Source organism: Mytilus edulis, chromosome 8 (assembly GCF_963676685.1).
Source record: "Mytilus edulis chromosome 8, xbMytEdul2.2, whole genome shotgun sequence".
In the NCBI taxonomy this organism is placed as follows: domain Eukaryota; kingdom Metazoa; phylum Mollusca; class Bivalvia; order Mytilida; family Mytilidae; genus Mytilus; species Mytilus edulis.
In genome coordinates this window covers 26,188,462-26,260,550 of record NC_092351.1, presented here as the reverse complement: position 1 = coordinate 26,260,550, position 72,089 = coordinate 26,188,462, and the positions used below count along the sequence as shown (strand labels likewise).

The 72,089-nt window shown below is 31.3% G+C and overlaps 2 protein-coding genes across 2 annotated transcripts; both read left to right on the top strand.

Moving 5' to 3' along the window:
* The first annotated feature begins 28,516 nt into the window (after window positions 1-28,516).
* On the top strand, window positions 28,517-38,131 carry LOC139486636 (uncharacterized). Its single transcript, XM_071271562.1, has 3 exons — window positions 28,517-28,536; window positions 29,595-29,995; window positions 37,019-38,131. The coding sequence occupies exons 1-3, from the start codon at window positions 28,517-28,519 to the stop codon at window positions 37,999-38,001; spliced, it is 1,404 nt and encodes a 467-aa protein (XP_071127663.1). The 3' UTR covers window positions 38,002-38,131.
* A 1,079-nt stretch (window positions 38,132-39,210) lies between these two features.
* Window positions 39,211-71,763, top strand: LOC139485218 (uncharacterized). The gene is made up of 17 exons (XM_071269499.1): window positions 39,211-39,484; window positions 40,549-40,598; window positions 41,849-42,047; window positions 45,538-45,577; window positions 46,001-46,066; window positions 46,588-46,654; window positions 47,295-47,375; window positions 48,072-48,149; window positions 51,101-51,170; window positions 52,395-52,459; window positions 53,070-53,136; window positions 54,135-54,183; window positions 55,613-55,681; window positions 57,403-57,476; window positions 58,138-58,289; window positions 58,667-58,726; window positions 66,763-71,763. Exons 1-17 carry the CDS (start codon window positions 39,377-39,379, stop codon window positions 66,911-66,913), a joined length of 1,446 nt encoding a protein of 481 aa, XP_071125600.1. The 5' UTR covers window positions 39,211-39,376; the 3' UTR covers window positions 66,914-71,763.
* Window positions 71,764-72,089: the final 326 nt, after the last annotated feature.

Below are 72,089 nucleotides of genomic sequence, written 5' to 3'. Positions count from 1 at the left end.
TTTTATTTTAAACCAATTTATTTTATTCCTAGCTGGAGGTTAGATACTAGTATTGCAAGGGGCATATTCAGCAAAGCAGTCTTCTGATACAAATTTACAATTTCTGCAAAATGATTTCAGACGGTAAACCAATTTATTTGTCTAGAATGACTATTTTGTTCCTGACAAACAACGTGAAATATAGAAATGCAAAAGATAGAAAAGAGATATTCAACTCCATAAGTCGAAATCAAAATAGCAGTGACATTACGCAAACTGCTTGATGAAGGATTTATGTATTTTGTGTTAAAACAATTCACTTGGAAAATCAATATTTACCCCTACGATCTTACCAGGAAGGAAATCTTGGATCTTCCTTCAAATTATTAGATAACTAAATTATAATTACATAAGTGCCTTTCAAACCACGTGATATTGTACCAGCAATCAAAGCCCAGCATACAGTTATTGTGATTCTACCTACTTTAGGGGCGGCGTTAACCGATGTAAACACTTATTAAAAAGTTCAAAGATATGTTAAGTGTATACAATCTAGGTATCTTTCCTCTTACAATAGAATAAACAACATTTGATTTTTCTACCCTTTACGCAAGTATTCATCAATGAATAAAAAAAGTAAAATCACAAAAATACTGAACTTAGAGAAAAATCAATTCGGAAAGTCCATAATCACATGACAAAATCAAATAACAAAACGCATAAAAAACGAATGAACTGTCATATCATGACTTGGTACAGGCATTTATCCTTTTTTATTTCATAAAAGAAATTGGCTAACGTAGATACAAGTATCTTATTAATAAAAAAAAAAGGAAAAATCGATGTAAACAATATTCACCGACATGAGATTATGAAGATGCTAGAATACTTGATTGACAACATATTTGATCTAAGTTTGAGGAGGCGATTTCCATCAAACAATGTTCATTTCCATGGAAACCAACCGTGTTCTTCTTGTTGTCGATTTGATCCTTTATTCATATGAGGCTAGCACCATCAATTAACTTTCCGTTATAAAAATAATTTCCTCTTATTAAATAATCAAAAATAAATATATTATTCTTGGTGGGTTTTAGAAAAATGGGGATCCCCTTTGGGGATTTGTGGCATTTTTTAAGCCCACCTTTGCTTTTTAATGTCATTGTCATTTATTTGCTACTATTGATATTGTTAATATGTCATTCTCAATTAATGATAAATTTGGAATAAATGACATTTTGCTGAACTTGAGTTTTACATTAACAGCAAACTTTGCTCGGCCTTCCCTTAGGTTTGTTGATCATCATCTTGAGGAACCTTGGCTGTCAAAAATAAATTTATTGGAACTAAAAACATTTTTTTCACCAAGTTCAGATAATCATTGAGGATTAAGTAATATCTACTGTGTAATAATTTTATCTGGGGATTAGCCATCTGAGGTCTAGGGCAGTATTGTACATCATGAGTGTAGCAACTTTATCTCCCGCCTGAGGCCAATGTATGCTATGATCTAATATGGGAGTGGATTATCCTGCCGTATTAATGTATTACCGGGTTCGTACTATCATGAGCAACACTACGGGTGCCAAATGTGTAGCAATATCTAATTAACCTTTCAAAACATCTGAGATTACCACTCGTTTAGGTGGGGTTCGTGTTGCTATCTTCGTTTTTCTGTGTCGTTTTTCTGTGTCGTTTTTTGTGTACTGTTTTGTCTTCTTGTCGTTATTCGTTTGACTGGTGAACGGACGTACAGACGTTTGGATTTCTATATACCCACCATTGTTGATCTGCATAGTAAACATGGCCTATACAAACTTCCATTCATGAGCAAAACAATCTGTAACTGGCAATTAATACCAATGATGATTTCAGACATTTTATTTTGCACATTTTATCAGTTTTGTTTACTCCAGTTTCTGTTCCTATATACTAGTAGCTGTCAAGTTAAAACCAAAAAGGCAAAAATAAATGGCTAAAATTGGACAATAACTTCTATAAGGTGTCCATTTCATCGACCAGGATTGCAAATATTTTAATGATGATAGTTTTTTTCTGTTTAAAGTCTCTTCCTGTCTTCTTTAGTTTTCAATATAATAGTTTCAATGTATATAAAGTGCGAATCCGGTTATAAGAGAGAAGACGTTATTAAAGTCAAAATATATTTTATTGGCGAAGTAAGATCATGGCTTCTGTCGGTTACCAACCCACAAACAAAGGGTCTTTGGGCAACCGTAAATAAAATGCAAATAAAATAGATAAATAAAATTCAAAATTCAAATAAAAACTAAAATGAAATGAAAATTTTGAAATAATAGGGTGCTGAATTGAACCCTGGCAACAGATGTCCAAAATCAACATGAGAAATTTCGTTTGAGGTGAAAATAAAGATAACATGGATTAATGTTCTAAATAAAATAATAATTCAGTGATAAATCAAGTTCATCGGTACTGGTGCAGCCTATAAAGTCCGCCCTAGTGATGAACTCTTCTAAAAGACTGTCATAACATTATTTATCGGTTCACTATGACTGTTAATCCGTTATCACTCGTCAGATGGACGGCATACTGTGGTTAATTGTGTTCATAGACTGGCGAAGAGTTGTAAATCCAGAAGCCGTGACAGGAGTTCTATGTTGAGGTTAAAAACAAGCAGAAATCTGTAAAATAAGACATAAAACAGCAGTATCGAAAAATATAAGAGGAGGGATGGGTGGGTTTACATTAATTATGCGTACAATAAACTCAACAATCTGACCTTAGATATATATAGTTACTTCCTAGGAGACCGTGCATTCTAAATATTGTGAGGAGTGCTTTAGCTGGTAAAATTGATATGCCTTGTAATCGAATTAAGACATGCGCGTTACATTGACCTGTGCATGAACTGTGGCAAGTCTTGTCTTCCTCTGATAACGTGATTTAACGGTCAAGCCCTTTAAATCGAATTATAAGAGAGAAGACGTTATTAAAGTCAAAATATATTTTATTGGCGAAGTAAGATCATGGCTTCTGTCGGTTACCAACCCACAAACAAAGGGTCTTTGGGCAACCGTAAATAAAATGCAAATAAAATAGATAAATAAAATTCAAAATTCAAATAAAAACTAAAATGAAATGAAAATTTTGAAATAATAGGGTGCTGAATTGAACCCTGGCAACAGATGTCCAAAATCAACATGAGAAATTTCGTTTGAGGTGAAAATAAAGATAACATGGATTAATGTTCTAAATAAAATAATAATTCAGTGATAAATCAAGTTCATCGGTACTGGTGCAGCCTATAAAGTCCGCCACTAAACAAGTTCAAAAACGCTCATTTCACAAAGAATGTTTTGGAACTTGTTACCGCCAACCAGTACCATATATTGAGAGTCGATTTAACAGATAACTCTGATTGTTATATTGTGTAATAACAAGAATCTGACCGCAGTAACTACTAGCTAACAGATTCCCGAAGCCAATAACCTACTTCGCCGTTTGATAGACAATAAATAGATGAAAATAGATAATAAATAGCATAAATTAAAATTGTAACTTGTAACTTGTATAAAATTAGATAGCTTTCAAATCTGACAAATAACATATTCCTTCTCACTGTAGTTTGGTTCAATCACTTTTTTGGAATATTGTGCTTGTATTGCAATCGTGGTAACATTTGAACAAAGCAAATTTTACTACGGTTACAAATCTTGGAGAAAATCAATATCGCTTATAAGTTAGGACCTATTGTATAGAACGGTTGTCCGATGTCATGTTCATTTTAGTGGATTACTTAATATTACAGGGCCCTTCAAAAATGAGCATACGATTAGTTTATCTCTTTACTTAAAGTGCCCCATAACACTTTGACCTTGCTAAAAAATTGTGATACGAAAATGTATGAGAAGACAACCATAAGTAACTACAAACTTCCGAGCAACAACGAAGTTTTGGTGATTGAAAACCCAACTTTCCAAGCACGCTTTTGGAAACATGAAATATCTTAAATTGACAATCAATCAATAATCAGCTCTAGATTGGTAATTTACAATATAGAAAAATAAATAAAATTGATATGATAACAGATAAAAATATTTGACTTGCCAACTGTTATATGAATGTTTATAATCAGATATATGGTTGATACTTTTTATATTACCATTGGCTGAATTCTACTTTTACTATCAGAAAATATATAAACTAGAAGATCTGACATGAACTGTTTTTAAACTTAATAGCGTGGTCGTAAACAGCTATATACCACCGTACAGCCTTCACCATTAAACATAGTCCATACAGTATAATAGCAACAAAGGGTCCCGGCAAACAAGAAAACAAAGCCATATTTAAGTATAAATCAATTTAAACGTACAACAAGTATAAAAGACTGCGACACACAACAAGTTTGTGAGAATTAATCCCTACCGTAACCGGGGACATCGGTTAACAACACAAAATAAAACAAAGTTGAGGTAGGTTTGACTCATTAGCTAGACACAAAACACAATACACAACTAACAAATAGACTAAAGACATCAAGTGCCCACCTAAGAGTACTCGCAGTTACTGAAAGCATGTTCAAAGTCAATTCAAACTAGTTAATGAATCGTGTTGCCCAGACAAAAAATTTTAAAACTGAGGTGCAGTTAAGACCCCCCAAAATTTGACTCTAAAAATAGCCGATGGAATATTAGCCGTCTTAGGGGCGCTCGTCAATACGGCATTAAAACTGGTATCGTGTAATATTTTGTTTTGTTTGTTTAATTTTGTTTTTTGTTTTGTTTTGTTTTGTTTTGTTTTTGTTTTATTGCATATCATGAGTATGGCGTGCGACAACGATTATTATGCCAAATCATTTATGACTGCTTACAAAAACTAGTATTCTCTAATAAACGTATATACATAAAATTCCATGTATAACTGTTCACAGTATTTAACCCAATTACGTTGTTTCTCTTTCAGATAACAAAATCGTACTAATTAGCAATTTTACAGTCTGAGATATACGCAACTTTAATATCTAAACTACAAAACAATAAAATCAATTCATCACCTAACTTATTTGAACTTTTCTTGACCTCTGTAATGATATACATCAGATTAAAGAAAACCATTAACCCAGACAAAAACTCGCTAAAGTTGTAAATTTATATCAACAATTTTCAGACGATAATTTTATCAGAGATCTACGCATCTGGTAATAAAGTTTGTAAACGTAACTTGCAGAAGTGTATACTATTTCTGCTCTATTCGTTATTAGTGTTTAACTTAATTAAAAGATTAATATTGCCAGTGAGACAACTATCCACTTGAAAGTACAAATGAAGTAAATGTAAGCAAATATAGTCAACCTTACGGCCTTCAACAATGAGAAAAACCCATACCGTATAGTCTGCTATTAGAGGTCCCGACATGGAAAATATAAAACATTTCAATCGAGAAAACTAACGGCCTAATTTATTTCAAAGCAGTTTACGAAAAACAAATATGACAGACAAAAAACAACGAAGCCTTTTTCCAAGTAAAGTAGTAAAAATATCTTGCCTTGCTGATCAATTTTCTAAAATTTGAGGCTAATGGAAACTTTAAAGTTAAAAATGCGCAAGTGGATCCCGGATTAATAGCTACTAGTTCCACTCATATGAAAAATCCAATAAAGCTAGTTTAAACAAACCCCGAAAAAAAAACAATAAAGATTCGTGACTTGAACGGCAAACACATGGCAAAACTATTTTCAGCTTATGTAAATATTTGAAAATCAACATTTGATTATCTTGTCCATTACATGTAGCATTTTATTTTTTCTGGGCACGATTAAAACGTGCGCAAAAAAGCTTTGTGATTAATGACGGTTTACCCTTGTGCAAGACCTTAGTTTTGGTCACATTATTTATACATAATACAGACAGGGCATGGATGATTTGTTGTGATCATGGTACATGAATAATATCCATAGATCTAAATCAACTGGTTCCCAATTACAAGACTGTGAAATTGCTTTCCTTAACCGAAACAGCTCGTTTCTAACTTATGACCTGAACCCTGCTAGCTCCAAGTCTTTTTTGCTCTCTTGCCTAATTCAAATTGGTTGTCAAATAAATATCTGATATAAAATGCATCAGTTAACTTACGATATCATTGATATTTTGTTGATGAATTTTTATATAGCTGCGAGATACCCTTTATTTTTTATATATATATATATTTCGCACAAGTAGTGCAGATTTAGTTTCTGAAATTAGTGAAATAATTCTCTCTTTTATAAAGATGCGTTGAAAATAAATCAAATTTAGGTATACTTGTGGTCAGAGTGATACAATGAGAAAAATGTAAAAATTCCTTCGTGATATATACACATACTAAAAATATGCACTGAATATAAAATTACTTGCGGGACTATACCTTCTCAGTGTAATTATAAAATAAATAAATGTTGAAATGTTTTCTAATCGGGGTGAGATATATAGATAAGAAACCAATTAACTAAATCAATCTTATTCTTATTCGTGGTATGGTCTCTCATAGTAAAAAGCAATCCGGATCAATATAGTATCCGCCATTTAGAATTGTTTTCTTATTATGCTCGAAATGTTACTACTCAAATCAATGCTAAAGCTAAAAATGTCATGTACTGAATTAGATACATTAAAATTAAAGAATAAAAGAAGTACCTTTTTTATTGATGTATTTAGATAAGGCATACTGCCACTTCTCGACTGACATACGTAAAAATGGTCCTGCTGATGAATGAAATAATCCTAGATAACAAATTTTCAGTTTCTGTTTCCGATGCGTAGCTATTTTGACCTCACAGGTGGCTAAAGCCGGTTTTATTACCCCAATTATAACACCTCTTTTAACGCCTTAACTTCTCAGGCATCATAAACCTTACAATAAATGTCAATATGAACAAATATAATTAAAATAATATACAACTATACAAATCCTTGATTTTATACACTAAATAAATATCAAAATGTGTGCAATGAAATTTGGATAACCGAAAAAAACAATCGGTTATAAAGACATTACTTCAAAATATGAATGAATATTATTTGAAATAAATATTAAATATAAATATCAGAGACGTATTGTACTATATGTCGCTGTATATGTGCAACGCAATTTGGCTGACTGAAAAACAATCGGTTATAAAGACATTACTGTAGCGCCGTATCAAATTTTATCAACTAGTTTCTTTTAACGGATGCTCAACTTTGAAATATAATTTACGATTTACTGCTGTCTTAAACACGCTAAAGAACAATAAATGGTACCATAAATTAATTTATTGCATTTGATGGTGTTAATGTCTCACAAGACAACCCCATTATTAAATAATAGTTAAACATACCTGATAATGGAACATTACCATTTTAATCTGCATTACGAAATGTAAATTGAATAGAAATACCTGGATCCTATTTTTCATATTTAATACCTCGATAAAAAGATACAAAAATATCAATATAACTGGAATTAAAAATTATGCGAATCAAAAATTTATTATACAATCATAAAAATAAATTAAAATAAATTCACTCGTATTATAAAAACTTTAGACAAAGATTTGTATACTATATATAAATCCTTGCTTTAGTAAATTGTCCAATAATTTATAAATTATCAAATGGAATGTGACCGATTTGAAATTAATTAAGCAATAATCAGTTGAAATTGAAAAATTATTAAGATAAGTATTTACATTAATTATGCGTACAATAAACTCAACAATCTGACCTTAGATATATATAGTTACTTCCTAGGAGACCGTGCATTCTAAATATTGTGAGGAGTGCTTTAGCTGGTAAAATTGATATGCCTTGTAATCGAATTAAGACATGCGCGTTACATTGACCTGTGCATGAACTGTGGCAAGTCTTGTCTTCCTCTGATAACGTGATTTAACGGTCAAGCCCTTTAAATCGAATTAGTTTACTTGTTGAAAATACAAAATAATTGATTTGAAAGTATGTGCTAACACAATTTCATTCGAATATAACTTTTAAATGTATAATAAATTAAAGTCCAAAAAGTGAAGTTAAAGCAGCTAAATGCATAATAGTGATTACTGATTCATTTTAACCATAAATTCGATTATCAATATTAGTGCGATCATTTATGATGTGGAAATTTTAGAGTTGCGATGAATGTTTATTTTTGTTTTATGTGATGTTTCGAAACGCAACAACTCAAAATAGTCTTTGAATGACTTTTATATTGCCGATATTCACAATTTGTAATGCAATCTAGTCGTAGATTCTTACTTGAATATACACGGGTATAAACAACGTAGGTCTGATTCTGGACGTTTTCTGTACGTTTGTTGTGTGTTTTCGCCATAGTTCTGTACCGTTCGTTGGTAAAAGATCGAGAACATAACTAGCTGTTTCTATTGAAATAACTATCTTTTATTTTTTGTTAGCAAACATTTGAAACTAGTCCCTGACTAGACTGAAAAGTCTAAAATGCCTTTCTAGTCCAGTCAAACTAAGATTTAACCTCAAACTAATTGCAACAGAAAATGTTTCAGTTCTAATCTATAGTATTATGCCCTTTATAAACACAGAAAAAAGTCCCTAAAAATTTAACTTGAGGAAAACTCAAAATCAGCATTTTAGATTTTCAATGGAAATTAACATTGGGAAGGGAGATAACTCTTGCAAAAATTAGTCTTTTTTGGTCAGTTTTTGGTTGTTTTTCTTGAAATTTATGTATAGTATGATACTTTGATGGGGTTATAAGTTTGTTTTTGACTAAATTGCATAATCTTCATCTCATAAAATGTACAAAACCGAAGTGTTATGGGTAGTTTTATTTTTTTCGCACATTTTTCTTTCAAGAAATTGCAAATTTGAAGCTATGTAACCATTTTGAAAAAATAATGTGAAAATTTGGTATTGTTTATATCTGTATATTATATTTTTTCAGCAACTTACTTATCTTAAGAAACTTTAAACCACAAAAAGAAGAATACATGCTTAATTATTTTTATTAAATTTGAGATTCTTCACCTTGACATGTTGAAATTCAATAAATGGTCAACTAATAAATTACGAAATCTAGATTATAGCTTGATAAAATATATGAAAACACCTTTAGAGTTGTTTGTTATACTCTAAAGACCGCTAAAAAAACAAGAATCAATACATTCTGATGAATAGAAGCGGTAAAGTTATAATTTTATATCAATTTTTATTGATATTTCTGCCTTTTTTGCAAGAGTTATTTCCCTTTTCAATGCAAATCTCCATAGGAATTTTAAATGGTGATTTTTTTAGTCTTCCTCAAGTTAGATTTTTTGGGACTTTTTTCTGTGTATATTTGGGGTATAATGCTAAAGATTAAAACTCAAAAATCTTCTGTTGCAATTACTTTCAGGTTAGGGTCAAATTTATGCTAGATTGACTGGACTATTCCTCTTAAATCTGTAATGTGTCTTATAATAGTTCTGTTTCAGTATAGTTGAGTGAAAATTCGTCTTTACTTCTAAATGTTCGTTATGTTAAGCTGTAGTTAAAAATGAGATAATGTCGCCATCTTTAACACTAAGGATTTTTTTTATCTAGGGTATAGATTACCTTAGCCGTATTTAGCACATTTTTTTGGAATTATGGGTCCTCAATTCTCTTCAACTTTATACTTGTTTGGCTTTCTTACTATTTTGATCTGCGCGTTACTGATGAATCTCATGTAGATGAAACGCGCGTTTGACGTATCAAATTATAAGCCTGGTACCTTTGATCACTAAATATAGATTTAAAAGAGGTATAATGCATTGATATGTTAAATACATATTCTAATATGACGTTCTGCAAACACTTTCGAGTACCCACCCGTGGTAAAATTTAAATATATTCATATGTCAGCTGATAGGAAATGTCGAGATTTGTTTGCACTGTTCCAACCCTACCACCAAGTCATATGCTTTTGAAGAATGAAACACCTCACGACAGATGTTGAAATGGCGTCATTAAACGATGACTATCCTGGTATCTATGATGTGTTTATTTAAGATCGTAAGGGGAAATGAACGAATCGGAAACTAAAATTCGTCAAAACATGAAAAAATAAACAAACGATGGTAAGAGTTTGTAAAATGTCCATATCTTCTTAAATGAAAGTTAAACAGTCAATTTAATTCATCCAAATCAGTCTCAGTATGTTACTGTATATCGTTTAAGAATGTCACTCATTCAATATTCTTCAACATGAATACTGTGAGCACTTCGGTCCCAAATAATTGTTGTCTTTGTCCGATTTAGAAAATAGAAATAATTCATGTGGGCTTGAATTTATATTAGTTTTTCCACACCTTGGCCTTTTATGCACAAAACAAACATTAGGAGTAGATTACCTTAGCCGTATTTGGCACAACTTTTTGGAATTTTGGGTCCTCAATGCTCTTCAACTTTGTATTTGTTTGGCTTTTTAACTATTTTGATCTGAGCGTCACTGATGAGTCTTATGTAGACGAAACGCGCGTATGGCGTATAAAATTATAATCCTGGTACTTTTGATAACAATTAGCTGCTATGTCTTACAATGGAACTTTTAAATATGACTACGGAAATCCACGTATATAAAGAAACTGAACCTTAATTCATGTATGGAAAATAAAACACACAAAGAAAGAATAGGCCACAACTCTTGATTGAGACTACTATTTTCCACTTTCTCTCTCACTATTTGACTAATGTTCATAAACACAGTCTGGGCCAGACATAAAACGAACATATTTACATCCGAAGATGCCAATCGAGGCAAACTTCCAGAAAATCTTTTTCTGATAGTTACGTATAGTTTTGGTATCATCTTTCCATTAGAAGAAATAAATAATTTGTTCGAATTTGGGAAATAGATGTATTATTTCATTTATACCACTGTGTATTTGTGTAGTTGTTGTCATATTAATATCTGTGTTATCAAGCAGTATTGGTGTCTTACACTTTCTCATCAATTTTGCTCCAGGCCATGGTATAGTATATAGTTAGGCCCCGTGGGTGGACACTCCGCCAATGAACTGAAAAGTAAAGAGTTTCAAATTTAATGTATTGCACAGCGGGGTGCTACAAAAATGATTGAATTAACGACGTAGTATCAGTCGAACGCAAAAACGGGAACCTACGTGCTAAAAAGGTATTTGCATTTCTACAACAAAGAACTATAACCAGAAATAACACAAAGCTTTAAGAAGGGGGAAACATGTCAAATAACGATCGAATATGTTATGAATAAGGAATATGGAATAAGTAACGAACAGGTAAGTTACTAACGAATAAGGAATAAGAAATACGTAACGAATAAGGAATAAGGAATACGTAACCAACTTGACGAACCTACTTTAATGCTATTAACTGTATGATAGGTATCATAATCCTTATCCGTAAATTAAGGCGAGTAGTTGTCATTTGTTCATGTGGTTCGTTATTGGTTCTTTTTGCTCGTTTTTATATAGACTAGACCGCTGGTTTAACAATAGTCATTTTGAGGCCCTTTATCTTCCTATTCGGTGTAAGCCAATGCTCTGTGTTGAAGACCGTACTTTGACTTGTGATGGTTTACTTGTACAAATTCTGACTATATTGTCTCATACAATATCTTCTTGTACCATCTCGAGTTATATTCGGTAGAATTTTCTCTTTCCTATAATTCTGACATAACTTGTGCCAAATGTAGTTGACTACACCATACCATTTTATTGAGAAAGAGCCAGAGAATTTTTTTTTTAATTTGCATTCGTAATTCCCAAGAAATTCATTACACAATAAATGCGGTATCAGGCCAAAACTCGAAGTACGACATAGAATGTAATTCTTTTAATAAAATAAGTGTAAAATATAAATGCATTCCTAACTTTACTTATGACGTTAATCTAAAATAAAATTAAAGTAAAGAATGAACCTGTAGCAATGCAGGCTTGATAATTTGACGTTTTGTCTGTAGGCAAAATATTACTAGAAATACCTGATGTTTTATTATTGTATTCCTGTTATTTGAATTTTGTATAGTTTAGCTTTTAGTTTGTTGTCTATGGCACCTTCATATCCACTACCAATCCATAAATAATGAAGTTCATCAAATTTCATGCTAATTGGATATTCCATTTTTAAGTCTTCCAACGGGTGGCGTAGAATTTGTATACCATCATAGCTAAGAATATGGAATGCATTATTAGCTGAATCTAACACAATGATTTTTGCGAATTTTGTAACTACTAAATCAGAAGGAAGGAATGGTCTGGAACTGAAACTTGGATTTAGGTCACTGTATCTCCATTTTAATTTGCCACACTGATTGAGTGCTACGACTGTCCCAGTGTATTGACTTTTTATGTCGATCACATACATTCTGTCCTGATTTGTTGTTATTCGCCATGGAAATGTAAACAGAGGTTCCTTTGCGTCTGTATGCTCGAAAATGTTGCATACTTTCCCATTGGATAACATTGAAACTACTAGACGAGAGCTATTATGTGCTCGTTCGAAATTTGCTTTAAATTCTGCAAGTCCTATCCAGATGACTGAATCGTTGTGTTTCTCAATATGAATACATAAAGGTTCCATGGTGAAATGATTCGATAACGGTGATACCTGAATTTTATTGTGCTTGTTTTTCTTCACTTGATTTATAACATTGTCGTGTTTGCATATAAAAAAAATATCCCCAACTGAATTAACAGCTATGTCAGCTGGGTTGTATCCTTTTACTTCATTGTAGTACTTCAGTCTGCTGGTAATTAATGTTGGTGTTAGTTTAATTTTACAAATGTCTCCTTTGTAATGACAAATGCATGCTTCATCTTCATTTATTATTTCTATACAGTCTATCGCGGGTAAATTTGTTGTGAAAGTTTGAATAACTTTGAATTCTACTGTGCGACTGCTATCATTTTCAGGGCAATCCACAAATATAAAATCAGAATCTTCAGAAGACATTGTTTTTAGAATTTTCTTTCTACTTTTGTCTTCACTTGTATATTGCTCATGTACAAACTTATCGATATCAATAGCTATATGGTATGAATGACTTTCAACAAAGCAATCTTCGCAAATGAGGATTTTGCAAGTTTGACAAAATGATGAATACTTTTTTATGTTGTGTTTCTTGCAATGCATTTTCCTAATTTCATGTTCTGTACAATTGTTCATAGTGATGCTGTCAAAAGACAAAACAGTGTGACTTGAATTCGATGCAGAAAAAGAATGATTATCTTTACATTTGTCACATAGAACAACGTTACATTCCCAGCAGCAGTACTTCAGATTTTTTCTTGTAAAACACACAGCACAAGATAACGACACTTGTATATCAAGTCTATTCATTTTGAAATGTTTGTCACTTCTCTGGTTTCACACAATACAAACACATTTGTGTTGGACTCGTCAAAAACAATAAATATATCCAGATGGACTTTCTATAAGGTATGTTACGATGATAATGAATATAGAACATCGTTACTCATTTTTTCTAGAATGTATTTCCTTGTGACTCACTATATATAAGGCTTACTTTTTACGTTTCCTGATTGATTTACCGGAGGTTCTAAAGTGTTATATATCTTTATAATTGAGAATTTCCTTTGTAGTTAAAATAACAAATTCAGATTTAGAAATTACGAATGATGATAACTTTATAGAGTGATCGGTGATTTTGGTGGCTTTTAATATAACAAATGTTTAAAAATTGAGTGAATTATATAAAGATGTCATGAAATAGTTTGCAGTTGAACTGGGCTTAGGTACAGGATAAAATATTAGACCAATAAAGCAACATGTCAATATTAAAGGCATTGAGGGTTGTAGGATCAGGGTTAGAAATTAGAACAAATTAGTTGCATGCTTAATGGTGGAGAGACGAAACGTTTTTGACAATTTTTATGACAAATATGTCTTTATCAAAATAGAAGGAATCCATAACTCAATACATCAATAATAACGTTTCAAAATAGTGAATAACTTGCTGGGAAAATTTAAAAGGATTTTTAGTTCAGCACTGAAAATATCACCAGAGTCATTAATCTTTTCTGTAAAAATGCGTATATTCTCTCTATTTTTTTCAGCCTGATTATCAAATAAAATGCAAAGGAAGATTTAGAAGATGAGCCTGGCTAATGTAAACAAATATATTTTGATGGAATACCCTTGTGAGCGCACATGATCTTAAGGGTCAATTGCTCTATTTTCATCGCTTGGCTTCTAATGTCTTGTGTGTTTTTGAACCAAACTATCTATCATTATTTTGGTATCTTGTTTCAAAATTGTTTCTGATGATTTCCAGAATTGCGCAAGTTCTAATTATATTTTAACAAGGTTTAACCCACCATTTTTTTTTTATTCAAATGTCCTGTACCAAGTCTGGAAAATAGCAGTTGTTATCTTATAGTTCGTTACTGTGTGTGTTACATTGTCGTTTTGGTTTTTTGATGCACTTCAGTGTTTCTGCTGTTTCGTTGTTTTCTTTTTATAGTTGATAGTTTTAGTTTGTAACCCGAATTTGTTTTCTCTCGATTTATGAACAGAGGTATTTTACTGTTGTCCTTATTTAAATGTGAAATAAAGATAAGACGTTATTCATATTTTGAATTCTTGGACTTGTCCATTTTACGAAACTGTTCTAAGAGGTTTTAAACAAATATTTTCTCCTCAAATTTCCATTCTTATATTATTCAAACATATTTTAACCTAGTCTGTTTCCCGGTCGTTATTGAAATTCCTGACAATATTTGTAAATTCCGAAGGCATACTGGGTATTTTACGGAGGGGACCAACTTAGAATTAGGGTTAAAAAATCCTTTCTTCCGAAACTTGATATTTTTTTATAATGCCCATACTTTTATTTTTCTAACATGTTAAAAAATAAACTGTAAAATTTAGAGACTAGCTTTATGGACTTCAACAATGAAACCTACAAAATTACATCAAGCTCTGTGTTGTGTACTGTTTTTTATGCAATATATACTTCCCAAATTTTTTTTAGAACTCGTTTTCAAAGTTTTCCCCACCATTGCAACATCTTAAAAATACGAAGCCCATATTTGTCTCTTTATATACTTTTGTGTTCATTTAAACGTTACTTCTTGAAATTAGTTATCAAAGGTACCAGGCTTATGATTTGATACGCCAGACGCGCGTTGCATCGTCATAAGACTTATCAGTGACGTTCAGATCAAATTAGTTAGAAAGCCCAAAACGGGTACAAAGTTGAATAGCATTGAGGACCGAAAATTCCAAAATGTTGTGCCAAATACGGCTAAGGTAATCTTTGCCTGCAATAAGAAAGTCCTTAGTATTTCAAATAATTCATACTTTTACAGTAAATTTATAAAAACACATTATATCACTAAAATCTTCAAAATATCTGATCAACAAAGCACTACAACATACTTTTAAAATAATAAGAATTCTACCAAAAATTTCAAAGAACAAATGTTCAAAACTATATCTCAATGAAAAATACGTTTATCCTTATTAACAGCTATTGAGTACATGACAAACAGAATAAAACAACCAAACTGACCAAATTATAACATATTTTCAATTAAGTTAGCACAATACAATTTTTTTTACTTCCAATCACTAACCTTTAAAATGTTGTAACTTTCTTATGAATGCATAAAAACTAATAAAAGAGGTATATATAGGTAGATAAAAGATTAATCTTTTCAATGAATGCAATATTTTTATTATGCAATCATTATGTGATCAATTATTATGTAATTAGTTGTAAAATCTCAGTCAGTTCACTTGAATGAATTTAGCTCTATCATCTCTTTAACTATACAGAAAGTTTTAACGAAATCTTAATCAAGACATCATGGGCTTCAAAAGGGTGTCTCAAATTGTCCCTATGGTATTCCATTCTCTCATAAATCTCTAATTAGTGTGAACATCCTAACCACATAAAAGAAGATAATGTTTAATTAGGTGTAAAATTTGTTCTATACATTCTACCTGAAATCTGAGACACCCTTTCGTAGATAATAGCCATAGAAACAACATATAATAAAATCAACTCTCTAGGAATACCTATGAAGAAGCTATATAATTTCAATTGAAATTGGAACTTTGGGGAAAAATATTTTAGACACACATTATAATTGGTTACATAATTGTTGCATAATACTAACATTGCATTAATTTGAAAGAGTAATCTGTTAGCTATCCATAACTACCACTTTTATAAATTTTCAAGCATTATTAAGAAAGTTACAGCATTTTAAAACTTGGGAGTTGGAGTTATAAAATCTTTGTATTGTGCTACCTTAAGTTATCACTACACATACTACTTAAACAGTTAGAAATTTTACCGTTGATTTTACGTCTGTTGATGGGGTCCGTGTTGCTTAGTCTTTTTTTTCTATGTTGTGTTTTGTATACTATTGCTTGTCTGTTGTTATTTTTTAGCCAGTTATTTTTAACAAACAACTTGTTATTCTTTTTCTTGCTAGTTCTGTTTGAAGCGCGTGTAGATATCGTCGCTATGCTATATTGTATCAGAAAACAAACATTGAAATCAGACATTGCATTAACCGACTTCATTGATTGTTATATTATTTGAAGAAGGTTGTAGAAAAAAATCGTATGTAGTTGAATGTAGGTTTTACATTGGACCTCATATGAAAAATGTAACAACCACGAACTGAATATTATTTAACAGTTTTCCCCCGAAATGCAGGAAGTTAAAAGCAGAAAAATCCATCACATCTTTCCAAGAAGTAAGTTTAATCCAGGAAATTAGTCAGGTGATTGCATTACTACTAATTATAGATTAAGTGTTAATTGTTATTTCGTTGTAATTGAAAACTGCCTACTTGTAAATAATTATACTGTACATTGATGCGGGTTTTTTTAACCAAAAAATGACACACAAACAATTATTGTCTCCCTTGATATTTATCATACCATATAATATAATATTTCCTTTTTTATGTGTGTATTAGATCTCTTTGTCAGCTATAACTCTTTCTCAATATTTATGTACATATGCATTTATATTGTTCATTTTATGCTCTTTGTGAGTTTTCTTGAATAAATAATTTGAATTTGAATTTGAATTTGAATTTATATTTAAAATGTTGCAAATTCTTGTTGACAGACACTTTTTATTAATTCGTTGAATATTTTTCCTTCAGTAGTTCATTATATTATATTTATATAGCGGAGCCTGAATGACGCATGCTTTTCTAGTTGTTTTCATATACGTATTTGAAATATATTTAAAAAAAATCCTCATCAAAGATATCAGGTCTAGTTTGCAAAAAAAAAATATACACAAGTTATGATTTGTTCCGAACGAATGGATGTTGCTATATGTTCTACGATAAATAGGTACTACGATTGCATATCTTAACGTATGTGGTTTTATGCATATAAGCCCAGGTTTTTAATTTTGTATTGCAAACGCGTGTTTCGTCTCCAAAAATACTTTTCAGTGACGGTCTAATATACAAGATTAAAAGCGTAAATGAATTACGAAGTTGAAGAGCATTAAGGATCAAAAATAAAGAACTGGAAATGTTCATAAAAACTGACAAAATCGAACGCTATAAATCAAAGGAACAAGCTGCCATATTCTTAACTTGGTTCAAGCATTTTCCGACGAAAATGGCCAAGGCTACACAAATATATGTCATATTGCTATTTTTTAGATTCACAGTAAATCACATAAGAAAACCAGTATTTTTTTGTGGTCACTTTTACTTTTTTGCCAATACCAATTCTAGTGTTGATGCAAGACGTTTGCGATTAAGCATGCTTTAAAATCAATCAATTTATTTCATTGACTGAAAATTACTTTCTATGAATTAATATATTTTCAGTTATGGTGGCCAAATTTACATAAAGGTTCAAGAAAAATATGAAATATTATGAGTGAAAATCCTCTTGGGATAATTGTTATGATTATTAAATTATTGTGAACAGATATAGTCAAAGGTAAATGTTACTGAGTTATAACAGTATTATAATTTTGATGATGAATTTGGTCCAAAATACAGGACAAAGTTAAGGTGTTTATGTTTCTGGAAATGACAATTTTTATATAACTGTATGATGAAGCTAATAAAATAAATGAGATTGAAATGTAAAAAGAAAGTTTTTTAATAGAATGTGTATAATAACATTTGTTTTATTGCTTACACTTCCTTGTTAGACACAAACATAAATTAGATAACTGTTCAGTAAACATTTGTGTAAATTATCACTAGATGATGAGGAAAGTGGTATATGAGTATTAGTGCTTGGTCTATATGCCTTTTTGTGCTTCTTTATTACATATTTGGTTGTTTTATAGTGATTGTGATTATAACATAATGTTGTCTGCTGTACCGCAATTTTTGACATTTTTACCTATTATGTCTGTTTGCTTTGTTCACACATCGTTGTCAATATAATGGAATTCTATGCGACTGTTGTAAAAGTGAGAGGTTTAGCTTTTTCTACATAAGAAAATTTCTGTACCACGTAAGGAATATGACAGTTGTTATCCGTTCGTTTGAAGTGTTTGAGTTTTTGATATTGTCATTTGATCAGGGACTTTCCTTTTTTGAATATTCCTCTGAGTTCAGAATCTTTGTGAGTTTACGTTTTGGTATATATTACCCAGTGGTGACACCGGCTTTTTCCACACTTATTTGTTAAATGATTTTTACCATAAGCAAAAAAAATGTTCTGTGAATTACATTATAATTTCAATAAGGTTTCCTATTTCGAAGCAATATTCAAATCAAATCAAGTGTGACTTAGTGTCTTTAATCTTGATTTAAGGGTCCACAAAGAGCATATAGATCAATACATATCACGAATACAAATCATACATATTGATCAAATCAATTTTGCTATCACTTTCATTATTGCATATGATCTATTTAGTATTTTATAATAGTTCAATTCTTTTAAGTTAAACAGATAATTTGTTGATAAGTTGACAAAATACATTGCTTTTCATTGGGTCTTCTAGAACATGCAATCTCATCTTGTAAATATGAATTCCAACATCAATCAATAAATTTAACATATACAAACAGTATATAACTATCCCTTTTTTTCAATTCCTTTGGGTTTTTTTTTCAGAAAAGAGCAGATCTTCTGATCACCCTTGAAAAATATACAAAAAGTTTTAACCCGGGTTAGTTTTGTTCTCAATCGATTTATGAGTTTCGAACAGCGGTATACTACTGTTGCCTTTATTCAAAAATAAGGAATGCTTACACCTTCATACAGTGGGTAAAACTCACATAGCCGTTGAATTGGAGCTTTATTATCGTTTTCTTTGCTTGTTTCGGTTAAACAAGATATATATAATCTGATATATAATCTGATATATATGGATTTATGTTTTTAAAATCACTGTAAGCTTAATGCTAAATATAAACACACTGAAACCTCAATGTAAGATATTTGTGATAAACTCCAATGAGCGGATTGTTCTAATTAAACAAGATTTGATCTGATTTGTATGGATTTTAGGTTTTAAATTACTATAAGCCATGTTGAAATCGTGATGCTAAATATAAAGACCGAAATCTCAATGTTAGATATTGGTGGTAGGGATATAAACAATAAGGAAATATTTATGTTAAAATTCAAAATGGTCGTGTACTATTAATTAAATGTTGACGTCAGTTTTATCCATGTTGTTAGAGGAATTTTTTTTATGTTAAGTTAAATCCTGTGATAAAATAAACATCACAAAAATACCCCACTTTTTATGGCGTTGACACATTCGTGTGACGCATAGTTTATAATTATATTGTAGTGCCCTTGTATACTGTCGTAAATTCATGCGAGGTGTCCGTTGTTATTCTGAAATTTACATGTTATAATGTACTATTATATTATTAATTTATGTATTTCACTGTCCCGTGAATGTTCTTGCGTTTATTTGAAATGTGTTCCTGCCTGTAATATTATCGTTATTTTTAACATTGCCATATAAGCCAGAAAAAAAGGTCTTGTTTTGTCTTGTACCAAGTCAGGTTATGTTACTTTTAGTTTCAATATCTTTTAAATTTTTATTTCATTTAAGACAAACTAAATACATAATGCATTTTCAAATGTCATATTCCATATTCCATACTTGTTATAGACATTTCCTTGTATAAAAATGATGGATTAAACCTTGTTTTATAGCTAGCTACACCTCTTACTTGTATGAAATTCACATTAAATTCCGTTATGTCTATAAAAAAAAATATGTGTGAACGAAACAAACAGACATTATATGTAAAAATATCAAAATAGGAGTACAGCAGTCATCATTGTGTTATAATCTTAATCACTATAAAAACAAACAAATACGTCGACAAAGAAAAACAAAATGTCATATAGACAAAGCTAATAAGCAAAACTGAAACACAAGAATACAAGAAAAACACCACAATATACTGCCACAACAAAACATAAGCGGGGTGCATACGTACCGAAAACGCCAAAAGGATATTACAAAAAGTGAACTATATATAAACAATAAAGGTTAAAATTTTACAAAAACAAATAAAAGAACACTATAACACGTAATTTATATGATAAAAAACGTCAGTATCTAGAATCTATACTTAAAAACCATCATGTATTATTTGTGAAGTAAATACGGAATGCATATCAACAAGGTTTTGGTAACTTCCGATGAACTTTTTTGTTTTAAAGGTCAAAACGTTTTTTGACATAACCCTGGTCATCAAAATTTATCAAAAAAATTGTAGAAAAGCAATTGCTCAAATAAAAAATAAAATGTTTAAGGTAGATACATGGTATACCGCCATCTTGGATTGTACGATCGCAGTACAAAATCGGTCTAGTTATTTGCCCAAATCTGCAAATCTGGAAACAGATTTGCAATTTAATGTTGAGACTGTTTATTTATATGAAGAAAACTGAAGAAAACTGAAGAAAACTGAAGAAAACTGAAGAAAACTTGGTGATTCATTGTATTATTCAAAATATTTAAACAAGTATCGTTTTTTTTAATTTCTAGAATCATTATTTTCAAATTAACCATTTAATGGGAGATAACTCTTTTAGTGAAACGTATATATTGGACTGATAGGGATTTTTTTATTTTTATTTGTAACTAGAAAACAAGTTCGGTGACACCAATTTTTATTTTTATTTTCTAAAAACATATTATAAAACCTATCTTTTCTTAATTTATTTCAAAATTCTATCTCATTGATTTTTAGCTCACCTGGCCCAAAGGGGCCAAGTGAGCTTTTCTCATCACTTGGCGTCCGTCGTCCGTCGTCGTTTACAAAAATCTTCTCCTCTGAAACTACTGGGCCAAATTAAACCAAACTTGGCCACAATCATTATTGGGGTATCTAGTTTACAAAATGTGTCCGGTGACCCGGTCAACCTACCAAGATGGCCGCCATGCCTAAAAATAGAACATAGGGATAAAATGCAGTTTTTGGCTTATAACTCAAAAACCAAAGCATTTAGAGCAAATTTGACACGGGGTTAAATTGTTTACCAAGTCAAGATCTATCTGCCCTGAAATTTTCAGATGAATCGGACAACCCGTTGTTTGGTTGCTGTCCCTGAATTGGTAATTTTAGGGAAATTTTGCTGTTTTTGGTTATTATCTTGAATATTATTATAGATAGAGATAAACTGTAAACAGCAATAATGTTCAGCAAAGTGAGATTACAAATAAGTCAACATGACCGAAATAGTCAGTTGACCCCTTTAGGAGTTATTGCCCTTTATAGTCAATTTTTAACTATCTTTAGTAAATCTTAGTAATCTTTTACAAAAATCTTCTCCTCTGAAACTACTAGGCCAAATTAATCCAAACTTGGCCACAATCATCTTTGGGGTATCTAGTTTAAAAAGTGTGTCTGATGACCCGACCAACCAACCAAGATGGCCGCCACGGCTAAAAATAGAACATAGGGGTAAAATGTTTATAACTCAAAAACCAAAGCATTTAGAGCAAATCTGACGCTCTTAAATTGTTTATCAGGTAAAGATCTATCTGCCTTGAAATTTTCAGATGGATCGGTCTACCCGTTGTTAGGTTGCTGCCCCTGAATATTAAGGAAATTTTGCCGTTTTTTGTTATCATCTTGAATATTATTATAGATAGAGATAAACTGTAAACAGCAATAACACAGTGTAGATACTATTCTGTACGCTATCCGGAAGTCGCGATTTTCGAAGCGATGATTTCCGACTGGCTAACAGGACGGTTTTGCCTACGGTAACTTTTCTCATCATGTGTTTACTTCTATATCTACAAAGTGCTTTGAACATCTTCAAGGTATATATAGCATCATAAATATGAGTAACTGTAACAAAAACATGCATTAGAATATAAAATATACGTGTGCATCACATCAACTTGGTAGAAAAAGGTGAAATCGATGGACAATTTTGCTCTCGTAGCACAAAGCAAATAGTCTGTTATTGCAAATATTTGCATCAGTTTACAGTTAAATATGTACTGTTTCAATATTCTTTTCGTATTTAAGTAGAATATTCGTATTTCCCATAAAAAAATATGTTTTCCTTGAGGATCCCAAAATAAATTACTGTACGATCAGTCTAGAACTGACTGTATTCTAGAAGCGATTTCAGATTTTTTGACTGAATGACCAGTCGTGATTTTGAAGAAAAATCAACAGCAATTTGAAGGTATATACGTGTATATGTGATATTATGAACTATCCAGGGAACTTTAACGTGTAATTACTTTCATCAGACAATACAAATATATTTCTGATGATTTTTTTAGACGGCAAAACAATCGTATTTTTGTTCCATCAGTCTTATTTAAAATCAAATGCCTGAAAGGTAATACATGATTCGCTTGTGGACTTTGTAATAGTGTATCGTTACAGTTATCTGTTTAGCTATTACATTTTTAAAGATTATTTACACCGTCCACCGTTGAACAATTGATGATAACATAAATCAAGCTTGTCTTTTAAAATAACAAAAAATGGATATAGACAGCTTTGCGTAGGGGGATAATTCATGTGATATAATTTTGGTAAGTTTACAGATGCATTAATCGAGTAAAAATGGAGCAATTTCAGAAAACTTTAATGATTGGTTTAGGAGGTGTTGGAAATACCTGATGGGTGCCCCCATATAATGTAATGTTCAAGTCCGTATTTTATATAAAGTAACCCCATAAAAGATTTTTACTAAAATTCGAAATAGACGGTACACAATACAGTCATTATCATTTATGATAAGGAATCCGAATAAGATTAATTAATAGTTATATCAGTGACGGATTCAAAAAAAGGGGATCCGGCAGTTTGAAACCCTTTTTAACTATAAATTCATTTGTATGGGAACATATATTTGGAATCCCCTTTTCTCCTGGATTGGACCCCTCTCCATTTAAAAATGGCCGGAACCCCCAATGTATATTAAGTGGTTAATGAGGAGATGCGCTTACAAAACCGGCGAAACATATTGTACCGGTCCAACGGACGAACGAAAAGACGGACTTCTTTATCACTATAATCCCCCGCTTGACAAAGTGATGTACAATTGAGTGTCAAAGAGACAGTTTTCTCGTTTGAATTGTATTACATTGTCTTATCGGGGCCTTTTATAGCTCACTATGCGGTATGGGCTTTGCTCATTGTTGAAGGCCGTACGGTGACCTATAGTTGTTTATGTCTGTGTCATTTTGGTCTTTTGTGGATAGTTGTCTCATTGGCAATCAAACCACGTCTTCTTTTTTATATAGCTCTACATCTTAAACAAAGTGAAGGAACTGTGATCAATTATAGGCTTCAGTACGGCCTCGAATGTGTGTAAATACATGCATTTTTATATAACAACTAAATCTGTGTGTTTGTACAATTTTAAGTATAACGGAGGACATTTCTGAAACTTATATACTAGTATACATCAAACCTTCCTCTTATTTTAGCAACATTTAAACATCCTTAAAGGGATAATTCGCGAATTTTTACTTATCAGCTAATTATGTCCATAATACCATAAAAAACATATTCACCAAGTTTTATCTGGATATGAACAGCAATAAAGGAGAAAATTAAGAATTAATAATTTTATTTCTTCGAACTTCCTGACTAATGTGACGTAGTTTAAGTCTTTAAGCATGCCGGGAGTGGAAATAATCTTATTTTAAATCTTAATCGTTAATCATCTTATAACGCTATTTAAAGCGCATAGACGACGTTTGGTGTAGCTATTAACCAACTAATAATTAAGATGGACCAGCGCTCAGCTTGAAAGTAGAATGTACGATTTATATTTTAATATTTTCTAAAATGATTATAGTGATACAAGTAAATCATATAAAATATTTTTTTATGATTTTTTTTTCCGACGGATATTTTGAACCTACATGTATAACTGGTAGTGTTTTAAAAATGCATGTTTGTACTTTTTACCTTTTACGTCAGGCTAGTAAATATGTGCTGCTAGTACATTTGTAGTGTGCAAATACGGCCCCGCAAATACAATGTGTATTGTACTTTGACACATAGTGACTACCTGTTGAATGCGTGGTTAAATTCAAGTTAATTAAAAGATTAGCATTTTGTATCTTTTGATCTTTACTCAGTGAATTTAAGCCGTCACGGTTCACTTTTCTAGGTGTGAACAACATTTCGTATGAATGATAAACGGGGGAATCTTAATATTTTCCATGAGCTCAGTTTAATTAAATATATTGTTGACGCTGAATATTTAAAAAAAAAAGAAATACTGAATTAATTTCATTGAATAAATTTATGAATAATGAAGTCCTTATAAACACGAGTAAATGAATTAAAAATCTAAGAATTCCGAATTTTTGAAATAGATAGTAATTACCAATTGCAGTTATATTAGTGGGTCGTTCAAAGCGATCTTCTTTTTTTTTTTTAAATATTCAGGAAGTAATGTCCTTATCAAAATAATTTAATTTTCACCACGTACTAATTCTTCAGCTATTTGAACGAAAATATCAAAAATGTTGACAGAAAATTTAAAGGTCAACTTTGTCTTACTGGAAGGGAGGGAGAGCTCCAGACGTACTTATTAACAGACAAAGCAGGCTTATGGCTTATCGTCAGTTTGTGTGCTGCGTCAGGAAAGGTCAACCACTTGGCAAGAAACACAGAATAATACTACCGGCTTGTGTAGTAAACATAATCAGAAAAGAGTTTCCATCGTTGGATGGGGTATACGAATGATTCAAAGAATGTGAAAGTGACACTTCAGACTGAATAGCTCTAAAATCATTTAAACGATTTACCAATACAATTTTTCACCGAATGTATCAGATTCATTTCATTATTTGTGTAATAATGAACCTATTTATGAATTATTTCACTTTGAGGTCTAATTTTATAGATTGCATGTTGTATTAACATGAAGGTTTGGTCTACCACAGTACCACGGAGCGTTGATATGATTTGACCCGATATTCTCACGAGATGTTGTTGGGGTTCTTGTTGTGCGACCTAAACCAGTTTTCTATGATGTGTTTTTTATCTCTTTGTTTGTCTTTCGATCGTTTATTGGTTATTTTCTGCTATGACGTTGTCAATGTGTTTTTTAATACTGAATATGACTATCCGTATTGGTACCTTCTGTCTTTTTACAAACAAGACCATGAAACTGAATATTGGAAATATATCATGCTACTACAAAAGAAAAAGCACTGATGGATTGTCCTAGAAGCATATTTTAAGAGAATAATAATGGTCTATAAGCAGTTACATTTTTTTCATGTTTGAAGCGGTGCATTTTTTAAAATTTAATTTGACTTTTACCAAGAAATGCATTGTAGCAAAGGGGTAGAGTAATTGTGGTCTAGTGTCAGATACTCTAAAATAATGGAATTTAACAGAAAAGGAAACAAATAACGGACTTTGGCAAAAATGTAGAGGGCTTTTGCATGATACCTTTTCTCCAGACATAAAATCTTTTACAATAAATCATCATACAACAGCTTAAAGCTTGAAATGCCAGCGATTTCGCGGGAGTGTTTTAGTGTTCTCAAAATCTTATATTGATAAAAATTACACTCCTTTAAATAATTGAATGTACATGTACAGGAAGACAAACGATTACCGCACGTTCTCGAGACATGCCACGAACTAAGTATCATCTTCGTGCCATAATTGCGCATGCTTGTCTCTTCACATACAAGTGAACGCAAATTTTCTAATAGGCAAAATATTTCGTAAATGCGCCCACTCATATCGGAAATAGGACAAGAATGTATGAAAGATAGCCATCCGTAATCTCTCGGTTAAATTCTCTAGGATTTACTCCAAACAATGTTGTAAAATGATGCAGTATGTTTTTTCTTTCTTAAATTATTCATCACAACTCTAGACCGCATAACGTAAATTAAACATTTGCTAAGCAAATAAAACAAGCTGACAAAACATTATGTAAGCTATTGTGTACAAAAGCATTGGCGGATCCAGGGGGAGTGATTCCCGGGTGTTGGAACCCCGTTTTTTTTGCCGATCAATGCATTTGAAGTGGGACATATAGTTGGAACCCTCCCTTTTTTAATATGGCTGGATCCGCCCCCGAAAAGTAAAATTGAAATTTGAAAAAAAAATCATTTTACATGGTACAGTACCAGATAATCTTCTACACATGAATTTTGAAACAGAAGTCAAAATTAATAATTTACGGTCTTATTATTTCTGTCTTTGCACATGTCAGAATTAATCAGCCTGTAGATATAAATTTTAAACTCTTATTTCATGTTTGGACGGCTTTGTGTATTTCAATCAGGTTAGGGACATACATTGTTAACAGGATGTATAATACACCTGACAGCATTTTCGATGGCACTTTTACCTGTGCACACCTGGGTCAAACAGCTGGGAAGCGATGCATGTACCTGAATTGCGTAATGTCACCAGTTTATTAGCCCGCATGAAGTCACTAGAATACCTGAATGTGACACTATTACATGACCTCTGGCAATAATTCAAAAGATCGTCGGTTTTCATATTAGAAGTACCCGAAATGAATAAAATCTGTTACATATAAAAGTGTTTTTTTTGGCAAGCATTTCGAAAAGTCTAAAGCCGCTACAGATACCTTTTAATCTCATTAAGAATATAATTATGCCTTTACAACTTCCAAATTAGTGTCCGCCCCACTAGATGTATTCCTATCTATTATAAATTTAGAAAGAAAAAATACTGCTACTACGATTGACCATAAATCATTACAAACTTCGCTAGCCTAGCTGTCGACATTTTATATCCCAAAATTGCTCAGCCTTAACTTGTAGGACTACGCAACTGCATTGACCTAGTAGACAGCTATAAAGCATAACAAGGGGGCGGTAAGATCTATTAAGTTTCCACACGAATCGGGGAAGACATATGCTCCCATCTACCTATCACCTCTTCAACCTTTTATATTGCACAATATGGAAAAGGATATACATAAGTTTTTTTGCACCTAAAAAATATATACTTCATTGAACTTGTGAATTTACGACAGAAAGACACAGAACAAAACGTCATAATTCAGTTTCGAGTTTATTTTTCTTTAAACGAGAAAACGTAAATTAATTAATTCTTTTTTGGTTTGTTCTTGAAATATTATTTTTAAAGCAAGTTTTAAACAGAATTTATTAAATAAATATCAATGACATCAAATAATTGTTATAAAATCAAAATGCCAAAGTGGCTAGGTATCTTAAATGGCTTCATTGTCCCTAGAAATATATATCCTTTGCTTGATTGAAATCAAATATCTTTTTATTTTTAAGGCTTGTAAACAAGTTCATAAACTTAAAATGTAATAAATGTAATAAATAATATAATATTTGAAGATGTTTTTCCTGTATATATTCAACAATTTTTTTGTCTGTGACTTTTTATCCGTGTACTAAACTTCTACTTGTCAACAACCAAATCTGTTACTAATGCATGAATGCAGAAATACTGAACTATATTAATCTGACAATTTCCTTTCAACCGGGCTTGGAACGAAATAGCAATAAAAACATTCATGAGAAAAAAATCATAATTACTATCAAATTTCCATCGAAACAAGATGCTTCAAAATGGTCTGCACACACTTTCTTGAACTTGTTGTGAGTTGGTTGGTGTTATGTTAAGGTTAATCATCCACGTTTGGTACAACTCTTTCTTTTTTGCAGGATCTTGGAAAGTGTGTAAGCTTATGCCATGTGAACTTCGAGTTGAACATCCGTACGTTTGACAAGTCATTTTGATACTGAATATACGATATGCCATGCTTGTTTTTTAGCTTTGTGGTATTCAGATATTTTATTCAAATATACTCATCACGTGACAATTTGTATCGGAGATGCCGTCAAAATGGCGATAAGTCGAGAAGTGATAGTGGGATTTTAATTTTTATTTTAATCACTTATCTAGAAGGATTGATCAATTATTTTAATGAATATATGATTATTTATATCAAATAAACATAATATAAAATTTTCATTTTTTTGCGAAGTTTCCCTTTAAGTTATACTTAATGTAGTAAGTCGAGTACACCCTATCAAGCTAAAACATGTTTCATAAGTTTTCAGTATGTGAATGCATTGAAATATATTTGTGTTATTTAGAAAAATGCCACCTTCTAATGTATCGTAAATAACTTTGAAATCACCACTAGAATACAGTGACATAAAGACTGATCATACAGTTTTAAAATAAACAAGCGAGACTGATCGTACAGTGAGAAATTCAAACAAGTGTAATTTTCTTATTTCTGGCTTCAAAGATCTGGTTGAAACTTTTACCACCACTTGAAATATACTTCATTGAGTTAATTAAGTCTGGTGTTTACGTTAATTTGTACACTAAGAGGGTAAAAAGATTGTTTTTAGGTTCGCCGACTGATTTTTCTTAGTGATGCACTTGAAAATCTCTTGATTAAGGCAAAGACACGGATATTGAATGTGCGGAATTTAATTCTAAACCGTTTGAGAATATCGATATCGGCTGAATTAATCATTAAGCAAGGTACAGATGATCAACTTACCGTTTAATTCAGTATACCCATCAAATTTAAAATGTGATCCAAAAAGTTCTCGCTTCGAAAATCGCGACTTCCGGATAGCGTACATAATAGTATCTACACTGTGAATAATGTACAGCAAAGTAAGACCTAAAAATAGTTCAACATGACCAAAATGGTCAATTGACCACTTAAGGAGTTATTGCCCTTTATAGTCAATTTTTTTACAATTTTCATAAAATTTGTAAATTTTTACTAACATTTTCCACTGTAACTACTGGGCCAAGTTCATTATAGATAGAGATAATTGTAAGCAGCAAGAATGTTCAGTAAAGTAAGATCTACAAACACATCACCATCACCAAAACACAATTGCGTACAATGGGAGGCAACTCTCATTGTACATAATTGATGACGCCTTGTAAGAATTGCTTCCCTTTGATGCTTCATCCGGGTTCGTATTGCCATGTGGTTTTGGGCGGAAGAGCATGTTCCAGGCCACTTTTATTATGCAATTGATATAAAACATTTTTTTTTTTTTTTTTGACATCCGATGGAAAACAATAGAACAAGAAAACCTCCAGCGTACTTAAAAGACTTTATTCTATCATCTTTTGAAATGCAGAAGGATTTCGACTAAGTTACAGAAGCTGGAGATATAATTAATTCTGAAAACGTGGTTCATAGTCAGACATCAACACCGAAATCAGACGAAGCATGTGCTGGCGTTCGTCCAAAATTACCTTCATCTACGAACATTGTAAGTGAACTTGATAAGACAATTCAAGAATTAACAATACAAAACAAAATTTTGGAACGTGATTTGTTGGCGAAACAACACGAGCTCCTTGTAGCCAAGAAAACATCCGGTGGTGAATCTTCAAGAACCAAAGCGAAGGACAATGGTAAAAAAGTTAAAACATTAAAGCTTCCATCGCTTAATGAGTTACGGAATCAAGATAAAGTTGGAAAACAGGCTAAAGAGCTTACTCGACAGCTGCTTAATCAATCTTCGTCCTCTTCCGATGATTCTGATTCTGATTCTTCAAATGATAACGACGAGGATAAGGACAAAGCTCAAATCAAAGGTAATGATTTACCATATGTTATATTCAAAGATAAACAAAAAAGAACAGCAGTTTCCGGTGAAGCAAGAGCTGCTAAGGATAGAGTTAAATATGATGTGCCATGGCCACATGAGCATGCACAAACCAAATCGGTCAATTATTCTGATAAAGATTTCGGTCTAGCACAACTAGTCAGAGGTGAAACATTCATTATGCATAACATTGAAAAACAAGCCATTTCTGTGCACAGACAAAAACATCTCATTAATTTGCTTTATCTCGTTGAAAAATACCCCTTTGCGGAGATAAAGGATTTTCACGCCGAAGTTTTGCGTTCCATAGAAAGAGGTCACAAAAATTGGTCGCATGCATTTGTTGAAGAACAAGGCCGTACTCTCGTCACCCCCCTCACTTCGTCTTCGTCTACCCCGACTAAAACAGTTTTCAAGGATAAGCCGGTTAATCGCAATCCAATTTGCGGCGCATATCAAGCGGGAAACTGTAGTCGATCCGGAGATCATTTTGGAGCCTATGGAGACAAAAAACTATTGCATGTTTGCAGAAAGTGCGTCCGTAAAGGAAAAGATTCGAGTGATGCGTCTGTGCTACATCCTTCGAAGGATTGTCCGCATCATCAATGATGTTCAACTTCAGTGCTACATTGTGAATCTACTAAAATGATCAGTAATAGTATTATTCAAAAGAAATTATATTCCCCTGTAATTACAGGTGTGTTACTGTGTGATAATTACGAAAATGATGTTGTGAAACCCCCTGCAATTATGTCAGGTGCGATTGCTTCCCCTGATTATTCAGGTGTGTATGATGAGTTAACGAAATCTTATTCCCCTGCAAATATAGGTGTGTTGTTTGATAATTCACAAGATTCATTAGGAATATCCTCTGCATATGAGGCAGATGTTTTGAGTAATATTTATGATGTTTCGTCATGTGAATCTATAGGCGAGTCAAGTTCCGTAGGTTTTAATTTAACAGGCGTTGGTTATTGTGACAATGCTTGTAGTGAAAAAACGTCCCCTGTGTTTACAGGTGTGTCTATTTATGAAAATGATTCATATTTATTGCAATCTTTATTATGTAGCACTGATTTTGACACTGTTGTCAAAGATAACAATTACATGAATTACAATGTTGTTGATGAAACTAATAATCACTGGGGTAAAGCTGATGACCGTAACTGCATTCACGGTCATCCCAAGATGTCGGACGAAAAATTAGGTCAGTATTTTTATTGTCTGTTAAGGTGTTTCTACATCATTTTCTTTACAAAGCATACTTTGATACGATGTAAATTTATAAAAGATTCACACGGAAGTCACAAATTTCTATCGAGGAACGTGTATAGAACGGGAAATTGGATTTGAAAAATTGGCTAAGATGACCGTAAATCATCTTTAAAATATTTTCAAGATGACCGTAACATATAATAAGGATGACCGTGATCGGTAAAATGATGACCGTAATTTCGAAAGGATGACCGTAATTTATAAAGGATGACCGTACCTTTCATAGTATAACCGTCATTTCTAAGAAATATCCGTATTTGTATAACCTTTTTTGTATCAAATAATTAATCGTGTTGGTGAAAGACATATTTATAAGACAACATTAGTTTAAACAATATTTATTCAGATAATTCATCATGATACGATATTATTATAGAAAGGAAATAATATTCAGGATTCAGAAACAAGCAATTTGCTTTTACAAATCTGTCTCCTTTACAAAAATAATACACTTATTGACCAATACATAAATATAAATACTGGCATGCTCTGTAATAAATATATGAATATGAAAAAGGTGAAAGAAGAAAAAGAAGAAAAAAATTAATGAGAAAAAAAATTAAAAAAATAAACATGAATGTTTTGGTTCCTATTGAGTGATGAAGCATTAACATCAAGGGTTAAAACGTTTACTTTTAATAATATATTTCTGCACCAAACTAAATAAAAGACTATTTTGCTCATCTGAGAGTACCGTTGATCCAAAAAAGCAAAGTTTTTGTGTTAACTTGGACAGGAAGAACTGAAACAGAATCCAATAGTTCTTTTCTTAAATTAGTATATATAGGACAAGATAACAGGAAGTGAGAATTTGTTTCTACATCACCACAACGACAATTTGGAGAGTCTACTAAGTTACGAAGGAAAAGGTGAGAATTCATTGAGCTTGAATCCATTCTTAAGCGAGCATGAAGAATTTGACCAAAACGATGTCCTATATAATAATACGCTGGGATCTTACTATTTTGGGTACTAATTTGTTTTTTGAATAATGATAAAGATTCACATGTTCTTATGTTTAAGTTAAGAGTGTCCCATAGCTTTGTTGTTGCAGGGATAAAATATTCAGAATATAAACGGGTCCAAGTGTTGACTTGTGAAATATTATTTCTCTGTCTTGTATTATGATCATGCCTACTGCCTACTGAATCAGGCAATAAGTCTCTTAAATACTCTGGAGTTTTATTATTCAAAATTTTGTGATAATGAGTTAGTCTGTGATTGCGTCGTCTTTCAGATATTTTTTCCCATCGAGTTTCAACATATAAATTGTTTATACTGGTAAGCTTAGTACCCCCCGTGACGATACGCGCTGCGTCAAGCTGAATACTTTCAAGTTTAGCAATCAAATTCTGATTTTGAGAGTCCCAAACGACATCGGCATATTCAAGTCAAAATCTATCAAGAACATGTTTCATTTTTCTCATTATATTTATTCTTTTGTAAGATTTAGAAACTATATATTCAATATGGTCGTTCCAGGATCCGTTGTTAGAAAAAAGACACCTAGATGTTTGTGTTTACTTACTGTTTGTAGCTCTTGGGTCTTCATATTTAATGGAGGATGAAAGGGTCTATTTATTTATTTTTAAATTTTCATACTTTCAGTTTTTTGGGCATTAAAATTAACAAGCCATTTTTTTTTACCAATTATAAATCTTATCTAGATCGTCATTTAAAATTTTAGCTGTTTCTGTTGGATTGTCAAATATAATATATAATGAAGTGTCATCTGCGAATAGCTTAATTTGAGCTTGAATGTCTTCTACAATATCGTTTATAAATATCAAAAAAGGAAAGGGTCTAGAATGGACCCTTGTGGGACGCCTGCATTTACAGGTAACCATTCGGAACTTGAACCGTTAATAACCACCCGCTGGACTCTATTTGTAAAATAATTTTCAAACCACCTTAGTAAAGGACCCGGTATGCCCGCTTGTTGAAGTTTAAATAGCAGTCCCTTATGCCAGACTCGATCAAACGCTTTTAAATACTTATATCACAGAATACTACCCTTATTTCTTTACCGCTATCTAAAGCCTTCCCAAAATCATTCGAAATGTTAATTAATTGATTAACTGCTGAATCCCCCCGTTTAAAGCCCGACTGATTTTTCGTTAAAATATTATTGCGCATAAAGTGATTGTAAACATGTTTATATACACATCGTTCCATACACTTTGATATTACACTCAACAAGGAAATAAGTCTATAGTTTTTAACGTCATTCGGTTTACTATTTTCATAAACTGGGGTAACATTTGCTCTTTTCCATTGATCTGGAAAAGTAGACGTACTTAACGATAAGTTTTAAAATAGTTTACATAGTGGACTACTTTAAAACAGAAGATGCTTCTTTTAACAATTTGGGACTTATGAGGTCTGGGCCAGAATCTTTTGTGGGATTAACAATTTTCAATATATCTTCAACTTCAGTAACAGTAATTTCTATATAACTAATGTCATCACTAATATTATGAAGTTCTTCAGGTAACACAGCACTTGAATCATCAATATTTAACTGGGAAGAAAAAAATCGATTAAATTCATTTGCCTTTTCGATTTCATCAAATATTAAGTTGTTATTAACCATTAATGGGGGTACACTTGCGTCGTTTGTTTTCAATCCGGATATTTGTTTAACCGTTTTCCACCAGTTAGAAGTGGCCGGGTTACTGTTCGTGATTTTTTTAATTAAATTGTTGTTATAATCATTCTTCGATTTTCTTATTAAACTAGTAACTTCATTTCGTATTTTCTTAAATTTTGACCACTCCGATGGGTTATTATATTTTTTTAGCCTTTCTGTGGATTCTATTTTTTTCCTTATCTTTTTTTTAACATCATTTGTTAGCCATGGAGGTTCATTTTTGCGAACAGTTATAATTTTATTTGGAATACAATTTTCAGCAGCTTCTATGATAGTTTTTGTTATTTCGGTTGTAAATTGTTCAACGTTATTTAAGTTAATTACGGAATCCCAATTTTTTTCAGATAAAATGTTACGATATCTGTCATAGTCTCCTCGATCATATAGACAAATTTTCCGCTTAAAAGTTTTTTGACGACATTTTGGAAAGTTCAAAAGACTAATTATAGGACAGTGAAAACGTATTTGGTCTAATAAAGGTGGCCCGACTCCACAGTAATTTATTATGTGAGCATCATTTATTATAAAAAGGTCTAACAATGATGACGACGATTCAGTAAAATGAGAAGGTTCATCTATCATTTGAGTAAGACTAAATTGGCTTAACAAAGGTATAATTTTTGAAGACAACATTATCCTCAAGGTAGACAAAAATAAGACGTGTTTCAAATACATGGTTCGTCATATGTAACATCCAACTACAAGCCAAATAGTTAAAAAGAACTAACCGAGCCCCTATTGCGACAAACTCAACAAAGAACAATGCATACAAATATGGATATTTCTTTCAATTGACGGTCATTCTTTTAAATTTAGTCATTCTTTATAAATTACGGTCATCCTTAACAATTTACGGTCATCTTTTAACCAATTACGGTCAGCCTGGTTATGAATCGCTAATCCTGTTACGGTCATCTCGATTACGATTTACGGTCATCCTCGCGAATTTTTCAAATCCAAATTCCCGTTTTATACACGTTCCTCGGTAGAGATTTGTGACTTCCGTGTGAATCTTTTATATATTTACATCGTATCAAAGTATGCTTTGTAAAGAAAATGATGTAGAAACACCTTAACAGACAATAAAAATACTGACCTAATTTTTCATCCGACATCTTGGGATGACCGTGAATGCAGTTACGGTCATCAGCTTTACCCCAGTGATAATGTACTTTTAGCTTCAAGTATTTGTCCTTGGTTTACGAAAACAGCAGGGTCTATTGATTTTGAGTATTCACCAGATATGAGTGGAAATATTTTGAAAGATGTATCAACCAAATTTTGTGAAATGAATATAAATAATTTTTCAAGGGTTCATGAAGCCGTGTTCTACAGTGGCAAGCCGAATTTTGCATATTGTAAAATTCCAGTACGTTCTAATTTCAACATACAATTGTGGGAACAACTTTTAGAAGATTATCATGATAAAATAGTCGTTGAATTTTTGAAGTATGGATGGCCGTTAAACTATATCAAAGATACACTGCCCGATCCCCCCACACGTCGACAAAACCATCGTAATCAGTTTTCAAGTTTTATTGATTCATATATTTCAAAAGAATCAGACCTTGGGGCTATTTATGGTCCTTTCCGAAAGAACCCTCTTTGTTGTCATTTAACATTATCACCATTATTCACAGTTCCTAAGGGAGATTCCGATAGGAGAGTAATTGTTGACTGTTCGCATGGCAATAATTTGTCCATAAATGAAGGCATACCTTCGGACACCTTTTTGAATGAAACTTTTAAACTTTATTATCCTAGACACGAAGAATTCATTGCTTTGCTCTTGAATCACGGTCGTGGGTGTGCCATTTGGAAGTTGGATTTGTCCCGGGCTTTTCGTCAGCTAGTATTAGATCCGCACGACTTGCATTTACAAGGTTATGAATGGAGGGGACAAATTTTTATTGACAATCGTCTTATTTTTGGTATGCGCTCTTCGCCACAGGCATGTCAACGAACAACGAATGCTGTTTCCTATATGCTATGGAAATCTAACATTCATACAATAAACTATGTTGATGATTTTGGTGGTGTTAGTGACAATCAGAACGCTGAACATGATTATAATTTTGTTTTAGAATTGTTTCAGAGGTTAGGATTAGAAGTCAGCAAAGAAAAGTGTTTGCCGCCGACAAAAGTTTTGACATTTCTCGGCAAGGAGTATGACTCAATTGACATGACAGTCCGAATTCCAGAGATTAAATTACAAGAGACTTATGAGTTGTTACAAAGATTTGAAAAGAAAAAACATTGCACCAAACGTCAGTTACAACAAGTTATTGGCAAGTTGGCTTTTATTTCCGAATGTGTCCGAAGCGGAAGACTTTTTATTTCACGCATGTTACAGACATTACGAAAATACCATTTCAATCATTATCGTGTTCATATTACAGATGAATTTAGACAAGACATTCGGTGGTGGTTATTATTTTTACATGACTATAATGGAATTAGTATAATTCCTGATGTAGATTGGTCTTCACCAGACGCAATTATTTCCTCTGACGCGTGTCTCAAGGGTATTGGTGGTGTCAATTTCACGACATTTGAATATTTTCATTCGGATATACCGGAGTCTTTGCGGGACATGCACATATCTGTGCTTGAAATGTATGTGATTTACATAGCAATTCAATTCTGGACATCAAGTATCTCAAATAAACGGGTACAGCTGTTTTGTGACAATCAATCATGTGTTGAAATTTTAAATAGGGGAACAGGACGTGATCAGGAAATGTTGAATTTGGCACGTCAAATATGGTACTTGTGTGCGTCAAGTAATGTTCAACTGCGTGTGAGTTATATAGCATCTGTTGAAAATAGGTTATCGGATTTGCTATCCCGTTGGAATCTTTCGGAGAAGAACAGATCACAGTTTTTAATAGAATCTAAACTTTACAATTCAGATTTTATTGAGAAAGAAGTGTTTGGTCATATGTTTAATAATATTATAAACATTTAGTTTTTCATACATGATACATTGACATTTATTTTTGCGCATATTTAGTGTCAGATAAGACTAACTTTGATAATTAATATGACATTGTTGTTTATCTAATTACTGTTGTTTATGACTTCCAGGTCTTAAGTCCAGAAGAGCAGTTTTGCAGAAAGAGGTCAAGCTTGCTAAGGGTGCAGCCTTTCGGCCTGGTACTTATTCAAATTTGAAGAGTCAACTCAATGCATACCATATTTTTTGTGTTTATTATAAATTTCGACCATTTCCTTGTATTAAGGATATATTGTGTGCTTATGCATGTTTTCTATCCAAGAGTTTAAGCAGTTTTTTATCTGTTAAGAATTATATTTCTGGCATTAAGACCTGGAGTCAACTTTTTGGTTTTACTGTGGAACCTTTTTTATCTACAGAATTCAAATTGACTTTAAGAGGATTGAGTCATAAGAATCAGCATGTGGCTGTGTCAAAATTACCATTGTTACCTACACATTTAATTGATATTGTTAGGTTGTTGAATATTTATGATTATTTAGATGCTTGTTTATGGTGTTTTCTAACGTTTGTTTTTTTTGGTATGCTTAGGGCGTCAAACCTGGTCAGCAGAAGCTCTACATCTTTTAATTCCCGTGAACAATTGATCAGAGATAATGTTGTTGTTAGTGAAAAGGGTATCCTCCTTTTATTGAAATGGTCAAAGACTAGACAAAATCATGATTACACCCATCAGGTTTCCTTGTGTTGCTCAGTTGAGCCATCAATATGTCCTGCTCGAGCTTATAAGCATCTTGTGTCTTTAATACCTGGTGATAAGAATGCTCCCGTTTTTGCTTTACCTGTTCATGGTAAATTATTGCCTTTATCTAGATCCGTTTTGTTGCACCGTTTTAGAGAGTTAATTGTTCTTGTTGGTTTAGACCCTTCAGTTTATTCTTTTCATTCGCTGAGACACGGAGGGGCTACATTAGCCACCAAGGCTGGCATTCCTGAGATTTTATTGAAACATCACGGAGACTGGAGATCTGATTGTTTTCAGACTTACATTAAACAAGCTAGTGTTGATATGTATCGGGTTACGTCAGCTATGAATTATTTGATTGGTAGTTAGTGTTAGGGTATTTTCGCCGGTGTATTTTTATATTCTTGATTTGATGTTGTTGGTTTTTTTTTTTTTTTTTTTTTTTTTTTTTTTTTTTTTTTTTTTTTTTTTTTTTTTTTTTTTTTTTTTTTTTTTTTATGTATATATTATTAACCCCTGTGTTTGGCGACTTCGTTTTGGGTTCAGGTGCTTCATATTCACATTTTGTTCATTGTAGCTTATTGATACCATGCTTGGTATAACTATGTATGCATTACTATAATAAAGCACCTTTCGCCAAACACTATTAGTTGTCAATTGCGTACAATGGGAGGCAACTCTCATTGTACATAATTGATGACGCCTTGTAAGAATTGCTTCCCTTTGATGCTTCATCCGGGTTCGTATTGCCATGTGGTTTTGGGCGGAAGAGCATGTTCCAGGCCACTTTTATTATGCAATTGATATACTAGTAAAACATTTTTTTTTTTTTTTCTTTTTATTGTTAATTTTTTCTAATTACTTTTATTATTACCCACATTGGGGTTCAGGTGCTTCATATTCACATTTTGTTCATTGTAGCTTATTGATACCATGCTTGGTATAACTATATATGCATTACTATAATAAAGCACCTTTCGCCAAACACTATTAGTTGTCAATTTTGTCATGAATCCATCTGTGTCCTTTGTTTAATATTCACATAGACCAAGGTGAGCGACACAGGCTCTTTAGAGCCTCTAGTTTTTTATGCACACAAATGTGTTTTTTCATGAACAATCAAACCAAATTTAGACAATTTTCAACGACTCATAGCTTGGAAAATAGCTCGATGACCCATACTTTTTATTATATTTTTGAAAAAAGCATAGTAAAATCTTCATTTTGGCAAAGCATAAAAACAAATCTATCAGAAAAAGTATATTATTATGACCTTACCTCTATGTAAATTCGTAAGCCTGTAAAAAACGGAACTGTACAAAATAAACTGACTGGTGCAATTTTACACTTTATCAAGTTGAATGTTAGCTTCTGTTCGTATTTTTGTTTTAGTTGTGCCAAAATTCTTCAAGAGTTTAATCAGTTTTAACAAGGACGTATATTATGTTAGTCCTTGGTTTTAGCAAGGATTTGTATAGTATCTTACTATACAAATCCTTGGTTTTAATAATATGTAAACACGATTTATATGACCCAGGTAGACCTCTTCTTAAATTAAATTCAGAATTACCTCCCTTAGGGCACTTGTCACAGGTGGCATTGCGATTAGTTTACAAGGTCCACGTTGTAAAGTTGACAGTAATCCTGGTGTTGTTATTGTCAAAACAAGATCCTGCATGAGAAGTTTAACTCAATTGAAAAGCTCCAGAAAGTTATGAGCTGACGACCTCAACAAAAATATAAAATGGCAGTCGGAAGAACGGGATCCAAACACCCTGTCAAAATCTTTGCAAACATTTTTATTTCATTCATAGGTGCTGGTGTTTTAGGACTACCTTTTGCATTTAAAGAGGTTTGTATAATTTAACCCATAAAAAAATAATGAAGTAATCAAAATCACGGGAAGGTATTGCTGTATAATCACCAAATTCATATACATCATCTGCCTGAATCAAATATTATCATGTTTATGACGAAACCTGGAGTCTGTTTCACAAAAAAACTTAGGACTAAGATTGATCGTAAGTATACTGAATTGTTCCTTACTTAGGATCAATCTAATTAGTCGTAAGTTTTTTCGTGTAACCGACTCCAGGTGTTTTCGCCCATACCATGTTTGCTCCAATTCTCTGTGCCCCCTTTCAACTTAGCACCCCACACATTTAAACCTTTTTTAAAGGTTTTGTGAAGTTTTTGATCATGCTTTGTAAAATTAGTTAACTTTATTACTATAAAAGAAAGAAATATGTTTTCTTGTGAATAGTTTGAACATGTTGAAATTAAGTGACATTCTATTAAAAAACGTAAACAAGTTTTCTATTGTGAATTATCTTGACGAAATGAATAATGAATTATTATTATTTACAATTAGTAATAACACTAACAAACTCCGCACAAGTTGTTGAAAATAATCATCTTTCATATTTTTCATTAAAAATCTTCATTGTTTTTTATCTGACCAAGCTTATAATTAAGCTACTAGTACTTTAAATTAAACCAGACACTTACATGTACATAACTGTAACAATAAGACCAATAAGCTTTGTGAATACCAATTACTAGTAAATCTTAAATATAAAATCGCAATTAATAATTAATCATCTAATAACAAACTCGTCCTGAATATGCATGAAATATTTGCCACTGGACGTAAAGCAACCAACAATCAATCAATCTAATAACAAACCAAAAATATTTCAAAATAAAAAATTACAATATAAAACTTCTCTGCGTCTTTTCAGAAAAAATTACAGGTATTGGTACATCCTCATAATCTTATAAAACTTCATTTGAAAATAGAAATACCATCACCAAAATATGTCACATTAAAAATAATTTTACTTGTACATTTTTGTTTTTACAAGTACATGTACATGAAGTATGAAATGAATAATATTATTTTTTTTTTTAATACAGGCAGGAATTTTAGAGGGTATCTTTGTGATGGCTACAATAGGTATAATCAGGTGAGTGTAAATAGATAATTTTGATTCTACACAAATTCCAATTTCACAGAAGTATGTCATCCACTTTATATCTAAACTAAATAAACGGGCAGAAAAAAAGTACAATAACAAAAATACCAAACTCCAAGCTGATTTGATAGCTACATGTAAGGCCAAATAAAAAAGTATGTGTGGTTCCAGTTACATCTGAAAAAAAGTTAGGGTAGGTAGGGATTTTTTTGTTATTTTATGTTTTTTTTGTTACATTGAGTATATGGGAGCAACATTCTGACTTTAACAGTGCTTAATGAAAAATGACAATAAAATCTTTAGGGTAGGCTATTTTTAAGCCGAAAAAGTAGGGACGGTAGGGTTACTGGAACCACACATATATTTTTATTTGGCCTAACTAAAACTCTAACTTGTATGGCAGTCACATAAAATTCAAGAAAAGTTCAGCAGGTATAGCATTTTTTATTGTATGTTTGTCAATGAGACTTTAATCAACCAAGGTCTAATTGAGGTGGATACAAGCAGTTATAGATCATTGTAAAGCCTTCAATAATGATCAAAACTCATACCATATTGTCGGCTATAGGAATTCTTGACAGGGCCAAATATGAAAAAATTCAAATGAAAAAAAACAATTGACTGATCTACATTGTATTTGTACAGGAATCAAAGACCATCACTGAATTACAGGTTACTGACTTGTGATAGGAACATATAGAATGTGGTGGTTTTAAAACATGTTTATGTGGACTCCACCATGCACTTTACTCCTTTAAAATTATGTTTGGAAACAATCCCCTGACAACTAGTATTTAATATGATTCATCATGAAAATCATCATTATTATCATACAATAATGGAAAAGAAGGTGTATTAATATCATGAAATAGAAATTCCTTCAAAAGATAAGTTCCAAGTTGAAGAAACAGTCTGTAATATTATTTCCTTTTGAAAAGTTAATACATTATTTGCTCCTTACAGAATGAAGGATATAGAACACTTTTTCTTATTGTTGAACTTCTGATACATGTACATGTCCAAAATACCTACATTAACTTGAGAAAATATAAAACAAAGGAACAATGCTTTAATTGCTATTTTTCATCACAAAGTCACATAGAGGCCTTAACTATGTAGACTAAAGCCACTTCCTTGCATGGTTTTATAATTTACCAATCATTCATCCTAATCAACCAGTAAATTTGATAAATATTATGTTGCATCTTTTACCCTTATATATGTGTACTTGATCTTTTCAGTGTAAAAGCAATGTTGCTGTTAATAGATTGTAAATATAAGTTAATATCAGAATACAGGCTGCCAAGAAATGAGAAAGCTAAGGTAGAAACCAGTCCAAAGAAAGTCCATGAAACAGATGCCAAAGAGGATGGCTTGCTGTCATTACAGGTGGCCAAACAAGAATTTGTTAACTTAATAACAGAGGAGGAAGTCAATAAGGTGGGTTGTACAACAAGTGTTTAAAATACATGGTTTCCAAGGTGTGTGGAAATACTGTAAATTCAGAAATTATTGCATGAATTTGTTATTGCGATTTTGTCATTTTGGACTAAAATGCAATTTTGTTTTTGTGATATATATTGAGAAAAATACTGTTTAATTCATATGAAAACTTCAACACGAGTTTAAATTATTGCGATTATAACCCTGTCACATTTTTTCCAATAATTTCTAGTATTCCAAAATCTCAGGAAAAGTGAATATTTTCCATATATACACATGGAAAAAAGTATTGCAACACCAAATTGAAATTAAAAAAACACTCTTTATTTTTTTGTGATATAATTTGTCAAAATAGAACTATTTAAACATTATTTAAATATCACCTGAGTTTAATCAATAAATATTGACTCGATAAGTTCTTATCTGCACATGCATCTACTGTACCCGTTAACAGCAAAACAGATGTTTTTATCTTCATTGTTTTCAACACTTTAAATAACCAACTTTATAAAGTTATTTGATTGACACCTTGTAATGGGTCCTCCACAAGTCTTTACTGCAGATATGTGGCAGATAATCAGTATGAGAGAAGCAGGAATGTCTCTGTGACAACCGCACATATTGTTGGTCATCACCATCCCACTGTAAGTCGTTTTGAGAATAAAATTCAGGCAATAAACGATGTTAAAGACCTTCCGAGATCAAGAAGACCCCCCTATACCATCTGCTAGGGAACATCAAGCATAATGAAGGTTGGTCAGAAGGAAACCCATTGCACACAATACAATCCTAAAAAGAGAGTGGTGGGCATACATGAGCCTTTAAACAAGAACTGTTCCAGATCGACTCATAGCTACTGGTTATCGTGCGATCAGACCATTTCGGGGACCATTGCTTACAGTTACAGTTACAGTTGTCCGTATCGAATGTAGTGCGGAGCTCGCCAAAATTGGAAATTAGCATCGTGGAGGAAGATCAGTTGTTCCAATGGAATTCGGTTCATCTTTCTTGGCCCGATCGTAGCCCGGATTTGAACCATATCGAGCATATATGGGACACTATTGGGCGTAAAGGGCGTGGAAGGACACCCAGTTCAAACACGTCATAAAATAAACAATGCCATTCATCAGAAATGGTTACTGCTGCCTTAGCAACAAATAAGTCGATTTATGGCAGGAATCAGAAGACGTCGAGAGGCGGTTATCCGTTTGAATGGAGGCTGCGCACAAAGTACTAATTCTTTGGCGTATAACTATCAACCATGATGTGAACAATCATCTTAAGATTTTTTTTGAAATGTCAGACATTGTAAAGTTCGACTACAGTAAAAGTTGTAAAATGCATTTTTTTGTACAAAAAACACTTCATTTTGTTATTAAAATTGTGGTTAGATAATTCATTTTTTTTTTCAAATATTTTTTGTTCGTTTAAATGCCAATGTTATCATAAACTATTTTTCAATTTTATTTTACAAATATTTTATCATATTCCATCCAAAATAAGAAGCTGATTTTTGAAGTTTTAAAAAGTCAAGGTGTTGCAATACTTTTTTCCATGTGTATATATATTATTACTTGTCAAGTTTTACTATTAGTTATTTTAGCAGTAGAAATTTTGTTAAGTAGTTGACATATGACAAGTAGATTTCTGATATTTCTCCCTAACTGTTAAAGATTACAGCATCCTGAGCAGGGTTCTCACTAAGGCGAGTCCATGAGTCCTGGACTCATCAAAATCTGTCTGGACTCACCATTTTCAAAACTGGTGAGTCCACAGATGCATCAGTTAAGCACAAATATCATCATTTTATAGCAAAAGTTTAAAAGTGATCTGAATTTGATTTGATTTCATTGCTCTGTTAGGAAATGGAGACTAAATATTTTGTTTTGCTGTTGGACTCCTCATACCTAAAAATGATGAATCCCTGGACTCGCCTTCAAAAATCCTTAGCGAGAACCAGGGATCTCCATGGATGAAAATTGAACCATGGAGGAACTTTCACCATTACAAACTGTGTCTACGCTGTACAATGTAGCGCAATTGGAAGTATTTTATCCCTCCATACAAGGAATGGTGAACATGCTAATTCATTGCTTATTTAAATTATATTTATTTGAATTTTCATTATAGAATAAGAAGTATCAATATTTTCATTTATTGCCGTTTTTAACTATTCAAATGCCAAGTCGTCATGGTCCCCCCTTAGTCGAGAATGACCAAAAGCTGTCATGAAGGTCCCATTTATTGTATTTTTGGTAATTGTTATGGGGGTTAAAAATCATATGATGTGGAGCTTATTATTCATGGACACTGTCAAATTCAGAACCCATTACCGGTATGGCTGATTTGCAGCAACAACAAAACGATTCGTACGGGCTATGTAAAAGGTTAAAGAGATTTATAAAGCAAACGTTGACAAATGAAAAGGTTTTTAATGACGTTATCTGGCAAATTGATGCTGTGCAACATGCATCTTTCGAGTCTGAATAGAAACCGGAAACGCGGATGTATCAATTTGATTGTAATATACGAACTGAATAATCGGCATTACGATACGATATTTCTTTACAGGAAATATTTAAGTTTTTACTTTTAAACTTTTAAAGTAATTCTAAATTATCGTTACATCAGTTCTCGAGTTATTTGCGATGAAATAATGTTTACTGTTTTGCGTCTTATATTGTACTTCTTTAAAAAGGGGGATGCTGATTGCGTAAGTCAAAATAAAGCACGTGTTCGACCTGTTAAATTGTTTTCTTTGTAACTGGATTATTAATTTATTAATTAATCTAAATTATCATAATCATTTGCTGAAACTTAGTTGATTAATTCGACAAATGGATCGTCTATCCTCAGATAATATTCTCCTGTCTGGTTTGTTGATCTACCTGTACAAGCTCAGGTACAAGTGATTAGCGATCTTAATCCGGAAATCCCTCAGGTGTTAGAACTGTATTGGATTATAACATAAAAAGCCTAAGGGTTATGCAATTACATGCATTTGATTATAATTGATAAAAAAAATGGCGTCGTGCTACACAAAACGATGAAGTTTTGAACGATGGCGGAAGACAATTTAACGATGGCGCAAGACAATTTAAAGATGGCGCGAGTCATTTGACGATGGCGCAAGACATTTGAACGATGGCAGGGCGCCATCGTTAAACAGGCCATGGAGATCCCTGGCGAGAACCCTGAATCCTGTAACATATCTAATTAATATTCATAGCTATTGAATGTTCCATGATATCATTTTAAACTCACGGCTGTGTTTTTTTTTTAAATCTTACTTACCCAGCTTAAATCTTAAATGAAATTTTCAGTATACATTGCAAGCACATATTTTTGGGATTATATACCTTGAGTTAGTTGTTATCAACTAAATATAAAAGGAAATAAGATTTTTCTTTGAAAGAATAAAAGTTCATTATGCCATTCGTTCCAGGCTGATTCTTTCTAAAAAAACATATTTCTTGTTAAATTTCAGGAAGAAGATCCAGGTCACGACCTGTCATATGGAGATGTAGGTAAGCACTGCTTAGGATTCAGACAGATTAGACCACTTTCAAGTTTATTGCATTTCCTTCAAAAAGTTTTGTTTTATTGAACATCATTCTTGCATTATGGGGCATTATCACTTCCTTCAAATGTTGAAGGAGTGGTTGAAAAATGAAATATGATGCTATATTCCACATATTAGTAGGCAAATTAAGTTCTTATAATTAATCACCAGCACCACTGTCGTTTTGGAATTGTGAAGTTTTTATTTTTTGAAACCTTTGTATAACTTTCACAAAAACATACATACATTTGCATTTGGAATTTGTTGATTTTTGTTGCATCCTTTTAAAGAAGATATTATGTAGTAGTTAAATGTTTTAATGATTTATCTTGGTAAATTTTAGAAATACAAAAAAAAACCATGTATTTGATTATTTTGTGTTTTACAGGATTTTATGCTATAGGATACCATGGTCGATTACTGGTTGATCTAGCTATTGTTATTTCACAAACAGGTAGGATTGATGTGGTGTAGAAGTAATTTACTTAGTCTAGGTGATCAGTGGGATGAATTTCTTCATTCAATGTAATATTGTAAACTTCCCAAATTAACAATAAAATATAGTAGGATTGTCAATCACAAAATACAAAATAATACAGGAATTAACAATAATTGGTCCCCTTACAGCCTTCAACTATGAGTTAAACCCTTTACTGCATAGTCATCTTTAAAAGGACTCGAAATGACAAATGTAAATTAATTCAAACTAAAAAACTTACAGTCTGAATCATGCACAAAATAATAAATGAAAAACAAATATGATATATAAATACAAGCAACAATTGACAAGCACTTGATCACAGGCTCCTTACTTAGGACAGGCAATTTCCTTGATTTTGCAAGGTCAATATTTTGGTTTGTCATGAATTTCTGCAACATATACCTTTTAGTTCTAAAAATTTTACTTTGATGAATGTTACAACCAATGTTTTTTAATCACTTATTTATTACCGGTATTTTTTTTTTATGTTTTAGGATTCTGTTGTGCGTACTTAATATTTATCACAGAGAACTTATCTGACTATATGAGATCTATGAAATTGTGAGTATACAGGTGTTTTGTAGCCATATTTTCTATATCCAACCAATCATTGCCCATATAGAGCTATAGTAAAGCAACCTTAGACCATACCTAACTTGACATTAGCACTAACTCTATCATAAAACAAGCTCTTTTCTGATCCTAAGGCACTGGGTCCCTTAAAGTAAACTGTGGCGGAGGTGGCATTAAATGTTGCATTTGTCATTCTAAATATTCCAAAATTAGTTTCTGTTCTCTAACTTAAGTTTGCCTTTTCCAAACGGTATGAAACTGATACTTTTCATAATGTTTTAAGTTCATTTAGTAAGAAAAATCTTGGAAAATATCTTTCTCATGAAAGTTCCAAGGTTGTATCTTAGAAAAGGAAATTTCATTTATATTTATTTTTCCTCCCATAAATAAGATATTTCTAATGTTTTCAAATCACTAGGAGGTGCCACCTTCTAGAAATAATCACAGAAGGACTAATACAACAATTGTATGTACATGATGAATATGTCATAATTTCTTTGGACTTTTTGATTTATAAATATAATATGACATAAAATGAGTGTGAAAATGGTGTTTAAACTTTTTTGAATGTCTGTATTTAGGTATTGAGTATTACTAATGGACACAAGCTATGATTATTGTTTTGCAGAATACACTGGTTGCTTATATTACTGCCACCAATATGCTTCATGACCTTACTAAGACATCTTGGTAGTCTGGCTATGACAAGGTAAGGCTTAATAAAATCAGCTGAGTGAGATTACATTTCAGTGAAAATACTGTATTTTACTGTGATTTTAACACAGATATTTATTTTTTTTCTAACTGGTTTTGCAGCAATTTATTGTTTCAAAACAATCTTAATAGTTTGTATATAGGTATAGGAAGATGTGGTATGAGTGCCAATGAGACAACTCTCCATCCAAATCACAATTTATAAAAGTAAACAATGATAGTTCAAGGTACATCCTTCAACACGGAGTCTTGGCTCAACCTGAACATCAAGCTATGAAGGGCCCTAAAATTACAAAAAAAAAAACTGTCTGATCTATATATAAAAAACGAGAAACGAGAAACATGTATAAATTACATAAACAAACGACAACTACTATACATCAGATTCCTGACTTAGTATGTATTTAAATAGGGAAGATTCCTGACTTAGTATGTATTTAAATAGGGAAGATTCCTGACTTAGTATGTATTTAAATAGGGAAGATTCCTGACTTAGTATGTATTTAAATAGGGAAGATTCCTGACTTATTATGTATTTAAATAGGGAAGATTCCTGACTTAGTATGTATTTAAATAGGGAAGATTCAAGCTTTAAAAAGTCATGATGATAAGTTTACTATTTGAAAAGTCTTAAAAATATATTACAAGAAGAGCTGAAACTTACATCATTTACATGTTGTTGTTATTTCAGTTTAATGGCCCAGTGTTCCAATCTTCTTGCCTTTGCTGTTGTATTTTGGTTTGATTTTGAACATTTTGAACATGTTGAGTAAGTATATACTAATAAGCTTTATTAATTCTTTACATTAAAGACGCATCTACATTTTTGTTCTGATTTTTGTTTTGTTCTTTTGCTGAATTTAATTAAATGTATTATTTATACTTTAAAGGAGAAAGAAACCAACTTATTATGTTATTCTTTAAAATTGATTACTTATTAAATTACTTATGAACCATCTCCACATGCATAGAATGTCAGAAGGCCTTTAATTTGATATGTGTGATGTGCCATGACATTTTGTGCCCAAATGAGGTGTTGCATTATTTGTCGGAAATGGTGGTACAATGACCACTTGGGAAAAAACATTTGAAAAACAAACACCTGTTTGGCAATCAACTTTCTAATTATACGGATATTGTATTTGTGATTTTTTTCTATTAAAAATGCTATTGAAGGTTGTATTAAAATCACATTTATTTAGCCTTATCACAGGAAATGAAAAATTACTTTCAAGGTCAGATCAAACAAGTTTTATTGCCAAAATATGGAAAGTCAAGAGCCAGTTACTAATTAATAACTTCTGGCATATTTAACAATGGAACAAAACATATATTTACCTATTTTTCATTTGGAGGAATGGAACAAATATAGTTTCAGATCTACCTTTAAACCAAAATATAAGGGTGAAATACAGGTAGTTAAGTCCTGTATCAGTCATTCAGTCTGCTTATTGAGTCCTTATTCCTTTGAAAGAAAGTCCTAAATGTGGAAATTGTCAATAAATATGGATAACCAAGAAATTAGTTGTTAACCAAATTTATCAAAAATTTAGAATGTCATCAATAAATTACACAGATTTGATTAACAAATTCGTAATCCAATTAAATGTAACAGAAACTTGAAAGTCAAAATGGAAAGTTTAATACACATATTATTTTTGGTTTGTTCTCCTTTAAGTTAATATTCTGATTCATTTGTCATGTTCTATATAATATAGCTTCCCAGAGATTTGCATAATAAATTTTGATGTTGCTTTTGTAACTAATATATTCTAATACATCCACATAGATGGTTATTGGCTGAATGTTAAATCCAGAGATATATATCATACTTATCTTAACCATTAGATTCTATCACATGGGGTTTTGAAGTTAAATAATCAGTCTTGAATATTTGAAATAGACTATCATCAATTTGTTAACAGGATTGTAAAAGTGTAATATTTAATAATTTAACCATGATTATATCAATTGCTGGTAAAAAGAAATCAGGATTTGTAGACGTTCAAAACATTTGATGTAAAAGTGCAGTTTACTACCAGGATTATGAATGTATAATTCTTTAGTAAATTGACCAAAATAATACCAATTCTTGGTAGTTAAATTTTACTTAAGGAAAACATTCAGAATACCTTTAATGTAAAAGTGCAGGCCGAAAAATCTAGAAATTCCAAATTTACTGGATGCATTAACTACTTCTAGAATGCCTAACAACTGTTAGCTTGCATGAAAAGCTTTAGCTTGATGAATGTTGTCCAATGTTTATGTTGTTATTTACATATTGTACCATGTTTTAGGGCAACTCGGTATGTATAAATCATGTGATTTTTCATTTAGTGCTAGAAAAAGAGGGTATATTTTGAAAATTGTTGTGTACTTTTAATAGCTCTCCTTATATTAAGTAAAAGTTATATAATGAACAATTCTTAAAGCTGTAAAATTACTTGATAATTTCTTCACAAATATCAGCACTATACTTCTAAAATAACATTCAGATAGGTTGATAATAGACTTATTTTATATTCTAGACTTTTGACTTCTGGGTATTTAATTTTTTTGACTATTTACCTACTTTGTGGCAAGAGATTCTCATACTCTAAGAGCAGGAGCCACATAAAAAATAAAAACCAATCTTAGTGCAATTTCTGCAGGAAAATTTACTATGTTGTCATTACACGACAAAATCATTGGAAAACAATTACTTTTTTCCTAAAGTTGCTTCGAGTCTGATTTTACTTCTTTGTGTTGCTCTAACTTGACTTTAAAAGTCTTAACCACAAAAAAGTATTAAAAAAAATATAGCAGAAGTCAATAGTCAGTTTTTACAAAATACGTTTAATTGATAACATTTGTCGGTAATTAATTCAACACTGCATGCAAATACTATCTTAACTAGTCTAACTTACATCAATTTTATTTATATGATGTAACATGTGTGTAATAATCAATCTGAAACAACTTTTCCTACTGTTATATTATGTAACAGACTAATTATTATTGTATAAATTGGTCTTCTGAATATATAATAATAATTAGAGGAGACAATATTTTAATCTTAACTTTTTTCTTTACAAATTTTTTTAACACACAATTCTCATTGCACATATTAGTTCACAAACTTCACTTTCTCTTTTATAGTTTTATTCACAATTATTATTTAGGTGTGTTATACATTTTTAGGTAAAGATTGCATGAAATGCAATCAAAACCTTATGTTACTGACTTGATATATAAATCTTCCAAGGTTCATGATCACTACCTTTTTGATACACAAAATATAGTGCATTGATCATAACATTCTATACATCCTATCCATGAACATTTCCAGAAATTTATCGATGTAACATATATGCTCAGATATTCAAGGCACAAAATGATGTTTCACTTGTCAAGAAAATTACTTAACTTTTACAAGATGCAAGAATCAAATATCTGTTCTAAAAATATAAATGATGTCATTGTTAAAGTCATCTGGCTATTAGTTTTCTGTACCTTAAAAAAGCTTTTACTTTTTTTTTTATCATTTAACCGTACATATATATTTTTGAGTTGCTGCCTTTGATAGTTAGAGTAAATAATAGAAAATCTTTTGAATTTTGTGTACATGTTTCAAAAGAAAAATATCATCTTTGTTTCCTGTATGTAAGGGAGGTAACTAAAGTTATAATTATTTCATAATGATTTTGTTATTTTCAATGGATCTATAATTTTTCTTTACAGAATTCATCCAAAGAAGATGTCTATAGTTGGTCTTCCATTTTTTATATGTATTGCTATTTATTGTTATGAAGTAAGTTTAAAGTTTATAATTTAAAGTTAAATTTTTCACAACTCAATAGGAGTTGTATTCATATTTCATTCACACGGTCTGTCTGTCCTTCCAACAAATATTTTGTTCACACTTTTCTCAAGTACTACTGAACAAAGTGACTTCTTATTTAGTTAACAGCTGGGCAGTGATGAGTTGTTAAGTGTGAGAGCTTTTAGATATTTTGGAACTTACTTATTTTTTATTAACCGGATTTTTGTGACAAAAATGTCGGTTATTGATTTGGGGATGTACGGCGGGCAGCTGGCGGCAATCAAATGTTGTCCATGCATTAACTCATGAACCGTTCAACTAAAGCTTTTAAAATTTTAATATGTTGTTACTGACAACTAAATGAAGGTCAAGTTCAATAATGGCGATTTTGACTTTTACCGTTCAGGAGTTATGGTTCTTGAAAGATTGAAAAATGGTTTTTCCAGTCGTGTCCGTGCATTTTCTCATGAACCATTCAACCAAATCTTTTGAAACTTTTATATGTTGTTACTGATGACAAAATAGAGGTCAAGTTCAATAATGACGATTTTGACTTTTACCGTTCAGGAGTTATGGTTCTTGAAAGATCGTAAAATGGCGTTTCCATTCACTTTATTGCATTTACTCATGAACCATTCAATCTTAGCTTTTCAAATTTTAATATGTTGATACTGATGACAAAACGGAGGTCAAATTTGATATTGACGATTTTCACTTTCACCATTCATCAGTAATGGTTCTTGTGATATTGCCAGGACACAAATAAATGTTAATAAATCCGGTTTGCTGTCGTTGTGACAGCCTCTTGTTATCGTTGAATTGATTTTATACAACTCACATTGTGCTCTAGAACTTTTGAAATTAAAAAATGATCAAATTCAATTCAAAGGGAAACAACTCAACAATAAAAATAAACACTTGCAGCCAGCAGATTTATTTATGTCACATAATAAATGAAACCTGGCAATTATTTAATTATCCTAGTTATATTGTTAACAATTTTTCTCAATCAGAGATGAAAATGTTCAATAGATATTTTTGCGTTGTTGCATCTAATAAGATAATTTCTTTTAAAAAAACGTTTCTTTTCTCTACAGCCCCTAACCTTTCAGATTTTAACTTGTTTTATTACTTTGATTTTTTTTTCGAAGCATTATTCAGAATTCTGACTTTAGTAACTTTTTAAATATCTTACATTTTGTTTATTTTCAGGGTGCTGGTATGATTTTATCATTAGAATCTTCTTTAGCCAAGGAAGTCAGGAAACAATTTAAAACGTAAGTTTATAGTAATAGTTAAAACGATAATATTTAGATTACCTAAAGAACATGTATTTTATAGGCTTATTACGGCATATTAGGTCTTTGGAGGTATTTTGTTGTTACATTTGAATCAATAATGATTGGGTTTTATGGAAACCTTTTTATTGAAATGAGGTTATAAAAAAAAAATTATGGTCAATGGACAAAAATAACTCTTTATACAATTGATGAGCAGAATTGTAGAATACAAAAATATGCATTTTGATTGCCACTTTGAGCATATTGCCCATAGTAATATAAAAAATATTGAAAAACATTTGATTTTGAAAAAAAGAAAAATAGCAAATTTGTCCTTTTGTAAAGAAATGAGAATAACTTAAAAGAAGGGAAAACTACCATGTACTTGGATTAATAAACAAAAAATTGGGGAAAAATCAAAAACAGTATTATTTTGATTCTTTATAATTTTACCCTGGTACAAATGTTGGAGCAGTAAATGATTTGTAAAAGAAATTGTAGTTTGTTAATTTTGTTGCAAAAATTAACCTTTCATATTGTTTGTAGTACTTTACCAATAACAATTCTTAACAAGTGTTGAGAAATATTTTTTGTCTCTCTTTTTCAGGTATTTTATATTTACAATGTTTATAGTAACATTTTTGTACATATCATTTGGATCAGCTGGTTATTTGGTATGTAGTTTTATTCTTGCTTTAAAATGTGATAAGGAATATTTCTTTTAAATGGATATGAGAGGGTTGGAAGGAAGGAACTTCCAATATCCCCCCTTTACCAATATGCTTTGGGTTATTTTGCTTTCGACAAATGGATATGCAACCAGAAATTGTCCATTTCCTAAAAAAAAACCTCCTATCCTCTCATAATCATTTGAGTGGACTTTCCCTTATAAGAACTATAATAATTAAGAGGGAAGCAAGACTGTCATGGGTAGTCAAGTACATTAAAACCATCCTCATCATCTATTTGAGAAACCATTAACTTTTGATTCTTTAGAAAAAAGATAAAAAGAGATGTTTGGGTATACATCAGTTTGTCAACAACCCATCTATACAACAAAAACAAACAGTATTCTTAATTTTTTAAATTTATAAATGAATTTTATTATTTTGAATCTGTTATGTGTTAAGTTAGAATTGATTAACTGCATATATCTTTTATTGACATATGTAGAATTTGAATAAGGATATGATTCAATAGAAACTTACATACTTGTCCAAAGATGAATACGGTACACATCATTATATTCAGTAATAGAAAAGAAAGAATATTGCAAAAAAGACAAAGACTGAAAGAACAGCTTTTGTTGCTGTTCTTCATCTGAAAGATGTTTTTAGGCTTTCAGCATAGAGCAAAAAAACTCTCTCCTCACTGCAAACTTAGAACGCCCCTTAGTACAGTTTTGACTGAATTTATTTGCAAACATGAAATCAAACCACAACTGTGAATTGAAGAACAAACCTGAGGAGTAATATCAATAACTGTAATCTATTTATACATATTTCAGAATCAGTGTTCTAGCCAGGATTTGAAAAGGGCAGGATGCTAGTCTGAATATTTTCAAAACATGTTCAGAAAAACTCGAATGAAAGTAAAGTGTTAATTATGATTGAAAAAATCTTAAAGGCATTTATTTTATATTCAGAGATTTATTTACTTATATTTATTTCAGTCATTTGGTCCACAAACAGATGAAATCATAACATTAAATCTACCAAAAGGTTCGTATTTCTGATTAGTAGGCAGTATTATATGTTATAAATAATGATATTTTTGCATGCATTTTTTATTTCGATTGTTGAATAGTGGACATAAATGTGAGATCAATTTATTAGATTTTAGAAAAAGGCTGTATACAATTTTAATGCTTATAAAAGTTGAAAGTGCAATTTCTTGTATTAAGAAACCTATCCATACTAAATTCTTGCAACTATAAAAACTTGCAAATGTTTTTGGAATTGATAGTGTTTTCTCATCTGACCTTATTTGTTTTTGACCTGTCAGTCTTTCTGTCTTATTTTTGTCATCCTATTTCCTCTAAAATCAAACAAAAAAATTTCATGAAACTTTGTAAATAATAACATCTGATGTAGATATATGCATGTTGACAGGAAATTATGATTGAGTTTTTTTTTCTAGGAGTTTTGTCCCTTTGAACTTAAAATTTTGGCCTAAATTTACTACATATGTACTACAACTTTTGTCATCAAAATTCCTCTATAAGTACACTACAAAATTTGATGAAACTTTGAAGTTAATGAGGAAATTATATGTTGATGAGCAAGATTTGTTTTCCAGTTAACTTTAATTAGGAGTCTTGAAACTTAAGAATCTGGTGAGATTATGTTTGCACTTATGACAATGTTGGGGCGTGGATTATTCCTGATTGCTCACAAAAGTTTCTTTAATTTTAAGTGAAAAAAATGACAGAAAGTAATGAAAATGAAATGAATCAATTTAAGCTATGAAATCAGTTTGAATATATTTAGGTGCAGATGTAGGTGTTCAGTAAAAGGGATTTTATAGTTCATTAAATCATAGATCAATATCACAGTGTATTAAAATATTGTGGGTGTTCTAAAAGTGCAGTATATTATTAAAATCTAAGGGAGATTTATATTTTTAAGTGTTTTCAGATAATAAAATAACTTCAAGTCAATAACAAAGTCAGACATGAAGTTATACAGGCATTTTATAGAAAATCTGTAGAATTTATCCAATTATTAGTACAGCAGTGCTGAAGTGTACTTTACTTTCCTTATTTGCATATTCTGTTCAGTACATAGAAGTTATACTGTAAACAGAGAGTACATTTAACAATTTAGATATCTTTCTTATTTTGACTGCTCTCTTCTTTGATATAAAAAAAAATGCTGATTTTAATTATAAAATACAATTCATTATATTATATTTTATTTTTTCAATGCACATATCTCAAAAACAGGCATTGACAGAAAATATTTTTTTTAAGTACCCAATTTATATTTTTGTAATGTTTACTGTTTTTTTCAAAATTAAGATTGCAAGACAGGGGTGGGCATTATAGAGTATGGTTGATTCTGCCTGGTTACTGCAATGAATCAGTCAGAACTTCACAAAATAGATTAGGTATTATATAAAATAATATTGCTATTGTTTCTTCTTTTTCAGGTGATTCATTAGATTTTGCTGTCATTGTTAAATCTTTACTTTGTCTGGCATTATTTTTTACATATCCAGGTTAGTAAGATCATTAACAGACATATTTTTGTGAAACACATTAGAATAAAACAAAATAGACTTCATTATTTCACAAGGAAAATCATTCATAATACAATTTATACATGGACCCAAAGACTACCTTTTAATGCATTGAATGTTGAGACAATGTAAGAAGCACTTCCAAACAGCCAAGGTTCCGTGTTGAAGACTGTACCTTAACCTATAATGGTTTACTTCTATATATTGATGTCAATATAATGGAATTTTATACGACTGTCATACAAGTGAGAGATTAAGCCAGGCCTCGACAATAACGCTTGTCAGGTACCAGAGGGAAAAAAGGTCGGACAAGTAAAAGCGGTATCAAGCTTGTCCGTCGGGACAAGTACAAATATTCTGCAGAAAATAAATTTAATCCCAACTTTGATGAACAAAGTAATTATAAACATAAAACAAGAAAACAAATATTAATTTGACATTTTTCTGTATTCTGTTTATTCAAATACAAATCCTTTTTCTTCAACGTGTTTACTTACAATCGATAATTTTTAACTGGTACATTGTCAGGTACTTTTTAACAGGTAATTAATAAAAGGTATACTATTCTCGGAAACCAGTCTTACTGATCCGAATCGATGATACACTTTGTAGATAAGGTAACTTTACAGGACAGTTGTCACCTCTAAAGATTCAGCTCCAAGTTTAATAGACAGTTTGGCACCGTAGGAGACATATTTAGTAGACATGATTGATAGTCAGTTTGACAAGGCAGGAGACATTTCGTGACCAAGACAAATCAGTACCTCATTTTGCTACCTTATTCTGTTCCTTATAATAAATACCATACTGGTAATTTTTTCACAATTTTTTATTTTTTTATTTTCCATAAAATTCACAAAATCATATTTGATTATAAGTAGAAAAATATGGTGACCTATAGTTGTTAATTTCTGTGTCATTTGGTCTCTTGCAGAGAGTTGTCTCATTGACAATCAGACCTTATGATGGATTATCTTCTTTTTATTGATTGCATTTGAATAAACTTTGTTCAACTTAAAAAAAAAAACCAGAATACAAATACAATGATTTTACAGGCCTATCAGATGGTGTCTCATGTTTAGAGTCTAATGAGACTGGCATTTGATGAAAACTAGAACATAATTCTTGTGACACGACTAGTTTCGCAGTTGTACTTGACTTGACTCATATTTTTTAAAAGTATTTCAAAAGAAATACATCAAATTCTTTTATATTGATTAAATTCGTTTTGCTCCTCTAATCAGCTAAAAATGTAAAAAGTTTATTTTTTATAGAAATTTTTTGGACAAGTAACAATTTTATTCGGACAAGTTAAATTTGGTATGTACTTGTCCTACAGGACAAGTTGAAAAAAAAGTTATTGTAGAGACCTGTAAGCTAGCCAAAAAACCAGGTTTAATCCACCATTTTCTGTATAAAAAACAGCCTGTGCCAAATCGGGAATATAACAGTTGTTATCCATTTGTTTGAAGTGTTTGAGCTTTTGGTTTTGCCATTCAATTACAGACTTTCTGTTTTGGATGTTCCTAGGAGTTTGGTATTTTTGTTATATTAGTTTTTAGAAGAAATTTAATATCAAAAAATTAACTTGAACAGTTTTAGTTGAAGACTTTGTGACTATAAATGATAGATATTTTATATGTACTTGAACTTTGTATTACATTTACACAAATATAACTTTATTTTACATTAATTTTCAGTAATGATGTTCCCTGTGATGAAAATTTTAGAAGGTTATTTAATGTCAAATCCAGAAAAACATATATGGAGAGGCGTAAGTAATGTTTAATATTCAGTATGGTGCAGGTAGTGTTCACTTCCCTCAATTTCATTACCACATCTGAACAAGTTGTCTGATTTAGCCTGTAAAATATGTATGGTCTTATGGTAGCAAGTCCTCTCAAGTTTATAGATTAGTTTGAAGGCGCCAACCCTCCCCGTCTTATGATAGCAAGTCCTCTCAAGTTTATAGATTAGTTTGAAGGCGCCAACCCTCCCCGTCTTATGATAGCAAGTCCTCTCAAGTTTATAGATTAGTTTGAAGGCGCCAACCCTTCCCTAACCTGAGACAGTGATGTCACAACAAAAGAACAAACTATAAAAATTAGTTCATTTGTCTGTTCTTTCAAGGTGGAATTTAATTAGGATGTCAGTTTTCTTCCAATTTTGTCTTGAACATGCATGAAATAATTTGCTACTGGTCATAAAGCAAACAACAATCAATTCTTTCAGAAAAAAACTTTAATATGTTTCATGTACTATCAAAATAACATGCGGAAAAATGATTCCTCCACTTCATCCAACATGATACTGCATTTCAGACTTTATAGTACTTTTAATTGAGAGATATCTTATTGGGTCGAATATCTTATTAAACTGTAAATTTAGATGAGTGTATGAATAAAAATTCTTACAAAATATGTTTTTTTTTTCAGAATGCTTTACGTGTAATTATGGTATTAATCACAGGAATGGTAGTTATGGTTATTCCAAACTTTGCTACCCTCATGGCATTAGTAGGAGCTACCTGTTGTACCATGTTAGCCTTTGTTTTACCAGGACTATTCCATATGACTATTTTTAAAGGGTAAGTCAGGATTGAAATCATTATTGATTGTATTTCAATTTGGGACATGAACCATGAAATTACCTACCCATAGTTCTTTAAATTGTGAATTTTGGCATATTATATTTAGATATTGTATTCAAGTGCATTCATTAAATGCAATACAACTCTACAATTATCATCATAGAACAACATGAAAATTACCTACTATATTTGTTTTATTAAAGATAAGTTATTATCAGACAGTAACCCAGCAACACAAATTGGTCAGAATTTAATCTTTACCCCTTTGGAGGTGTCAGGCCATCGATTCAATTAAAACCCCAGGCCCCCCTTGAATCTGACTATGATACTCCTTTAATTTAGGTTATAAAATTTTTTTTTTTCTTGTATTTCAGATCATTAACTATATACGAGGTCATTATAGACTGGACCCTTATGTTTATTGGAATTGTAGGGTAAGTTTTTGGTTTTTAACAAGCAAGTCTTCATAAAGCAGAATTCATGAAATAAAGATTCTACTGTAGATTTGTATAGTTTTGGGTGTTGTTAATTTTTGCGAATTTAATGCATGGTGGGTATAAAATTTGCATATCAATGAAAATGTAAGCAATTCTCACCAATATTATATGTTTCAACAAACTACTCACTCATAGAGTCATTTAATGCATTATTAATATAAAAATAGTCAATGGGACACAATCTCCATGTTTATGACTGTTCTTCAACCAAATGGTTAATCTTGTGTCTTCAAAAATCTTACAATGTCAGTCACAGTTGTTTGTCCATAAAAATATACAAAAATCTTCTCTGTGTACATTGGGAACCTAACTTGGTAACAATCATCCTTAAGGTAGGTTGTTGAAAAAAAAAATGTCCAATTATCCCCCCTCTCAACCAACATGGCCCTCAATACTAAAAAAAGGTAGATCAAAGGGGGAGAATGCAAGTAGTTTCTATCATCTTGAAAAATAGTCTAGATGGAAAAATTATGGCTGTGCAAGAAATGTACAGAAACTAAAGAAACACTTAATGTCCATTTCTATAGAAATTGTCAGAAAACTTCTTATTTGAGTTGGGGACTGTGTTGTAGAATGATTTAAGTGGTTTATCTACAGAATCACTAGACTGTCAACAATGAGGTTGTGAATTCCAATTTAGCATGTGGAAGCTGGGTTCCACTCTAATTTTAATCGACTAGGATAGCCAGTTTTCCTGCCTAAGATCGATCATAATCCTCTGTTCAGTGTTGGCACCACCAGCTTCCTACATTGATTAAAAATGTCTACCAGGATAAAGCACAAAGTGCCGAAAGTGGAGTTAAACACCAACAATCAATAAATTAATCTTATTCGAGTTATTACCCTGAAATATGTTTCAGACAGCAGTCCGAGCTCTACCTAAACTCCCAGAAAGGAGCCGGATTTGCCTAACCTGTGCTGTCCAAGTCATGTTTCGTACTCCAACCTGACTGGCCCATCTTTCAGAGCCAATCCTTTTCAGGGCTTTGGACTATTTGCCTCAAATTGTAGTAGATATAAGAAACTGTAAAAGCAAAAATAATATTCAGAAAATGATCTACAAATGAGTCAACATATCAAATGGTCAAAATTGCCAGTTGACCTCTTATAAGCGTTTTTGTCCTTGAATGATGAATTTTACTTGTGTTTGTGTTTTATGTCGAAATAGTTAAATGATAAAAAGATAAATCTAAAATCATCCACCAATTCTTTATTAAAAATTTTTTTTGCACTGTATTATGTAATGCAAAAATGCAAGGTGAGCAATACAGGCTCCTTGTAGCCTTTATTTATTGGTGGTTAGAACATTATTTGATATGTGTTGGTATAATTGAAAGTTGTGGAAAGAAAATTGCTAGAAAGAAAATTATAAACAATATTTTGATAGTATTTCACATGCTCTTGTATATTATATATACATGTATATATATATTGCTTAAAAGCAAATATATAATTCAATGATTCAGGCTTTACAAGCACTTTATCATGTTCAAGGGCCACATCTTCTGTAAAAATTGCAGAAAAATCGTTAAACTCAAACCTTCATATCCTATGATCAGTCTAATAACAAACTATGGGATCGATTGATTTACATTTAATACTGAAACAGTGCACAAAACATATTTCCAAAATTTGGTGTACATGTATTACAAGCTTTGTATGATTATGCAATACAGTGTGATGCATTTTCAGATTCATCATTTATTTCATTTCCTCTATACTCAACACCTGAAGTGAGGGCGCAATAGCTGACAGTTCAAATTGTTTCTTATGATATGCCTATATATACAAACTATCTAATCAGCCAGAACTCAATATGGCACCCACTATACTGAAAGTTTATAATAACATATAGCAGCTAATTATATGGGTGTGCTATAAGGAATTCTGTTAATCAATTCAAAGATTGAAGCATTACAGATTATAGTGTGGAAAAATTAAGGTTGACAGACTTAAATTATATGAATAGCAAATAGTCCACTGGTTATAAAGCCCCTTTAAATTTGACATACATTTGTTATAGATGACAAACAATTTTTTACATTCAATGTTTTAAATAAGTAGGTGAGAGAATGAGAAGCTATTATAAATATGTATTCTTCGGGTATCGCCCTTTGTTTGGATTGTCATTTTATAAACATCATCTATCCATTAAACTTATTGCAGTTTGGGAAAGGGACTGACACATGACATGATACATATACTCACAACAATTATGTAATATGAGCTTAATTGATAGCTTACATAGTTTAGATTTACATCAGTAACTATTCTATGTAAGTACAAGGCATACAGATGTGTTAACGTCGATGATATTTAGATTTCTATCCATTAACGCTAAAAAGTAGGAAAATACATTTTTATCAGGCGTTTTTTTTGTTGTTTAGAGAAAGTAACATCTTTTGTTTAAGCTTGTATTATATTTTCTATTAATTGACCAAGGATGACCTACATTGCACTATTTATTTTCTACGTTTTATACAGGAACAGTTAAAGGACAAAACCATTGTTATGATAAATAATGTAGGACTAATAACTTTTTTCCTTTTTGTCACCTACATTTAGTCCTGGGTTAATCATTTATAAAAGTTGAAATAAATAATGCACAAAACATGTCAGTTACCACAGATAACTTATGAAGTTGTCATAAATATGTGCATATATTCCTTTACTACTTCCACACATGTGTTACAGAGATACTTTAGTACAAGCCATCTTGATGTTAAGATGGATAAAAATTGTATACCATTTGTTTGTGTTCAATCCCAGTTTTTAGTTGGGTTTTGTTGTTTAGTCTAGTTTGTGGACTTGTTTGTCCTTTATTCATCATTTCTTTTTTGTCATGACATTGTCAGTTTATTTTTTACTTATAAATTTGAATGTCCCTTTTGTATTAGCTGCCTCTTTTTTAAGGTGTTTATAAGATCAACTAAGAATGTAAAAAAACTTAAACTAAAAAACTTAAAATTTTTAAATTGGACATTTATCTATTATGGTCCAATATCCAAAATCTAAATACATAGTTAGATTCAGCATATCATAGAACCCCAAGAATTCAATTTTTGATGAAATCAAATAATGTTATTAACATCTGTTGAGATTCATACATACTATACATCTGTAAAAAGTTGTATATATCTGTTTCTCTAATACTGACCAGTTAAATGTACAGTATATGTGCATCTCAACAAATTTTTGTTCTCCGCAGGCACTATAGCTTCCCCTACTTATAAAAACTTAACACCACAAATAGTACAGTATTGCTGAAAGTAGTGTTAAACACAAATCAATCAATCTAATTCTTACATTTTAATGCATCTCAACAAGAGTATAGTTAATTTTCATTTCTAATAATGGGGGAGGGGGATGGAAAAAAACCAAACAATATAATTTCCAGAAAAGGTTTTGATATGAAGTGCTTCCTTTTTTGCTCCAACAATATGAATAATGGAAAACAACACAATATTTTAAGTCACAGTTTCAGTGAATTTGTTTCTATTTTGTCTTATTTTAGTTTAGGGGCTTCCTTCAAACATTTTCAGTCAAAATGTAAAAATTGGAAATAGTACACAATCAGAAAATTTACAGATCAGATGACTTTCTTTAGAACCTAGACTGAAAATATGTCTCTTGTTAGTTGATTGGGATTGTTAGGAATGGGATGTTGATAATTGGAAAGCTGAAATTGTTATGTTTGTTTAACATCTAAGCACATCCTCTATGCCTTAACTATTCAAATATTATGCCTTTGTCAATAATAATTTTTTAGAATTTATTTGTTTGAAGTCTATTGAAAATTATTTTAATGATTGTGTCTTTAGATAAGCACTACTAGTATATTGATGTTAGAATAGGAAAAATGTCATTCAATACTTTAATACATGTATTAAACCTTGATGAGAAAGGACATTTAGACTTGTTGAACCAATTAAAAATACTTTGTTTACTTAAAAAGCATGTCAAGGAAAATATGTAAAATATAGATAGAATTACTAAAGTTAAAAGGATGACAAGTTACAGGTAAAAATTGTCAGGTAATTTTATAAATCCTTCCCAATAATCAGAGCAGATAAATAAATAAAGTTATGAGTAATAAATCTTGATTTAAGACTGATAAAATCAATAGAAATAAATTCACACTCAAAATTTGCAGCAGAAAGTTTTTTAGTACTTTAAATGTTTTTATTAGAATTTGTTGATGTTTGTTGCTAAGATGGGTACATAGTTATCAAAGGTAAAAGGATATATACCTTGGGTCACTTGGTTCATTTATTTGATATGATGAGCTCTCAGTTATGCTTTAGGTCTGTCTTTATGTCAATGATATGTTTTTTAAAAGGGTAATTTTTCCAGTTATTAAATGGAACATCTTCACCTCCTTGATACAACTGGCCAGCTGATTAAATTCCAATTAGACCTGAAAATCAAGCAACTTTCAAATTTGTTTGTTGATGCTGCCATACATTTTTAGCTCACCTGACCTGAAAGGTCAAGTGAGCTTTTCTCATCACTTGGCGTCTGTCGTCCGTCGTCTGTAGACTTTTACAAAAATCTTCTCCTCTGAAACTACTGGGCTAAATTTAACCAAACTTGACCACAATCATCCTTGGGGTATCTAGTTTAAAAAATGTGTCCGATGACCTGGCCATTCAACCAAGATGGCCGCCATGGCTAAAAATAGAACACAGGGGTAAAATGTATATTTTGGCTTATATCTTTGAAACCAAAGCATTTAGAGCAAATCTGACTTGGTAAAATTGTTGATCAGGTCAAGATCTATCTGCCCTGAAATTTTCAGACGAATCGGACAACCTGTTGTTGGGTTGCTGCCCCTGAATTGGTTATTTTAAGGAAATTTTGCAGTTTTTGGTTATTATCTTGGATACTATTATAGATAGAAATAAACTGTAAACAGCAATAATGTTCAGAAATGTAAGACCTACAAATAAGTCAACATGACCAAAATTGTCAGTCAACCCCTTAAGGAGTTATTGTCCTTTATAGTCAATTTTTAACAACTTTTCTTCATTTTTTGTAACTTGTACAAAAATCTTCTTCTCTGAAACTACTTTGCCAAATTTAACCAAACTTGGCCACAATTATCATTGTGGTATATAGTTTAAAAAATGTGTCTGATGACCCCGCCTACCAAACAAAATGGCCGACATGGCTAAAATTAGAACATAGTGGTAAAATGCAGTTTTTGCTTTATATGTTTGAAACTAAGACATTTAGGGCAAATCTTTCAAGATTTAAATGTCCATCAGAATCAGATCTATCCCCTCACAAATTTTCAGATGAATCCGACAACCCGTTGTTGGGTTGCTGCCCTAAAATTGGTAATTTTAAGGAAATTTTGCAGTTTTTGGTTATTATCTTGAATACTATTATAGATAGAGATAAACTGGTAAACAGCAATAATGTTCAGCAAAGTAAGATCTACAAATAAGTCAACATGATCATAATTGTTAGAGGACCCCTTAAGGAGTTATTGCCCTTTATAGTCAATATTGAACAACTTTTCGTCATTTTTGTAACTTGTACAAAAATCTTCTTTTCTAAAACTATGGGCCAAATTTAACCAAACTTGGCCACAATCATTACTAGGGTATCTATTTAAAAAAAGTGTCTAATGACCCCACCTACCAACCAAGATGGCGGACATCAGTAAATACAGTAACAGGTGAGCGACACAGGCTCTTGAGAGCCTCTAGTTCTTGACCACAATGACTATATACGGATAAATCCTTCACCTGTAGATATCAGTGTTTGAACAAATTGCATAATTATGCCCCTTATGCTCCACCTACGATAGTAGAGGGGCATTATGTTTTCTGGTCTGTGGCTCCGTTCGTCCGTCCGTCTGTGTGTCCGTTTGTCCGTTCAGGTTAAAGTTTTTGGTCAAGGTAGTTTTCGATGAAGCTGAAGTCCAATCAACTTGAAACTTAGTACACTTGTTGCTTATGATATGATCTTTTTAATTTTAAAGCCAAATTAGACTTTTGACCCCAATTTCATGGTCCACTGAACATAGAAAATGAAAGTGGGAGTTTCAGGTTAAAGTTTTTGGTCAAGGTAGATTTTGATGAAGCTGAAGTCCAATCAACTTGAAACTTAGTACACTTGTTGCTTATGATATGATCTTTCTAATTTTAAAGCCAAATTAGACTTTTGACCCCAATTTCACAGTCCACTGAACATAGAAAATGAAAGTGGGAGTTTCAGGTTAAAGTTTTTGGTCAAGGTAGTTTTTGATAAAATTGAAGTCCAATCAACTTGAAACTTAGTACATATGTTCCCTATAGTATAATCTTTCTAATTTTAATGCCAAATTAGATTATTACCCAATTTCACTGTCCATGGGACATGGTAAAGGATAGTGCGAGTGGGGCATCCGTGTACTTTGGACACATTCTTGTTTTTTCTTTATTTTTGTCACACAATTTTCAAATTACAAATGTTTGAAAAAAGTACCTAAGTCAACTGCTGTTTCATTTTTATAAGTGAAGAAAACCAGATCCTTGCTCTCCTCGTTATCATATATACATTTGACATTAGGTTTGGACTTTTGAATGCCATGCTCTTTATAGGATTAAGTACTCTTACAATTACTTTTCGTGAGATTTGTAGTTGACCAGTTTAAAGTCAAAATGCCTGCTGCTCTGATCCAATATTCTTTTTCCAGTGAAAGCAAATTTTTTCCCCCCTCATCCCCATCAATTATCTATGGAGCTATTTGATGAAGTTTTTGTTTTATTTATTGTCATCTACAATGTGCATGAAATATTATAAATAACAGTGATCTTTTTGTAATCATAATTTGAAGGACTTTTTTTTTCCTTCATGTTTTCTTCAAAATGTTATTTTTATGTTCTTTGTTGAAACAGTTATTTGTTTTTATCCTGATTAAGATAATATAACAATGTTGTCTGTTGTATCCCCATTTTTGAGGTTTCTACCTATTATGTCTGTTTGTTTTCTCGCACATTAATGAAATTTATGTGACAATCACACAAGTGAGAGGTTTAGCTAGCTAAAAAACCAGGTTAAATCCACCATTTTCTACATTAGGAAATGCCTTACCAAGTCAGGAATATGACAGTTGTTTCCCATTCTTTAGAATTGTTTGAGCTTATGATTTGGTCATTTTATAAGGACTTTCGTTTTGATTTCCCTGGGAGTTTGGTATTTAATTTTTTTGTCGAGCCTGCGACTTTTGTCGCAGAAAGCTTGACATAGGGATAGTGATCCGGCGGCGGTGTTAGCTAACTTCATAAAAGCTTTATATTTTAGAAGGTAGAAGACCTGGATGCTTTGTATATAGAAGCCTCATGTTACGAAGTTTTCGTCAGTCACATGTCCAATGTCCTTGACCTCATTTTCATGGTTCAGTGACTTCTTTTTATAAGTAATAGGATAACTATATTTGGTATGTGCGTACCTTGCAAGGTCCTCATGCCCTTCAGACAGTTTTCACTTGACCTCAACCTCATTTCATGGATCAGTGAACAAGGTTAAGTTTTGGTGGTCAAGTCCATATCTCATATATATACTGTATGCAATAGGTCTACTTTATTTGGTGTATGGAATGATTGTAAAGTGTACATGTCTAGCTGGCAGGTGTCATCTGACCTTGACCTCATTTTCATGGTTCAGTGGTCAAAGTTAAGTTTTTGAGTTTTGGTCTTTTTTTTTTAGTACTATATGCAAGTCAACTATATTTGGTGTATGGAAATATTTTATGATCTATAATCAGTCGCACAGATTTTATTTGACCTTGACCTCATTTTCAAGGTTCATTGCTCAATGTTTTATTTTCTTGGTTAATGTTTAATTTATTTGTCAGAACTTTGTAATAAAGCTTTATATTTAGGACAAAATTTCAATGATTAGTAAAGAAGGCATGACATTTCAGCATGTGCACTCCAGTTTACTTTTTATGTAGTAAAAGTTCATTTAATTTTATATTTTAGGGCCATTATTGGGACCATAGATGCCTTTAAAAGACTCAGCAATGCACCTTCTGATGAAGTAGTGTTACCAACAAATTTGACTGAAACAGTTGGACATATTGTATCTAACATTATGAGTAACATAACAACCGTCAAATCAGCATCACCATAATTTATTTTACAAGGATCATCATATACTTTCTGTATAGTGAATAGTAATTGTAATATTAACAATTGTAGTATTATATAGGTTTGTGTGACCAAAGTCTTTCTTCGTGACAGATTCTAAAGTGAGTCTGATGTTTTCAGGTGGAGGTAGCTTCACTTAATAGTTATGTTCATTGGTAATATTGTATGTTTATATGATTTTAAATTCAGCTAAGTTAAACTTGCTTTTTAGATGGTCATCATGGATTTGTCATATTAGAATTGTGAATTTAATGGGTACAATATTACTTCTGTGAAGTCTGCTTACCCATTATCTCAAGCAGTTCCACTGTCAAAAATATATAAAGCTAGCACTTGTCTTTCATCGAAACATTTTTAATTTGCAAACATTATTGTTTAGTTATATATTTTGTTTGGCCTGATAGAAGATTTAAACAACTTTGTGGATTTATTTTGCAATTTATTAGAAGCTGTTTTAACATTTTTTAAGTCACCACTACTAGATGACAGTGTTGGGCATTATAGCTTACCCATGTTTGCCATTCTGTGATTCTGTATTTCCAAAGTACAACATTTTCACAGGGTTATTATCCATCACGCTTGATGGTATTTAGCTGATTTTTTGTTTGTCAATATTCAATCAGGAGTTGAAGCTGGGACCAACGGAAATGTATTGATGTATTAGTCCAAGGTTTGTAGAATTTAGCACCAGACGGAGACTTTCTTGTTTTCAATAACTATATACTTTTAAAAGTAACCATTTTAGAGTTCAATTTAGAGGATTGTTTTATTTATCATGAAATATTTTGATATAAAGTATAAAATGATTTTTTTTAAGTGCAAAAAGTTGAACTTTGAGAGTTTGTCTTGTTTTCATATAGTCAGCTAATTTTTTTTTGAGGGGGGGACAATTTGCACTAAAACAAAGTTTGTATAAATTAGTGATACAGATGCTTGATGCCTTTCTTTTACAGTTGTACTACGTCAATCATGTTTTATGAAATTTGAGTGTTGTATATAGTTGTTTGGATGCTGTAAACTTATACATTGTTTTGATGATGCTTTTATGTTTTTTTGGATGGGAAATTTATATTTTGTTTTTGTATAAAGTGTATTGCTATATGTCTTGTAGATTATATACATATATTATATATTGTAAAATTACAGTACAGAAGTTGTTATTTAAATAAAATGTGGTGCAAATTGTTAACTTAGTAATATGGTGATTTGTAGATATTGTTAAATAAACTGCCAAATGATTTTTGTTTATTAGATATTATATTTATTTGTGTGATATATGGTGCATGTATTTGTGAGATATACACTGCATGCTTTACCTTGATGTTATTGTCATGAACCTGATAATGAAATGCTTTATATTTCCAAAGAAGTCACCCTAATTCATATCAAATGTTTTTAATCATTAAATTGGCCTGGTGTAAGTTTTTTGCCATTACTTTTGGTTCTATGATTGTCCACCTTAAATTTTTATTTTCTGAAATCTGACTTTTTATAGGTTGCACTTTTGTAAATATAGATAATGCAATCTCCAATATGAAGTCCTTTTACGACTAAAGCTGTGCCACTTTTACTATGAAGTCTCGTAAATACTTACATCCTGGAATAGAAAATTTATATGCACTACTTTTTATTTTACAAAGGTAAAAAAATATATAAGTTGTTCTGTATATTTTAAACATCTATATTCCTTGAACTTTTAAGAGTTTAAACTTATACTAAAATTTTGAACCACCCCTCTTTACTTTTGAGTCTTTCTGAGAATTCTATGTGGCCACTATTCAAAATTATTTATAGTGGTAAAATTAAAGTTGTGTTTTAATGAGATTTTCAATGATTTTTACAGTTTATATTTGTTATTTTTTTTATTACCAAAAAGAATAACTTATTCAAAAAATGAAAGTTATGTTTTGTATGAAATATTTATGTTTTCTTTATGTAAAAGTTCTTCTATTAGGTTTATAAATTACAAATATATTGTATATATTTTAACATATAAAACTTATGAAAATTAATCTTGCATTGAATGTATGTTTGTGTTTTTGTTCAAAAAGGGGGTTGGGGTTCATATTTTGCCTTTCAGAAAGAGCTAAGTGTATGATAAATGAAACAAAGATCTGATTATTTCAAAAAATGTATTTGATAGCAATACTTGTGCCTTTAAAATTTTCTTTGTTCAATTTTATTACTTTATCGGTAATTTCATTTTATTTTTGTCGTAGAATTATTTTTTTTTACACAAAAATACTGGTGTCTCCTAGAATATAAAACTTGCAATGTTGACAATATTTTGTGTCTGATTTAATTTTTTTTTTTTAAAAGTAAAATTCAAGGTTAATCAAAATATCATATTTAAAAAGAAATTACTGTGTGTCACGTTAATCCTTAAAAGTGTTTTGTACAAATTTTTATGACTTTAAATGAATTTGATATAACTGGTGCACATTTACAAACAAATTATTTGGGGAGGTTATTTTATGTAAAAATCATTTTAATGGTATAACTCATTATGCTCACAGTAAGAGTATTATATAATATTGAAAGACATTATAGAAAAGAATTCAAAAGTTATTAGTGAATTGTTTAAATTTATAAAAGTTCTGCTTGACAACTGTAGACAAAAATCATGCTGTGTAAGTGAATTTCATTGAAGTATTTTTTAAAAAACAAATTTTTGTAGTATAAACTATTTTATTGTGCTGAGCACACTATTTTTATTGGGAGACAAATATATAATATATTTTAGATTAAATAATAATGTAATGATTAGTTTTAGCAATGTACTTAAACAACGAGGGTTACAGAAATATACTGTTTTATCAGGTTTTGTCAACAACATATATCATATCAGCAATTGTCTCAAATTCCTTATCTATGAAGTATTTTAGAAACACCATATTTTTTAAACTGACCAAAGAATTTGACCTATATTTCATTTGAGGATTTTAAGAATGAATTGGTTTTTTTTCACATTACCATTCATATCAGTGACTAACCCATACCAACCTCCAATTAAGGTCTCAGTTTGATAAAGATGTTGCCTTGATGGTAAAAAACTTTGAAAGACTCTTACAATAAAATAATGTCTTCTTGTTTGTTCAAATGCTTTACATTTTTAAAAACTAGTTATGCAATATTAATGTTATGCTACATAATGTTTTAGGTAGTATAGACCTTAAAAGTCATTTCCCAAATCTCATCCGACTAAAAAATATGAAGAAAAATGATAACAGGGTCAATTTAAAATGGGAGGGGGGAAAGGGAGTGGGGAAAGTCCAAAATAGCTGACAGATTAAATGTTTTACTTTATCAACTATCGGAATGAACGACAAACAACTGTCATATTCCTGAATCGGAAGCACTTAAAAATAGATGATATATATGATATTCCTCCCTATGTTAAGATTTCATGATTGTTGACAATGATGTGTTGCTGTATCATTGACATAAAATCTCTAGCCTTTCATGGCCCAACTTAGTCCATGACCTTTTATATGCAAAGCAAAAGTAGTGATGCAAACACAACCGTATATATCCACTTCCACCAATTAAATTGGTGTAAAGTGAACATGTGACCAGTGCTGCCTAATCTATTTTAGGTTGTTAAGTACTTAATTTGCATGTGACCAGTACTGCCAATGAAAGGAGTTTGAATGTGTTATTTATTTATAATGTTGTATTTAAAAGTGGATTAGTATCAGTATCAGTATTATGTAATTATTTATTATCATGTACTTAGAGGGTGACTGCCAAAAATATCATCTTTATTTGATTTATCATCATATCAGTTTGTGTAGAATTGTGTTATTGTATTTTGTGACTTGCATGATAAAATCTAAGGGGTATTAATTCACATTGTTTCCAACACATCATTTTACAGTCCTCCGTGATACTGGGAGACTTTTTGACTGTTCAATGTATTAATTTCCCTATGCTTACAAAAGAAGAAATTTGTTATCAGTTTATAGGCTGTGCAGTCACCTGTTCATGCTTCTTTTCTTGTTTTGTTGTCTTTATTGAGATTTTCTCTGTGACAATTATACTTTGTACTGCAAGCTTGATATTGGTGCAGTCAAATTGAATTGACCATAAAAACATTGTGATCTACCATTGTCTACAGTCATTGACTATTGTCTACAGTCATTGACTGTAAAGTTTACCTTTGTTTTCATAAAATTTTATAAACTAATGAAGAAAAAGAGCTTCTCAAAATTTCATGTGTGATGTTATTTCCTTTCTTTAATATCCAGAAATTCATAAAACAGTTGTCACTAGTTAATACGCAACCATCAATCATCAATTCATACATTTGCAGACCTGTTCCAAATCAAGATTGCTGGGAAGCATCTCAACAAAAGTTTCTTGAATTTTAATTTAATGTTGTTTTATTTAAATTGCTTAAAAAAGGTCAAGCATCATTTAAAAAAAATTCTCAACCAACTATTTTGGTATTGTTACATGTACATAATATTTTGTATCATTATACAGGTTTCAAGTTTAATTTTTTTTCTAGCTCTATGTCACAACTTAAACTGCATTAATGACAAATAAACCCAAATTTATTGAAAGCAACACTTCTTTTGATACAACATATTTTCAGAAATTATTGTGAGGTTTTTGCTAATGCAGTAATTAAATAGCTTGAATTGTATAGTTCAAATAGAGCTTAGCAATGTTTTTTATGAAATTTTACAAATATACATGACCAAACTGTACCCTCTTGCTTTCATTGAATTCTTGTTTTGGTTTAAAAGGTGTATAGATCTTATTATATTGAGAAAGCTACTTGTACTACAAAAATTGTGAAAGATAGTGAAAAATAAATATTTTATTTTTTGTGTTTGTCCTTATTTCTTCATTTCACAGAATGGTGTATGATGATGCTGACACTGCTGAGTTGATGCATGGAAAAAGATCTTTAATTTGTTCCAGTCATTTCAAAGGCACTATTTACTTTAAAACTAAACACAGCAAAATAGAAACAAATCTAAAAACTTATATGAAATTACACCCTGAAAAATTTTACACATATATACCATTTTATATTTTTATCTTTATTTGATTTGATTTTTTGTGTTTTAACACCACTTTTAAGCACCGCATTTAGGCTATTTCATGGCAACCAGTTTTTATTGATGAAGGAAGCCAGAATGCCCAGAGAT

Coding starts and splice junctions, on each gene's coding strand:
- LOC139486636 (XM_071271562.1), top strand. CDS start 28,517: ATGCCACCTTCTAATGTATC. Junction 28,537..29,594: donor ATGCCACCTTCTAATGTATC/GTAAATAACTTT, acceptor CGTGGTTCATAG/TCAGACATCAACACCGAAAT. Junction 29,996..37,018: donor GGACAAAGCTCAAATCAAAG/GTAATGATTTAC, acceptor TATGACTTCCAG/GTCTTAAGTCCAGAAGAGCA.
- LOC139485218 (XM_071269499.1), top strand. CDS start 39,377: ATGGCAGTCGGAAGAACGGGATCCAAACACCCTGTCAAAATCTTTGCA. Junction 42,048..45,537: donor CAGAGGAGGAAGTCAATAAG/GTGGGTTGTACA, acceptor GTTAAATTTCAG/GAAGAAGATCCAGGTCACGA. Junction 55,682..57,402: donor ATTATTTTTTACATATCCAG/GTTAGTAAGATC, acceptor ATTAATTTTCAG/TAATGATGTTCCCTGTGATG.